The sequence below is a fragment of the Gossypium hirsutum genome, chromosome D12 (genome assembly GCF_007990345.1).
Source record: "Gossypium hirsutum isolate 1008001.06 chromosome D12, Gossypium_hirsutum_v2.1, whole genome shotgun sequence".
NCBI lineage: Eukaryota > Viridiplantae > Streptophyta > Magnoliopsida > Malvales > Malvaceae > Gossypium > Gossypium hirsutum.
Genome location: NC_053448.1, coordinates 47,734,240 through 47,806,328, shown reverse-complemented (window position 1 = coordinate 47,806,328; position 72,089 = coordinate 47,734,240). Strand labels below are relative to the sequence as shown.

Genomic DNA, 72,089 nt, shown 5'->3' with positions numbered 1-72,089 from the left:
TTAATCATTCTTCTAATGCAATATGCTTGCAAAAAATGCCATAACAATGGATAAGAATAAAGTTAGTTCTGAGCATAGCTCGAAAGAAATAAATTATCAAAAATAATAAAGAAGGATAACAAAGAAATTGATTGGGAATATATATCTTGGAAAAGAATGAGGTATTCAAAAAAAATAACAAATTGATTGGGAATGTATATCTTGGAAAAGAATGAGGTATTCCAAAAAATAACAAATTCAATAAAAAAAATTGGATACCCCATGTAACACAGCTTACCCGAGACCGTTTCCGGAGTCGAGCACGAGGCATTACTTAGCTTATCTTACCAATTCGGAGCATAAAAACTAGGTTTGAAAATTTATTTCATTATTCGCAGCAAATCTGTCCAATCGCGCAGCAGTTACTAAATTAATTATAACTTGAGCTACAGAACTCGAAATTTAATTCCGTAAATTTTCCCTGAAACTAGACTCATATATCTACTCACCATAAAATTTTTAGAATTTTTGGTTTAGAAAATTAGTACATTTTATTAGTTAAAGTCTCCCCTGTTTCACCACCTGACTGCCCTGACCTCTAGTCACTAAAAATAAGTTTTCTCACTGTAGGATTTTCATATGAAGTTCTTACTTGTTTCTACAGAAAATAGACTCATTAAGAAATCTAAGCATGTAAATTTCAACTCATAACCATTTTTGTACAATTTGTAATTATTTTCTAAACTCAGAACAGGGGACTCCAAAAACAGTTCTGACCCTATCTTACTAAAATTCACATATCTTAAAATATAAATTTCCTTTTTCTACACCTTTATTTTTCCATGAAAATAGACTCAACAAGATTTAATTCCATATATCATTCACCCTCTAATTCATTTTATACTATCTTGGGAGATTTTTCAAATTCACGTCACTGTGCTGCCTGAATTCTGTTTCTTTGCAAAATTTTATCCTTTCATGATTTCCATGCATAATTTATCACCTAATCTTTCATAACAACAAACACCTTCATCCTTAATCATTTTAATAACCATACATCATCAAATACTTACACATCACTCATTAGAAAAATCATCATTACAAACATACAAAATAACTAAATCCCTATACATGCCATAACTCAAACGTGTTTCGATATAAAATACCGAGCAGTTGTAGTTGATAGTGTGGACGATCTCCGACTTCTTTAGGATCCTTGAAGTAGCTTTGCAATACTATAAGAGAAAGAGAAATAAAAGAAGTAAGCATAAATCTTAGTAAGTTTACTAGCAAATAAATAACAATATTTAACTTAAATAATTAAACTCAATGTCTATATCTCTAGTTTACTCTTTAGTTAATCTCATACTAGTTCTCTTACTTGTTTACTTAGAATACTTGTGTGCATAACTTACTCAATCCTTGCTGCATCGTTGAACATCAATTGATAGTATAATAAGTTCTTAAGTCTTACAACTTACCTGAGCTTGCCATTTATGCTTTAAACTGAACTTTCATGAACATGATTCGTTTACAAGCCCGTTGAGCTACATTGGAATAATAAGGATACTCGGGTCTCTTCTGATAATAACATGCCAAAGCCATGTCCCAGACATGGTCTTACATGGGATGTTCTCGTGATGGTGCCCATGCCATGTCCCAGACATGGTCTTATAGGGGACCTCTCATCTCGGTGCCAACGCCATGTCCCAGACATGGTCTTACATGGGACCTCTCGTCTCGGTGCCCATGCCATGTCCCAGACATGGTCTTACAGGGGACCTCTCATGATCTTAAGGATGCCAATGCCATGTCCCAGACATGGTCTTACATGGGATCTCTTTACCCAAATGTCATGACATTCGTATCCAGTACCATCCTTATGTATCAACGGGACTTTTAAATTTTAATTCTCTATCATTTCATGCTTGGATCATCATCAAATAAATTCATAAAATAAATTCATAATTTCTGGAAATTAACAGCATTAATAATAAATATTGAAATATTGCATTTATTTACCGTAAACTTACCTCGGTACCAATTATAGCCAAATTCACCAACTTAGTCTTCAACTTTATTCTTCCCTTTGTCTAACCTCGAGTTTCGTACTTCTTGATCTAAAATAGTAAATTTAAATTATTTAATAATCACATTCATCAAAACAGCCCTCGACTCTAACTTTTTCAAAATTACAATTTTGCCCCTAAACTTTTACATAATTACATTTTTGCCCCAAGGCTCGGAAATTAAACTTCATCTCTTATTCCTATGTTTTATAACATTCTGAACATTTTTCCCTTCTATGGCAACATCAAATTCCCACTCTAACATGTACTTATGAACATTAGGTATTTTTACCGATTATGTCGTTTTACTCGTTTTCACTTAAAATCGCTTAGCAAAAGTTGTTTAACATAATTTATAGCTTCATATTCTATCATAAAACATCAAAATAAACACTTTTCACCTATGGGTATTTTTCCAAATATAAACCCTAGGTTAAATTATTGCTAGAATAAGCTAAATTAAGCTACCGGGATCGCAAAAACGTAAAGAACATTAAAAACGGGGCTTGGGATCACTTACTATGGAGCTTGGAAGCTTGAAAACCCTAACTATGGCTTCCCCCCTTGCTGATTTCGTTCATATGAAGAAGATGATGATTTTTGCCATCTTTTTCCCTTTTAATTCATTTTAATTACTAGATTACCAAATTGCCCCTAATTTAAAAATTTTCTATTTCACTTATCTCATGTCCATTTTTGTCTACCAAGTTACCAATGGTATAATTACCATATAAGGACCTCCAATTTAAAGTTTCATAACAATTGGACACCTCTAACATGTAGAACTCAACTTTTTCACTTTTTACAATTTAGTCCTTTTGACTAAATTGAGTGCCCAAACGTCGAAATTTTCGAACGAAATTTTCAAAAAATCATTTTGTGAAATTGTAGACCATAAAAATATAAGAAAAATAAAATTTTTCTTATCGGATTTGTGGTTCCGAAACCACTGTTCCGATAACCTCAAATTTGGGCCATTACACCCCAGATATCACAGCTTGAGCTTCTCTGTACAAACTTTCTGGAAATCCTTCTAAATTTGACATGTGTTTAGGAGATCCACAGTACTCTACCAATGCCCCAAGATATTGCCTACCTTTTCCTGATAATTCAGGTATAACAAGATCACCACATGCTCCAATCTGGTTAAAATTTGAGTCACCTCGTGCCCCATCAATATTTGAGCCGCCCTTTTCGGGTTTTCAACTCAAATCCCCTTTGGTCTCAAAGTGCCCTTTGCGGGTTTTCACTTTGGCCTCTCCATTTTCTTTTCTTTTTTCTTTCACTTTTATTTTTTGTTTTTTTTTTGTTTTTGTTTTTTTGTTTTTTTTTTAATCTGAACTCATAGGATTAGACAAGTCCTCGTTATCCCTTTCGATCAGAACCAATATAAGATCTTCTTTGTGATCAGATTTCTTTCATAGAACCTTTTGGGGCAAAATTTAACTATGACGAAAACTTTGGATCTTCCTCTTCAATTAGGATGAAATCCAACAACGGAGAAATGGCAACTTGACTTCGACAGGCTAAACCATGATGAGCCAAAGGAGAAGGCATTGCCCCGACAAAGAATTCTAAATGCATCGTTCATGATGTTAATCTTGAACATACTGTAAATTCTTGATATCGTATTGTTGTTCCGATTACAATGTCGGTACTTACTCAAGCATATTCTGCTATAACCATATGAAGACATCTTTGAACTCTTTGAAGTAACTCAACAAGGTCATGCTTCATTTCTTCGGTTATACACGCTATCTTAAAGTCACAATCTCCATTGTCCCCTCATGAAGTAAGATTTCATTACTGTTCTACCATCCTCAGCAAGTCTGAAAATAGGCTACAATCTGTGTCATCTTTAAAGTCATGAGATCCCTCTAAACACAAATCCCACTCAAAAGGAACTTCTGAGTCCATAACAGCATCACTCATGTCATTGATATCTGGGGACCCACAGTAAATACCAAAGAATATACAAAAGAATGTATGAATAATCATTTGTACAATTATGAATGAATAAAAGAATAATATGGAAGAAGATCCGAAAGAATGAAAGTATAATTATTCGAAAAGAATATTGGCTTAAAAAAATGAATGCAAAGATGTATTTTATTAGAATAACGATGTTCAGACATGAGCCTATTTCATAAAGGAATTCTTATTGCCTCTAGGCTTAAGGCAACAAGTGTGTTTTGAACATTACTCTGAGTAATCTCTAAATACTACAGGGGTTTCTTCTGCAGTCTAATTATTTAAAACACTCCCAAGTCTATAAGGGCGAAAATCTTACAATGTCTCTTCTTCAGTTGTTTCATCGTGAACACTTCTCGACACCCCTTCATATACTGCATTCAATCATGACTGGGTACTAGATGAGCCATCTATTTTGACAATACCCATGTTGATGAATTTTTCAACTAGCTTTTTGAATGTAATGCAATTTTCTATAAAATGCCCCGTAATTTCTGCATGATAATCACATTGTGCACTTGCATCATACCATTTGGGATACGGGGGCTGTGGAGGCTTCACATGTAAAGGAGAAACAACATGCGCATCGAATAAGCTTTGATACAGCTCCTTGTATGACATTGGAATTTCCGTGAAGTGGAGTTTTTCAGTACCTGGCTTCACACCTAATTCTTGTCTTGATGAACCCTGTTGATTAACAATCGATTTGCCGTACGTATTCACGCTATTCACCTCATTTTCCTTTTCTTTTAAGGCTTGCCTTCTGTTATTTCCTCCAGCATCAATCTTTCCGCTCCTTATGGCGCTTTCAATCATTTCACCATTCATAACTATGTCAGAAAAGTTTTTAGTAGCACTTCCTAACATATGTGTAATAAATGGTGCCTTCAATATGTTGACGAAAAGCATCGTCATCTCTCTTTCTAGAAGAGACGGCTGAACTTGTACGGCAATCTCCCTCTACCTCTGCGCGTATTACCTAAAGCTTTCACCTGGTTTCTTTTCCATATTTTGCAGAGTGATCCTATCAGGTACCATGTCAGTCACATGGCTATACTACCTTATGAATGCCTGTGCCATATCTATCCATGAATTAATCTGGGTACGGCTCAATCGATTGTACCACTTGGATGCTACCCCTGCGAGGCTATCCTGGAAGCAATGAATCAAGAGTTGGTCATTATTGACATAACCGGTCATTCGTCTACAGAACATGGTAATATGAGCTTCGGGGCTACTGGTTCCATTATATTTCTCAAACTCTGGCATTTTTGAATTTGTAAGGAAGCACTAAATCCGGAACCAGACTCAATTCTTTAGCGTCCATCCCATAATAGCCTTCTACACATTCCATCGCTCGAAGTTTCTCTTCTAACCATTTGTACGTTTTCTCTAGCTGTTTTGGTAATTCATCATTCATTTTCTCTTTTCCAGCCGTCTCATCGAAATCAGGGATAGCAGGATTAACAAAGTTGGCCCGGGTTAGAGCCTGATCCTGCCTGGAAATTCATTAGCGTCGCAACATCACCCGGAGGATTAATGGTAACAGAGGACCTACGCGGGTATATCTCAACTTGTTGGGGGGTAAAATCCAGAGGATAGATAGGTCTCTCATTGTCTCCTTCTTCAATATTGAGCACGGAGCCTTTTCCTTTACCAGCTCTTTGTTGAACCATTGAGTTAACTGAGCCATCATACTCCCCTGAGATTCCATCATTTTGTCTATCATTTTTTCTTGTTCATTCATTTGCTTTTGAAGCTGCTCCTGCATTTCCTTTTGGGATTGTTCTAGTATTTCCATCCTTTGATCCATATCCTTAGTTTTCGATCGAGTATTGTAGCGGTGTTTAGTAGGCTGGTTGGTTTCCAGATTAACTAAGGAATGATGTAAATTAATTAGAATCTTTCAATGTTTTTAAATGTATATGAAGTAATGCAATGCATGAATGCAAAAAGACGTCAATTTTGATTCAATTCCATATAAGAAAACCTTACTAGAAAGCAAATTTCTTTACATAAAGCGAATTACAAGTAAGACTTTGCCCTAGTACCCAGAACTCTGATCTTCCTAAGTAACAAAACTAATTCTTGCCCCCGATCCGATTCTAATTCATACTTCATACTCAGCATGTCAGCCTGTACTGCTAAAATCTGTACGTAATCAGCTACTTCTCGAATCTAGACCACAACTTCCTTCATAAGATAATCTCTGCTCCTAACTTGACTCTGAAAGTGGTGGAGCTGTTCATTATTACTACTTTCGTTTGCGTTCAAGTGCTTGATCTGGATCTCATAATTTGCAGCACCGTTTCTAGCTATTCCAAGGAATGCACTTGCTGTCCCTCTTTTGCTTAACTCGTGCAGCGACGCACTACTCACTCATCCCTATTATACCTATCAGCTTCTTTGAAAAGGTTGGCACATTTACCGTTCTCGAGTAAACTCTATCCACTTGAAACTTTGAACATCGGAGTAAAGCCACATATTTTTCTATTGTAGGTACCAAATTGACATTCTCAAACGTGAAGCAACTGTAAGCAGGATTCCAAAACTGGGCGAGGGCTCGAAACAAATGTTTGTCTACCTTCACATCAAGCAAATAAGGCAAGTCCCCATAATTGTCGTAAAATAACTGCCTAGCCTCATTATTCCATTGATTCCAAATTTCTTTCAACTCCTGCAAATTGTTTTAAGTTACACTGATGCGAGTAAAATCCCATAATTCTGATACATACTCATCGGCCAGGCTATCACCCTTTTCTTGTTGTGTTGTTTCAGACCAAGTTCGGACAGCCGCATTGTCCTCCACTTTATCAAGAAACCCTTTTTCCATGTCAAGCTTTCTATCTAGCAACCGAATCTAAACTGGCGCCTTTTATGATGAAATGAAATGCCATGTCATGCAAACAAAATAAAACACAAAAGGTCAGTGTCATATAATAATATAAAATATAATCAAGAAACAGTAAAACACCTAATCGGATGTCTACTAGGGTTCAATATAGTTCTACCTAGGGTGGATTCCTAAGGTTCATTATATGAAGTTTGGCTTCTAGGGTAAAGGTACCTGAATCAGCAGATTCCTCCATCCTCACCCATTATAGGCTCATATGGATCGAGTTCGATTCAGGGGAATACATTTCCCTATGGCTGCACGGAGATGAAAATCTCACGAAGACATAGGTACGGATGTATCCCGGAAACAATCCACTACCCTACACGGAGGTGAAAACCTCACGAAGGCATAGCTTCTCACTCCCACTTAAAAAGGTAAAAATGTTCAACTCATGAAATGTATAATGCAAACAATATTTAAGGAATAAGATAATGAATGCGAAAAGATCTTATGATTTTTTTAAAAAAAATATTTTTCTCGACCGTAAGACAAAAATTAATCAACTTTGTGGCTCGACTCTCTTCTTTTTAAAAAAAAATTTCCCCAATGGACTCGTCAAACTGTCGAAACCATTTTTTTTTAAAAAACAAAAAAAAATTAGGTCGTCGACTTTAAAAAATATTAAAATAAATGGGAGTCGCCACCAATCTTTTATTGAAGTGTGATTGGATCACCTAAAAAAACGGCTTTGGTCTACGAGTTTTAGAAAAACGGATCCGGGAGTCAGTTGCATACGAGGAAGGATTAGCACCCTCGTAACGCCCAAAATTGGTACCTAGTTAATTAATTAGTGTCTTAAGGTCGAGAATTTGGAAAAAAACGTAATCCTTAGCAAAACTTAAAAGGCTACGTATTAAGACCCTTATTATTTCAGAGAAAGAAGATATCACACCCAATGCGTTAGGGCACAGCATTCTAATTTTCCCCAAAATGAATCAGACCAAAATACTTGTACAATAAAACTTTAAAAGAACATCCACTTATCCAAGATTTAAGAAATCACACCCAATACGTTAGGGTACGATTCCTTTAGAATCCCAAACTCGGAATATTTCATTTACTTTAAAAGAACATCCACTTATCCAAGATTTAAGAAATCACACCCAATACGTTAGGGCACAATTCCTTTAAAATCCCAAACTAGGAATATTTCCTTTATTATTTTTAAAAAATCTCCATTTCGAGAAATCAATGCGTCACATCCAATACGTTAGGACACAACGTGTTGAATTCCCAATAATGAGTTTTTATTTTTTGATTAAAGAGAAATGCTCGATCGTTAGATTTAACGAAGAAAATCGGAACCCAATACGTTAGGGCTCAATTTCCTTGAAAATCCTAAATACGAGCATTATCTCAATTTTGAAAATTTTCTATTTTTAAATTTGAGTAAAAGATGATGTAACGTTATATTGTACGTACAAATGCTATAATAATAAATACAACAATAATAAATACATCAATGACATATCACTAATATAAATAAATCAATAAGCGAAATTAATAAACATAATAAAAATAATCACATGCAAAATATCAAACAAATAAAAAACATTCTTTTTTTACATATAAACGAAAACATGAATTAATGATCAAATGAAGAAAATAAACAAAATATAAAGAATAAAAGGCACATAATATATACATTAATATGAATATAAAAAAATACACTTATGAACATAAGAAAAATATAAAAATATATATAAGTCACAAAAGATGTACTAAAATTATAAATATATATATGTACGTATATATTTACAAAAAAAATATTTTAGTATATATATGTATATAAAAGTTAGAAAATAAAATAAAAAACAAAAACATATGTATAAAATATATATAAGCATCCATATATAAAATAATATAGTACATAAAAAACGATGCATGCGCATGAATATAAAAATAAAAATAATAAATAATAATAATAATAAATAACAATTTTCTTTTAAAAAAATCAAATGAATTGTAAAGAAAACGTAATTAAAACAAAATGGAGGGTCGAATTGCGATGCGCGCATTATATGAGGGTCCTAAATGGAAATAATCCATTTCCCCTAAACGGTGTGTAGCAATGTGGGCTAAAATGCCCTAACGGTAAAATTTCTGGGCCCAATTTTAAAAGAAGACAAAAACTTAATTAAACAATATAGCAAGAAGGGAGGACCAAATGCGCAAATTACCCATTTAGGGCAGGAACGCGCGGATCCTACCTGCGGGTCGAGTCAACGAGCGGATCCTGCCTTAACGATACGGCGCCGTTTTGGTGTTTTTATTTAAACTGAAAATTTTTTAAAAAATGAAAAGATCATTTGTAACCAGAAAAAAAAATCTCTTTGCTTTCTCTGCTAGGGTTTCGGCCCTAGCTTCTGTGCCTTTGCGCCGTCGTCGCAAAACCACCGCGAATGGTGGTTGGAGCCGCACCCCAAAGAGGCTTGTTGGCTTTCTTCACGCAGATCTGGAGGCGTCGCAAGGTAAACCTCTTTTTTACCCTCGTTCTTTCCGTTTTCTCTCTTATATTATTTGTTTGTAAAAAATAAAAATAAAAATAAAAAAATAAAAGCTGTGAATCTCAACCTTTTGATCAGTTTTACTCTCTATTTTGAATATTTGACTTTGCTGTGAAAATAATAGTCCTCTCTTTTTATTGATTTTTCATCCCCGATTACAGTATTTCAATGGCTATTTTATAGCCGAAATAATAAAAATAAAAAAGAAATAAATCTGCTGGATCTGTTTGATTTGATTTCGGAATCCTTGATTTTCTTTCCTATCTTTGCTGATTATTTCTTTCCTTGTTGTTTTGTTTCCTTGCAGGTGAAGATCACGGAGATCCGGAGGCATGGTTGCGGTGTGAGACTCATCCCAGAAACCCTAGGGTTTCTGATTTCATGTTGGGCCCTTGCTTTTGGGCCTCTGTTCATTTTGGGTTTTGGGCCACATAAGCCCATTGTAATTTGGACTGTAAAAATGCTAGAAATTATTTTTTATTATTTAAAAGGCCGGGCAAAATTTAGGTATTACACTTATGAGAGAAATGTCACTAGGTTTAGCTTCATAACTTGCCATATTGGAAGTTTGACAGTTTTTATAATAAAAAAAATCATCAAATCTTTTGTTGATACTTTGACCATATCCAAGCACATTTATTTGTAAAAGCAAATAGACGAGCAAACATTTGTTTTCTTCGTTTGGAATTGACACCAACCTCAAAATGAAGGTTTTTTTTTAATTCATGTGGATAGGAGGTTTTTTTTAATTAATTTTCAGTCCCCAAGCACATGGTGGTTCTGAGGGAAAAAAAAAAGATTTTACAATTAATCAATGTACTTAATCATATATTATGTTGGAGCAAAGATGTCACTATTGGTTTATCAAGTCGGGGCCAATATTCAATGTCATACAAAAAATTATAAGATAAAACAAGACATACAGAAAAATGATGTCTAAAATTTATATAACATAATTATTAATATAATTTTAAAAAATACCATCCCACAAACAAAACACAAAACGATCATATCTCTTTTGGTCACATGTAAATGTAATCTCAATTGTAACTTCATAGGGCCATATAGCCATCTCCTTTAGACCTATCTCCTCTTGTGGAGTAACAACTAAACCGAGTGAAATTGTTAGCTGTATCGTAGCGTAGGCTTAGGCTACAATCAATCTCGGAAAACATGCAACATTATCATCCCCAATATCAAATCAAATCAAGCTTTTAAAATGTGAAAAATTAATATTGGGACTCAAATGCTACTTTTTCAAGTTTCAATGTAGGTTTTGGGGCAAATGACCAAAAAAAACCCTTTTTTTTAAAAAATTACCGAAATGGGCCAATTATCTAATTATTTACCGCAATGGTCCATTTTTCGCGAAATCGCGTCCACGTCAGCGCGATGCCAGGGTACGCGCCAAGAAATCGCTCCACGTAAGCGCGATTTGCTGACGTGGACACAAATCGCGCCCTCTAGGACGCGATTTGCTGACGTGGCATCAGTTTATGTTTTTTAGCTTGGAAAACTTTGAAAGGCCATAACTTTTGGCTCGGTTGTCTGATTGAGATGATTTTTTTTATTTCGAATAAATTTTCGAGATCTACGCGTTGACAAACTGCTTAGAGATGAATAGGGACTAATTTGTAAAGTATAATTTGTTAGTTACGAGTATAGGGACTAAAGTGTAATTATTTCAAAATTAGCATGAAATTTTTGTATTTAAGAATATTTGAATGTTATGGAAGGATGAAATTGAATTTGAATTGAAAAACAAAGCTTAGATTTGAAAATATGACTATTTAGGTTTTAGGAACTAAATTGAATAAAATGGAAAATTTTAGGGAACTTCTCAAAAGTGGAATGAGCTGACTTATACCTATAACAGGATGATATAAGACAATTCTGTAAAAAAAGGTCCGGTGTTTACTTCAAATAAATAAGGAAAACAATGATTTGAATGTTTCAAAATTCAATTTTAAACCGAAAAAATCAAAATTTAGGGGCAAAAAAGATCTTTTTCGACGAAAACTGCGGCAAACCGCCTTCGGCCGTTTGTCAACGCGTAGATCTCGAAAATTTATTCGAAATAAAAAAAAGTTCGTCTCAATCGGACAACCGAGCGAAAAGTTATGGCCTTTCAAAGTTTTCCAAGCTTAAAAACATAAACTGTTCATCCACGTCAGCAAATCGCGTCCTCGTAGGCGCGATTTGTGTCCACATAAGCAAATCGCGCTGATGTGGACGCGATGTCCTGACACGTACCCTGACATCGCGCTGACGTGGACGTGATTTCGCGGAAAATAGCTCATTCCGGTAAATAATCAAAAAATCGGCCCATTTCGGTAAATTTTGAAAAAAAACGGCTTTTATTGGTAAATTACCCTAGCTTTTGCTTAATAAAGTGAAAAAAGATTTTTCAGTAAATATACTTTGTAAGAAAAATAAAAATAAAAATTGAAAGAAAAATTAATTTTCTTTACATCTATTATTCGGCAGTATTGGCAACGTTGAAAAATTAAAGAAATGAAAATAAAACTTCTAAAAAATGCATAATTTTAAACTAATATAAATCCCTTTCTCATTTTCTCTCGTCTTATTATTTCAATTTAGAAAGACTAATTTTTATGTATTAAAATGAAAAATAATCATCTTTTCTATTGTCTTTCCTCTCATTTTTCTTTCCTACCAAGCATATTTAATTTATTTTCTTTTCACTTTTCCACTCACTCATATTCTTAAACTCAACCAATCACACTCTTAAGCTTTGCTAGGTAGAGTGAAAAGAAAATTAGAGGGATTAAAAACTAGAAAGAAGGAAAACATAAATACTCTTTTTCATATTTTTTTCTATCCATTGCTTGGTAGACTTCAATATGAAAGAAAAGAAAAGAAAACAATTAATAAATACATAATTTTGAACTAATATACACATCTCTCATTTTCCCTCCTCTTATCATTTCCAATCTGGGAAAATTAATTTTATTTCCACTTTTCCCCAACCAAGTGTCCAAGCACACCCCTAGAGAAATGATAAAAGAAAAATAAATCCCATATAAAGAACACCATAATTGTTGTAAAATGTACCTTAATTACAAGCAAACCATATTTGAATATCAGCCAACTTTATATATTACACAAAAGATCAACACCAAATTACAAAATGTCAATAATAAGAAAACTGAATTTCTAACACAAAGTATTCCTACCTTGTTTGCTAACAGAAAATGCACTGGTGAAAGAAATGACACTTAAACACCACCGGGTTTGTTGCTGCTCCCACCAAAACAAAACCAACCACCCTGCTCCATAGATATATTTTTTTAAATCCCTATCACATCCTATGTAAGCTGAAACTAAATCTGCAATTCAGCTCACATTTTTTTCCAACTATTTGATATCCATCCGACCAGCAAGTGTAGGCAGTGCTTGCCGGTAACAAATCTGACTGCATTCTATAGTGCTGCCATTAGGACCCTTTACTCCTAATTAAAGAATGAATGTAATAATTTTAATTTTTTTACAATTGCTATTAAGACTGGCTACCTAATATGTTCTACATCAACCGACCTCTTACAACCAATACACATGAGCACCAAGCAAAAAGCAGGAATAACTGAAATAAACTGATGAGCTTGATGGCAATTGAAATAGCAAGTCACCACCTTGAGCATCATCAGAGAATTATTTTTTCATTAATCACCTGAAAAGGAAATTTGCCTCAATACATCCCCTTAAACACAGGATTTGTGCGGCAAATGCTTGCTCCGTGTTCCTCATATTCTGCTTTTGTATGAGATGCCTGCACATTGAAAAGGTCAGGAAACTTTCAGCCAAAAGCCAAGTTTTAGCATATTAGATTAAGATTGATGCACAAGGCAACAATAATGGGAAGCGCATCAGAAAATTGACATATCAACCAAAGCAAGAACATTAGCTGACAATGGAAGCCAAACTCGATGCCATTCAGCGGCCTGTATAGAAACAAGAGTGAAAGATGAGCTTAGAAAGAGAGATACATACCGCATAAAATTCAGGTGTTGATGCAAGTACAGAACCTCCAAACCACACTGCAAATCCTTGGATAGGATGACTGACTACATTAACTTCCACAGGTTGTGCCTGGAAGGTGAAGCCCCAAAAGGAGGTTAGCACTGAGCTTTTCTTAAATGTTAATGGGATGAAAACGTAAATTAAGGCCCAAAAGTGCTTACTTTTACTTCCCCACCATACCGAGCATCAGAAGCAAGAACTCGGGCATCTACAATCTTTTTCAGATCCCGCTGCAACCTTCTGTGGAAGTCTTTGAACATGGTTGATCCACCAGATAACACTATATTCTGAAAGAGTTAAATAGTGACAAAAGAAGTGTGAAAAGATCTTATATTAAAATAAAGAAAACATGTGCAGATTTCCTTTTTCTCTTCTCAATTCATTCATTATGAACTTAACTTTTGGTCATTATCAAGAAAGTAAACAGCAATCGAAACAGCCAAGTACCAATGTCCTGCAATTAGGCTAAGGTTTTTTTTTTTGGTCTTAAAAGATAGGAATCAACTAGCTACACTTTCAATATATAGATTTATACCAAACCAAGTTAGAGAAAGGAAATTATAATCAACTCACGAGTACTGGAGATTGATGCAAGAGATTAAATAAAAAAACCCAAATTTCCAAGAACGACATCCATGAAAAAACTGAAAGCTGAGCTAAGAACCAATCAAGATGCAAAGTGCATGACTACCAGTTTAATCCTTAATCATGCATCTAAACCTTCAAATATAATATTTTCTTCTTGTTCATTTAGATTTATCTTGTCTAAGAATGAAAATTTTGCAATACTCTTATCTTTTTCTTTTAAGCCTATGCATATTTCACCTTATACAAAGCCCTTCTTGTGTCAATTGGTGCTGACTGACTGCACTTATCTATTACAGCCGGCAAAGGAGTCGTAAAATTACTGTTATGGATCTCGGGATTAAACAAAACCTGTCAAACCAACCATTAGGTAAAAATCAGTAACAAGCAACATTCCAGAAGCAATTTGTAAGCAGCCAAGTTAAGGTAGTGTTTCTTTTCTTGGAAAACAAAGTCAATCATCACATACCTAGCTGTATCACCAAAGTAGGAAATTGCCAAAGCATGCCATTAAGAAATGTAAATAGCACAGGGCAATCAAGATTTTCCCCTTGTATAAAATGTATATATAAATCCTAGACTAACACCCCCTAAAAGAAATCTTATGAGATTGGCATATACGTTAATATTAGGGAATTCTGCCAGTAATCTTAAATTTTAGAAATAAGCTTACAAGGAAAAATAGGACAAACCTCTGGGCCCAAAAATCGTTCATAACCAATATCGCAGGAGTATGGTGTCCCTGTCTTCGGTCTAATACCTCTCCATTGTTTGATGTACTTTGAAGGTTCTTTATCATGCTTGTTGAACTCCTGCAATACATGCAAAACATGGTTATGACCAAATTGTTAAAAGAATGCAGAACTTCTGAACATCATTAGTCATGTTGGGTAAGAATCATGAGGCAAACAATAGAGTCAAGGTGTTTCCAAAATCACAATCCAATGAAAGCAAAATAACCTTGACAATATCAGAACAAGTATAGCAATATCTCTCCTTCACTTTCCGAGCTACTTCAAATGAGTCCTCGGGTGGAACTTTCTCTCCTCTTTCCTGCAAATAACAGAGTGAAAAGGCAAGAATTCATGATTACAGGTAACATTATTTTACAATCTCTATATCCACAAATCTAGGATACACACACAAACACACATAATAACAACTATTAGAAGATTCAATACTAAAGCCCAGTGTTTCCGAGCCTTTACAAACAAAGCCATCTTGGTGAACAGATACCGCAAGAACAACGATAATACAAAGGAAAAGTTCCAGAAGTGCCAAAAGAAAAAGATAAACAGAAACAGGAAGACACTTTAGTTTAGCTTGCCACCAGAGAGCAGTTCCTGTTCTCAAATTCAGATTAGCATCGCTTTAAAAGGCAAACGATTCAAAACAATAAACCGCATATATGTAAAATGAAATTGTGTTTCCTCAAAGAAGCCACCACATAGCCGAAATAACATTGGAAGGATGCAAGAATGTTCACAAACTGGAACAGAATGTTTGAAAGCACAGCATATAAAGGGAAGTGCATAAGCATATAAATCCCAATGCTGTCAAGGGCGTACTCTAGGTGCTAGAATCCTTATATTGCCTCATGTGAGAGGCAAAAAAAGAGTGAGAAGCACTCGCTTAAGTGAAATAAGGCGATATTTTGTACAAAAAGCAAACTTTTTGTAGAATATGCATGATTTCCTTCTGCTCTCACGAATGTTGAATACTCAAATATTGAGAAGTAGAGAGTTTGATATCAACCCCTTTCTTACTAGTAAACAAAGATAGAAAACTCCAAATTCAATCAGGCAAGCATTTTGTATGCCTATCACCTTACAAAAATTAACGCAGTTAAGAGCACCAGAAGTGTGCCTGACCAAATGCGCCTCGCCTGAAAGGGTCGAGGTGCTTTTGTTGCCTAGCGCTAAGGCGCAAGGCATAGGCATGCCTAGGTGCAAAACTTGAGAACACAGATAAATCCAACCATAGCGTTACAAAAAATAATGCAGTTAAGGGCACCAGAAGTGTGCCTGATCAAATGTGCCTCGCCTGAAAGGGTTGAGGTGCTTTTGTTGCCTAGCGCTAAGGCGCATAGCATAGGTGTGCCTAGGTGCAGAACTTGAGAACACCAATAAATCCAACCATGGACATGGCTGAGTAATGCCAAGGAGTGTATGTTTTTTTCTCATCAAGACATGATAATAACCTTAAGTACTTGACAATTGAATAAATAGCAATCAATGATTTCAGATCACAAGTCATGGGAAAAAAACAAAAATACCCGCATCAGTTGTTGTATAAAGAGAGTAACATCTTTTCCTGCTATTGGTATTGACTTAATGCTGCTCCCAATAACATAACCATCTGCAACAGGTACAATATGCGTAGCCCCATCTCCAACATCCACTACCACCCCTGTCATCTCACACTACAGAAAACTGTAGGTCAAACTAAATGAAAATGATCAATATATAAGGATGATGACGGTTAGCAAGAAAAACAACACCCCAAATGGTCTGAAGCTAAATAGAAGCTAGAGCGGTTCTTTAAACACTACAAGCATGAAGTATTCAACATAACCCACAGCTTACACCCACAAGATTAGCAACAGCTATATGCCTCCATCATGGTTCTCTCTAATAATTAAAGATAAATAAACAAATAAACAAATTTAGACGTATGGAAACAGTATAAGGCAGGCACCAGAGATTAACAGTTATTGCGATCGCTACATGTTTACTGCAATTGCAGATGTATCGGATGCTATCGTGGTCGTGAATTTTTCTCAAATTTGCACAGTTTCTTATAAAACATAAAAATTATAGTTCTAAGCATACAATTTTATTTTTAATGAAGAATTTAAGACAATAGATTAAGCAAAAAGTTCAGCCTTTCTTAAGGATCAGTGATATAATCTATATGACAATTCTTTCTCAATCACTAAATGGATTTAAATCAATTGCTAGTAGTCTGATGAATACCTAACCATCCTAGAACCAACTTTCACACTCAAGATTCAACCTTAAAAGGTGTAGTTTATAAATATAAAAGATACTGAAAATCATGTACAATCAAGGACCCTAATTGATTCATCCAACTTACTAGTAAACAACTAACATGAAGATGTATAATACCAGAAAACAGAACACTACAGGAAACCAGTCACAAACCTTAGATGTAGTGTACCCAGCAGCTAAAGCAAGGACAGAATTCACAGCAATATAAAGCCCTGGAACATTAAACGTCTCAAACATGATTTCACCCATATATTCTCGATTCTCAGGAGCAGTAAGTGGACTCTCAGTCAGCAAGAAGTAATGATCCTCGGGATCACACCGTAAATAATTAAAAATACATTGTTGCCAATATCGTTCCATAGCATCCCAATTATCCACTTGACCATGCTTAATGGGATGGGTAATGTTATAGTTATTACTTGATCGTGATCGCGTGAGTGCTTCATCTCCAATGAAGAAATCAAGATCTGCCATTACCCCAGCTGAATACTGAGCTAACCAATTAGATTTGGAAGAAGCTCTAGATTGATTTAGAAGAGATTCGTTAACTGCTACTACTGTTGGTTGAATAAAACACGGCTCTACATTCCCCGCAAATCCCATCTTAGTAAATCTGCAAACAAATTAAAAGAAAAAAAAAAGAACCAGTTGAATAATAACAAAAAATGAGATAGTGAGCACGTAGTTTAGAGCAATATCCAGTTACAAAAACGAGAAGATAAACAGTACCCAGTGCCGTTGTCGATGACGAAAGCGGGGCGAGAAGTGGGATCCATCGAGAAGAGAAACGGAAGGTAGGAAATCGGTTTTGGTTGTAGTGGCGGTGGCGGTGGCGGTGGCGGTGGATCTGCGAGCGAGACCCAAGAGAAAATTGAGGACAAAGGATCATGGTCATGAAGTGCGCTTGAAGAAGCGCAGATAAGGAGAAGCGAACTCCACTGTTGCCGAGGAGGATGGTATTGACTGGATATCAACAACAACAAACTTGGATCCCAACTGAAAGTAGTGACGTTTCAACGGTATCGAATAGCAGTGGTTGGCGATATCGAAAGATAATCCAATAACACTACCCATTGCAAACCTCCCTTCCCTTCCATAAAAATATTTCTCATCATTTTATCAACAAATTCCCCCTTTTCCTATTTCTCTCTTCATCTATATTTTTCTTAGTAATCAAATGAAATCATAAAAAGACAAAGCAACAACCACTTTCCTTTCTTTATTTTCCTCTTAAGCTTTGGCTTAGTAAAATTTTTACTAGAGCTCGGTAATATTTTCACTTTCATTTTGATTTTATCCTGGGAGCTACGACTCAATTGGGACTGATGAGATCAAACTTCTTTTCGAATTGCGAGGAAGGTTGTTACAGGTAACGTTTTACCTATTAATATAAAAAATTTGGAAGAGATGCAAAAGTAACCAATATTGGAAACAAGTTCCAAGGGACAACTTGCTTCCCTTTTGTGTCATACCATTGGTAACAAGTGATTCTGCACCAATTTCCACTTCAATTTTCAGCATGCTACTTGAAAGAGTCCAATTGAATCCATTTCTCAAGGTTTATCACTCAAGGCTGTCGGAATGAGTCAATTTCTCACTCCCAACATCGGTATTAATTTTTAGAAAGCCAGCTTTTGGCTTTTGCCATAGCTCGGCTCACTACTCTCCCAATGATTGTGGCAACTCCCAAATATTCCACATCTTTTTCCATGGTTGAAAAGGATGGCATTTCCCACAAAGTAAACGCAAATAGAGTTGACCCATTACCAGAGGGGAGGAATGCACATATGATAATCACTTTAAGAAATCAAGAAAAGTTTGTTTTCCACTATCTTCATTTACTTTCTCACATACTATAAGTTAGAACTTGTAAGCAAAATTAGAGAGGCAAATTTGTTGAGTGTCAATCCTAGTGAAGATTGTTTAATTATATATTTGACTTGAAGTTCTAAGTACAAAATCTTTATTCCTTTTAATTGCTAAGCTTGAAAAAAGAAAATATTAGTAATAGATTTTTTAAAATATGGAAATCAATAGCATAACTATTCAAAAATGATTTTGTTTTAGGAGGCGATAAGGTTTGAATTATGTGAAACGAGTGCTAAACAATATAGCTTTATTTGTAAATATATAAGTTTCAGAATAAGATTTATGATTCATCGTAATTATATTTATAATTAATAATTTTTTAATGAAAATTAATTTTTATTATTTTGAAATTGTATATTTTATAATTAAGCAAAATTTACACATTATTATTTATATTAGTTAGTTATTCTAATACTTAATATTATTTTTGAATGAATAATTATTTTATAAATCATTTAACTATCTCACCATATAACATTTAAGATAATATTTTTATCTTTTGATAAAATAAAGATATAAATATTATAATATTAAATTATTCTTAAATGTTTAATAAATAAAATGTTTTAATATTTTTATTACTGCTTTAGTTACTTGAGATATATACCAGTTATTGATTAAAAAGTGGACACGTGGCATGCCAATACTCTCTCTCTCCCATCCTTTTGGGTCCTAACAAAGGGTGAAAATTACGAACACAACGACAACAAAAACAAGCGTCCCGGCCGGGTCTGAGCTAATTCAGGGAGCTGAGTGAAATGAAACTTCATTGTTGTCCCGCTAGAACTGCTTTAACGACTATCAACAAAAATGGGTTCCCTTCAGCTCAGGTTCTCTTCTTATTATCTGCCTGGAATTTTATGATTTTCTTAGTCAAAAATTGCTTTAAGTTTCTGTTTTGGGGTCAGCGGATTGATATAAAATTAGTTGGGATTTGAGTGGTGTCTGATGTCTTAGTAATGTAGTTTGCTTTCACTTGGGCAAGAAAGCAAAGAGTTAAATAGTGAGAACTTTAAAGTCTAAACAATTTAGAAATGTTTTAATTTTCCTTCAGATTATGGTTTTCATGGACCTCTATAGGCAGGAGAACGTGTTGCCTTCAACTTCTTGGAAGTAAATAATGTCATTGTCAATGTTGCTCTCTAGAATTGTTAAAGTCTGTCATCTGTTAATTAGATTTAGAGAGAAATGTAGATATGTAGGTTTGGTAAATGTTAGAGGCAGCATATAAGAATTGAGGAGGAATGAAGTGATATCTGGTTTTGCAATTTTATGGTGTTAGATTTAAGAATATGCTCTGTAGTTTGGCCTTTACATGTGGTGGCAACTTGGTATCATATCAATCATGGTTGAAGTAGTTAATAAGTTATTTCAATGCTTTATTTCACCATTTCTTTCTGATTCCCCTTTTGCCTCTCCCTTGAAAGTAAAATTCCTTGCTTGCTTTCTCCTTGCATTGTCCTTTTGCTGCTGCAGCCATTGGTGCTACCAAGCTATTGCTAGTAGCCATTTATGATACCTAAAGATCAATACGCACTTGTATGGCTTATTGATACTTTTGTCCATCTTAGTATTGTAGTTTTTTGGGATTCATACTAACAGTTGAGCAGTGTTTTCCCAACTCCAGGCACTCCCTAACACCAAACCAAGTGGTGAAGAGTTCATGTCAAAATTGCTTCGCAGAAGGTGGACATTGCTCAGTCCTGATACCAATATTCATCAAATTACAGTTTCTTCAAAACAAGGGCAAAAAGGAGGGGGATTGTTTAGCAATTTTTCTTTCTTAAAGAATAATCAGCCTCATCTTGGCGACATGATGCTTTATGAAAATCAAGGCTTATCTTTCTATATTGTAAGGGATGATTTATTGCACCCCTTTGTCAATGGCAATAAAGCAAGAAAACTGGACGGACTGCTTCCTCTCATTGAAGATCATGGTGTGACTGATGTGGTAAGATTGTGCATCCATCACATTTAAGATGGCAAGTGGATTAGATTTACCTATCTTTTACATGAATATGCATTATCCATCTGGTTCCACATGTTAATTTTTCGCTTCATTCTCTTCTATGAACTCCCTTATATCTCTATCCAAATCTGGTAGGACAGATGGCAGGTCTGATATCATTCTTTATGTGAGACGTTATATGCTTATGTGATGCTGACCTATGTTATTTAAGGGCTTACTGGACTAAGGATTAATTGTTACCATTTATTCACAATGTTTACAGGGATGGCTTGAATAGAAATAGGTTGTAATTTTGGAAAAGAAAAATTATGGAATAAACAGTTATGGCCAACATTTTGTTCTCAGGACAGGAAATATCTTACCACACATACAACCTCTAGAGTATAGACAGATATCATTGCACTGTCTCCTAGATGCACCCCTCCTCCCTGCTTTCTGTCTTTTTCTTTAAGTGAATTTTCATCGGTTTAGAGCCTTTTCAATCTTGCAAACACTGGAAACTAGATAATTTCATATTGAGAACTTTTCTAGGTTACATGTGGTGGTTGTCAAAGCGCGCATGCAGCAGCTGTTGGTAGGTATTTTCTTGTTTCAGTTGCAAGTGTAAATTCCTCTTAAACTTTCTTTCCCAGAATTCTAACAAGCTTTGTTAAATACCAGTCACATAAAGTCTTGCTTCATATTAGTCATTTGTGTGTTTTCCAGCTGTTTCTTGTGCAGAGAGAGGACTGAAGTCACACTTGCTTCTACGAGGAGAGCAGCCACAAATTCTGACTGGCTATAACTTGATTTCAACAATATATGGAAATATAACATATGTTCCAAGAACTTTTTATGCCCACAGGGAAGAAATGCTACAGACACATGCTAGTATGGTTGCAGGCCATACAGGTAGCGTCGTATATTGCAGTGATATTATTGATTCTTCTCTAGGGTCCCAGACATTTGAGTGTTCAAAGTTTGTGCAAAGGGATGCTCCTAGAGGCACCGAAAACCACTCAAGGAAGGTTGCGATAGTCAATGAAGGTGCTAAAGATGCTGTTGCATTACTAGGTAAAAGAAAATTGTAGATTCTCTATTTGGATATAATCTTGTATACTTTTCACAAATATAATTGTGTTCTTTGTTAACATCCAACATTGCCTGTCATCACAAGGACAAGTTCCAAGAATACCTTATGATATAATTCTTGCATTAACAATAAATTGCTTGCTCTGTATGCATAAATAATTTATGTAGATTATTCAGCTCGGAAGTGATGTCCAGGTGAAAATAATTGCCTTTATTATTCTAGACTTTGATCTGGTTGATAATGGTAACTCATGACAGATGGCCAGGGCCATCCACTAGAGAATAAAGGTCTTTATACTTCAACTGCCTCGGTCTCACGGCTTTCACATCATGGCTTCTGTGAAAGAGCATAGTCTTTAAAAACCTTAGGGTTTTGTCTACAATCTGTCCCCATTTCTTTCTTTATTGATATTCTAGAGTTTGTAAATTCTTAATCCCTCTATATGCCACTAATTTATCAATTTCAGGTTTTAAGTTGTTATTCTTTGATTTCTAGGTAACTTCAATTAATTGGTTTCTTTCATATAGGTATGTTTCGGCTGGTTGACTACTTATCTCAGGACCATTTACTTGGGAAAAAAAGGGCTTTCAATTTTGTTGTGGATTCTGGTACTGGAACAACTGCTGTTGGTTTAGGCCTTGCTGCCATGTATCTAGGGTGTGTACTGTTTTTATCATATATCTTTCTGGTTAAGTCTAATATTCTCAAATAATTACGTAATTTTCTTATGAATGAATTTCTTAAATTGAAGTGCATTTCACTAAATACTCATTGATACTGTTTCACTTGCAATTTCTCAGGCTTCCATGGAAGATTACAGCAGTAATGTTGGCTGACACAATGGACACTTACAGACAACAAGAGAGACGATTAATTGCTGAATTCAAGAGGCAATTTCGTTTTCTTCTTGATAGTCACAAACTAAATGGAGCTAATGATGGAATTGTGCACTGGGTTGACCGTTGCCATCCAAGAAAGTAAAGTACTGCTACTTTTGTTTTCTTTTTCATTGCTTACAGTTTAACTTCTGCATAAGCTAATTCCCAACCTCTTTGATGCACAAGGGCATCACCTATGATGGACACAATCTTTATTGAGAATTTTTATTTATATAATATAAGAAATGAGACCTTTAAATATATGCAGAGAAAGATAAGCATGCTTGATGTGTTCCCAAAGAAATCTAAGATTGAGAAGGATATTGACCAACCAAAAGTAGACTTGAACTAGGCTTTCTTATGAAGTATAATGTGTCAACATGAGAGAATTGCAGGTTTTCATTTACTCCATTCTTTATGATTTAAATTTCAATGATGCAATTTATTGTTTTGATTTACATTTGAGGGTGTAGTTATAAGTTTTCTTCTGAATCATTTCACTTGGGTGAATGAAGGGAGAAGCAATGAAAACCGAGGTCTTTACACGCATCTTTAAGAGGCAAGGAATTAAAATTAAACCTACAAATTGCAATGTTCAGTCAGATTTGCACGAGTGACTGAAGTAATGCTGGAGCATCTGTGAAACTAATTAATGCTATAAGAACGCATGAAGTTAATAAAAGAAATGTCAAACGATAAACGATAACCATCTGTATCATAGTTTATTCTCGAAAATAGCTTCTTATTCTCAGACTAAATCAATTTAGATTTCGTTTTTGCTCTTTGTAATAGATTTGGCAATGTTTTGGAAGGAGAAATAGAAGCTTGCCAACAAGTTGCACAAGAAACTGGTATTCCATTGGATCCTGTATATACTTTAGCAGCTTGGGAAATGGCCACAAGAATTACCTGTGCACATGAAGATGATTCCAATGTGGTGATACTTCACACTGGTGGGACACTGGGCATGTTCGGATTAGCACAGAGGTACAAATCATACTTTGGTATGCTGAACACTGCAATAAAGAGTTGATTTTGTGTTCTAATCCGTAAGAGCTTCATGTTAATCTTGGCGGGGAGGTAGAATACGAGAAACAGGGTAAGAGAGAAACGAACAGGGTCCTACTATTTGGTGTTAAAGAGTTAATTTTTGTAAATCTTTCTGCGAAATTTGGTATTCAAACTGGAGTCATATCTGTGTGTACGTTTAATGTGTGGTTTCAGAACACTGACAGAACATGAGGTGAATACCATTAACTCGGCACATGATGATCTTAAATTTTGGGTTTGAATGGCAGTACTTCAATGCTATGGAATCCTCAAACTTGTAGGGTTTATTTTTCATTTCATTTCATTTCTTTCACACTCTCTAATTGAAGCAGGAACCCGCCTTCCACACTCATCTCATGCCTGCTGCTTTCACTAGTCATGGTTTAGTTTTCAGTTCTGGTTATCCAATTATAGTGACGACTCTTAATTTTGATTTATTTAATCATCAGGGACTCTCGAGCTCACTAATTTGAAGTCAAATGACATTCAATAAGCTTAGATTCCTATTTAAGTATTTATAACCTACCTATTCAGACTATTTTATAAGGAAAAGAAATGGACTTCGCTTTTCATTGACATTGGCTGTACTGCAATCATACCTTAGGAATGTAAGTTAAGTGGCTAATGGAGCCCATGTGTTTAATTTTCAGATAGGAAAAGACATAAAGCTGCATTACCATAAAGCTAACGTCCCACCTGCAAAGTACCAGTCATAAATGTATACATATATATGCATATAACACAGGAAATAGATGGTTGATCCAAGGGCCGAACTCTCTTGTCACGTTTATACAATCTTACATGCCCTAATAATAATCAACATGCTCTATCAATGTTAGTCCTATTTAATGAGAGGAGTTCTATTTTGTCAACTAAAGCTTGATTTTGCAAATAATAACTTGGAAGGAATTAAACTCACTAAAGGATGGGTTTTTTTCTATTTGCTAAAAAGTTAAAACAAATGCACTTTTAAAATTGCTCTAAAAGAATCCAACCAAGTCTTTGAGATATATATGATCTGCCTTTATAACAAGTAACTTGTATAAAATACATTGGAGGAAGCATGTGGAGCTGTTAAAATGGAGGAGGTTCATGTAATAAATGGTGTAGAGTCATTAAGAATAGTAATCTTTAAGAATGTTAGAAGTCTTATTTAAGTAGCGTGTAGATGATGTGTATTTTATTCTTCTTTAAGAAGATGAGATTAGATGAAGGGGGTTTTGAGTGAGTCATGATTGTTTTTTCGGTAGAATTCAATTTTGACTCATCTTAGAATATAGATCAAATTTGACCGCCTTCGAAATTAGTAAGCCTAGGTAAAGGCAAATCAAAGAGGAGCGGATAGGGGCATTAGCCCCCCCCCCAAAGTAGAAAAATTATAATTTTGTCTCCATGATGAAATTATAAGTTAATATACAATAAAATTATATTTTACTCTGTAAAAATAAAAAAATTCTATTTAATCTTTTAAAAATGATGAAATCATAAAGTAATATATGACAAAATTATATTTTACCTCTCAAAAATTCATAATTCAATTTCGGCCCACTAAAAATAAATTTAAATTGTCCCTGAACTTGGAAGTTAGAAACATTAATAAAATTGGATCTAATGAGATGGTTGTCTTTGGTGACGGCACGATGATGTTGTTTCCATAATAGCATGGGGTGTAACAATTCACTCCTATTTAAAGAGAAGTTTATAAAGTGAGTTCCTTGGAAACTATAATGTTAGGTAATGGGATACCGGAAACTCTTGTTGCTTGAAATACCCTTGATCATATAGGTTGTTGATAATATTGCCTTTGATCATAGCCATACTGATAATAATCGTCTTGATCATATAGGTGGCTTTCATATTTGGAATGGTTGCTTTCGTATTCATATTGGTTGTAATATTAGTTCTGATATTGGTTGTAATCATTCATCTCATTAACTTGAATTCTAGAGATGTTTTGGGCCGGTAGAGCCTTAAGTTATTATTCAATTCCTGCAGATAACACTAATTATTATAAGAAGTAAGTTATACCAAATATTGAATAGTATAATAGTGGTGATTCACACCATAGGGATACAAAGAGCTGCTAAAGTGGTGGTAGTTCACATTGCAGGTGATACTGAAGATTATTATTAGTATAAATATAATATGAAATATTGGATGTCAGATAATGCGAATGATTAAACAGTAACAAAGAACGTAATTTTTTTAAAAAAAAGTTAATGTAAATTCAAGATGAAAGATATTTTTATTTAAAATGAGAGAGAGAGAGAGGAGCAGTTAGGGCAGATTCCATTAAATCGAAAAACGAGTTATGTGGTTAAACCATGTATTTATGCCGCTGATCATTAACAATCGCCTCTCTCTCCATGTCTGTCCCATACTGTAAAATCTTGGGAGAAGGGAAGCCCATTTTAATAATCTAAAGTTGAGCTCCTTTTTCATAATTTTATTATCCAACAACATTCTTCATCACATTGGGTTGTTTTTTAAAAGCTTAGAATATAAATAAATAAATTATGGAAAGTGGAGGACTCATTGTTCGAGTCGCCACGGTGACCCAGCACCACGACAAAACAACCTCCTTATTGCGCACACGCCTACCAAAGTTGAGAGGTAGTTGCGAGGCTACCTCTCCATTTGCCAATGCCATTAATTACCACCTTTGCCTGCCTCTATGTACAGATCATTTATTTGAATGGCGAGTATATTTTAAAATGACGCAATGGGATCATTTAGGTAAATGATTTCCTGTCCTATCCCCATTCCGGCTTTTAAATTTATTAATTTACTCTCTTTTTTTTTATTATACATATAACGAAATATATCCTCTGATAGATGACATACAAATATATATTTGAAAAGTTCCCATCCCATCTCACTCCATCATCTCTAAGCAGCAAACAAGAATGTAGCATGGTGGGTTGGAAGAGGGGCCAGCAGCTTAAATTAAAAGAAGCAGAAGAAGGGGAAGGCAAGATTCCTGGTAACAAGGAGAAAGGGGTAGCATCTAAGGATGATCTAAACTCTAACGGTCCCCTTTGTCTGCCCTACCTACGTCTAATATATTCCAATTCCTTCATCTATGCATTAATTTTTTTAAAAAAAATACATGCAAACCCTATTCTTATACCCTACATTCCAAACTATGTGAGTAATTAGATCATGTATTGGACGATGATCTATCCAAAAGGATGAAAAGATTTTTCATCAATATTAACTAAATAATGTATAAATTTAACTATGGTAAGTGATATTATAATTTAAATATGCAAATGAAAAAACTTTTTCTTATTCAAATTTATTAATTTATTTTATTTTTTTAATTTTTTATCAAATTAAAAAACAGTGTGCTTACTTATTACCATCTATATAAACATATAGCCTAATATTTGTTTACCTTTTATTTCAATTTTAATAGATTTAGTTTTTTTTATTTAAATTTTTACCAATATGTAAGTTCTATTTCAATGCTCAATGTATATAATCTGCGAGTAGTGATTAGAACTTTTGTGGAGCATATAAATGATACTCTCTTGATAGAAAACATTATATGAGAGTCAATCAAAACCTTTGGATAAATTTGATGTATTCACAATATATTATTAGTAAAAAAATAAGGATGCCATCTTCTTACAAATTAAGAAAAAGTTATTTTTAATGAAAACACTTTTTAAACATTTTCTTTTTTGGTTTGGAAACAAGATTATTGATTCAGATTGCAGCATTATTTTTACGTATAAAAGCTTGTTAGTAGCCTTTCTCCTACACAAAATAAAGTAGTAAAAAGGCTAGTGTGCAGACAGAATGGTTGTTCTGGTGTGATTATATATTATATATCACAATCTCCATTTAGGAAAGGAAAAAGGTGGGGTTCTCTAGCCATGGAAAAGATCATCAAAGAATGAAAGAAACATCCCTTTCACACTCTTTTTATCATTATATATCCCGTATACCGAGTGGAGTGGCCCATCAACTCCTGTGCCTGCATCAGGGAACATACCCTATGTCCCACTTTGAAATCAAGTCAACAGATTTAATTTCAATATAAAACTCTACAAAATAAATTACTGAATTAAAAATGTTTTTTATTTTTTAAATTAAAAATTTTAGATATTAAATTTATTGGTACAATATTTTAAAATTAAAAAATATATTCACTTACTAATCATATAACAATAAAAATAATGTTAAAAATACTGGTTGATGGGTGTCGAATCCACCAATATAAACCTACGCCTTAAATTACAAATTATGCAATATAGGGAGTAGGGTCGATCCCTCAGAGACTGATTTACTATAAATTATTGCTCTCTTGACCAGATTTATGTCGGGGCAGCTGTCGTGCCCAAGAAATTCGGGGGGATAAATTTTGAAGACCTGAAATAAACAGAAAAATAACGTAAAAAGTAAAAGTTGAAAACAGAATAATGAAAATAGTTAAATAAATATGAAGAAAATTTAATTAGAATAAGCTCAGCTTTAGGCACGAATTTTCCTCGTCTTTGAACCGATCCTCGAAATTAGATGAATTCCTCTTTTCCAATAAGCTAGTTATAGCTACCAAGGACGCCTCGGACACCAACTCTTCCTTGTGTAAATTAGTTATGGAACGTCAAATAACTAACCCTTACCGATCGAACAACCACGAAATGTTCGTGATTTAGAACTCCGGCAGCTTTGCATTCTAGAAGAGCCTAGCTCGAACCAATGCCCTCAACCACGTGGGACATTTAAATCCGGTTACTACTTCCCTTGACGGAACCAAACAACAATCTCCACTTGGCACGCCAATGTGTTCACAGAAAACCGATTAGAAACGTTCCTTTCGGAATTCCAACTGTACGTCCAATCACACTAAATCAAACGACGTCTTTTTTGACTTAGTGTTGATCTGACTTTGTGAGTTGACAAAATCATACTCTTAATCCGGAGAAGTAATAAGTACTGAAATTTTAGGAGTTAAATGGCTCGGGTTCGTAACTCACGGGTTTTGACGAGGCTAATTTCGGCCTAAAGCTGAAAATGAGTTTAGTTGGCTAAGATTTGGGCATGTTGGTATTGTAATAATTAAATAAGATTGAATAAATGAAAAAAATGAAAGTGACTGGTGAAGGTGACGCAAGGTTGGAAATTAATTGTTGACAAAAAAAGAAAAGAAAAGATTGAATTGCAAGAGATAAAAGCTTAATTTAAAAACGAAATGATTAAAAACTTGATGGAAAATTTTATGAAAAGACTTGATGAAAAACTTTAAAAAGAACTTGCTGCAAAACTTGATAAAAAACTTGGTAATTAAAAACTTGATAAAAGAACTAGATGAAAAATAATTGAAGAAAGAAAAACACTTAATGAAAGACTTAATTGAAAGCTTGATTTATGAATTGATGAACAATGTAGCCTCTATTTATACTAGTGGCTTTACTAAATTAGGAGCCAACTAGTCATAGAAAATTAAGGAAAATATCCCATGATAAAAAAAATAAATCCCAAAATAATCTCTCACTAAGTCAACAAAATTTTCAGCTAATTAATCTTGGAAAAATTCTACTTTGGCCCTCCTTCTTTACTCCTTTCTTCAATCTAGCCCAATTGTTTCCTTTTTCTTCTATTTAGCCCCAAATTGCACCCCTGCACAAAATTCAACAAAAACATGGAAAAGTTAGTGGTGCACTCTTATAAATTAATCAATTTAATTACATAAAATATGTAACTTTGGCATTTAATCACTGGTTAAGATTTTTTTTTCTTAAAAATACTCAATCAAAATCGTCATAATAATTTTTTTTCATTGAAGTAGTGTTCTTAAGAAAAATTAGGCTAATTTATATGTATGTGTTGAAAAAAAAACTTATTTGAGAAAGTAGGTTGTTTTTTTTAAATAAAAAGTTTACCGATTTACATTATTTTTGGAAAAATAAAGGAAAACGCGTCTTATAGGACGCGCTTTCAACCACGTTAGCTAAAAACGCATCTTACAAGACGCATTTTCACTAAAAATTGATAACCTAACTCTTTTAGTTAGATGGTCAAGGGTTAGTGCTTTAGCCTTAAGTTCTAGGCTTGATTTTTCTCCTACTCATATTTGTATTTTATATTTCATGTTGTTTTATACCTTTTTTAATTAATATTTTTGACACCTTAGCTCTTTTGGTTAGATGGTTCGATAATTATGGTTTCATATTTACGTCATAAGTTTGATTGATTCCTCTTATAAGCATTTTAATATGTATTTTTTATTTCATATTTTTTAAGCTTTTTTTTTATTTTTAATTAATGTTTATAATTAATAAATATTTTTTAATTCATATTTTTAATTAATAACTATTTTATTTATAAAATCAAATAAATCTTACAAATATCATTATTTTTAGTAAATATAATTTTTATATGTGTAATATTTATTTTTCAATCCATATCATAAGTGTAGTAAATTGACATATTATATATTTTTAGATGAAAAACAATGATATTTTGAAATAATTATTTTATTTTATAATATTAGAAATCACCATACCTCCACAATATAGGTGGAGAAAATAAATATTTGACATATAAATATTATATATAAAGAAAAATATATCTAAAGAATTAGTTGATGTTTTTAAAAAATAATTACCTGTTTATTATTTGATTTTATAAATAAAAGAATTACTGATTAAAAATAAAAAATCTTCAAAACAATATATTTATTAATTATAAATGTTAATTAAAAAAACTTGAAACAACATGAAATAAAAAGTACATATTAAAATATTTATAGGAGGAATTGAACTTAGGTCTTAAGGATGAGATCATAATTATTTAGCCATCTAACCATAAAAGCTAATGTGTAGAAAAAGTTAATTAAAAATAAAAAAAGCTTTAAACAACATGAAATAAAAAATATAAATGCAAGTAGGAGAGGAATCGAACCCGGGACTCAACGCTAAAAACATAAACATTTAACCACATGACCAAAAGAGCTAAGTTATCAATTTTTAGTGAAAATGCATCTTATAGGACACGTTTTCAGCTGATGTAGTTGAAAGTGCGCCCTCTAGGATGTGTTTTCCTTTCTCCCTCCAGAAACAATATAGATCGATAAATTTGAAAAAAAAACCTGCTATTTTATTCGATACAAACTTTTTTTTTTGAAGATCCACTGTGATAATGAGAAAATTTTGTCAAATAAGTATTTTTTCCAGCATATTTCTAAAAATTAGTTGAAAAATTAGCATCAACATTTTTATTTAAATAATTAACAACATTAATTATTTAGACTAACTAATGACATTAAAAATGTAGAGTAAGCAAATAAGATAAAAAAATCAAAGCATATAGATTAAATCTCAAGTTTGAACATAATATAGGGGCAAAATTGAAGCTTGACCATTGTCTTAATGTAAAAAAAAAAAGGCTCTATTTGACAAGTGGCTGATAATTGATTGCTGATTGGAGCGGCTGGTTTGACCACCTAATTTTATTAATTGTTTACTTAAAAGTGTTTGGTAAAACTTAGTTGATAGTTGAAAGCTAATATGTGTAAAATGATAAATAAGGGCATGACACATTTTATTGTTAAGTATTTTTTTGTTTATAATACTTTAGTCTTTATTAAGTGAAATTATTGAAATAAAATACTATTATCAAGGAATTAAAACATCTATTATGGAAATTAATTAGTGAATATTTTTAAAAATTTAAATAAACAAAATTCTTAAGTTCAATCTTTGCAAATTTCTTAGTGATAATTATGTCATGTTCTTAGTATGTAAATTAGTGATAATTACGTCACACTTTGAATAAATTTGTCAAATAGCATATTTCAATTAACATAAAGTTGCATAAGATATCATTTTACATAAATAAATTAAGAATAAAATCATAATACATAAATATTCAAGAAATATATACATGTGGCAAAGGAAGTAATTTTTAAACAAGTATGGTCAGATATGTCATTCCACATATTTCATTCACAATCAATTGTGAAAAAAGTTGCCCATCATAGTATTTTTTTTTATTTTGGAGGTTTTAGCTTAACAAGTTCTTGTAAATCTCCATTCACCAAATACTACAATTAGAAACTTTGACTACCTAATCTTTCATTTGTGCCCAAATCTGCTAAAAAGACTCAAAACTCTGTTTACCAAACACAAATAAGGCAAACTCAAAAGAAATATAAAGCCACATTTTAGCCTCTAAAATTTTTAGTGCATTCAAATTAAATATAACTACATAATACTTTTATAAAAAATTGATAACATTAACTATTTAGATTAATTAATAATATTATAAAAATATATGATCAAATTAAGTTTGAAATTAAACTTAAATTTAAATATAATAGAAGAATCAAAATTAAAATTTAAGTATCATGTAAAAGGGAAATAATGGGCCACGTGCCAACAAAAGGAAAGTCCAAATCCTTTTATGTAAAGTTTATAGATATGATGTCTTATTTGTCCAAGTACTTACAACCACTTTTTATATTTTTTATGAGCTACATGTGTACTAACATTTTCAAATCCAAAATTGCATAACTTTTTTTAAACTAGGTTTTTATTATCTGTGTTAAATTAATAACACCTTAATCTACTACATTATTTAAAATAAAAATAAAAATTATTCAGAAATTATTTTATGGATTCTTCCCATTATATCATTTATAATCTCTTTCCAATTATTTAATGACATTTCAACAATTTCTTCCATATCATTGATACATAATTTTAGTAATTTTTTACTCTGAACCTCGAACCCCGAACCCCGAACCCATTCAGCCACCCAAGTGCCTCATCCTTCATGCCACCTGCAATTAACAGGAACACACTCATCTCCGTAGGGAGACCACAAAAGGACCACTAGGCGTAACAACCTCGTACTATGTTAGAGTCACATCGCACTCCACGACAACACATGTTGGTTGGCTGCACAATCACTATGTCTCGTGTTTGTCAGTGATGTGCCCTCACTGAGTACAAGACTTCATTCTCTATAAATATATTTTAGAACTATGAGAAAGGATCAAACCTCTAGCCTATCAAAAACATTACGCTCTTGCAACATTCAACCTCCTTCATCCTCCTTGTTACTTACCTCCATTCTTCAGCTTTCCGTTTGTTTAAGTAAATCGATTTTCCTTACTCCATCACATCCTCCTCTTTATTTCTTCCTTGACCACTTGTATCAACAAATATCAAAGCATTTGAAATTACAAAACGTATTGTTAGAGTTGTGTAACTCAAATTCCTGTTAAATAAGAGATTATTTACAAGTCAAGTTAAACAAAATATATTTTATTTCTAGAAGATTTAGTATTTATTAGTATAATATATTTAGCATTTATTAGCATAATTTATTTGACCTACGAATTTAGCCTATAAATAGACTCTTTTACAACCTTAGAAAATACACCCATTAAAATATTAGAACTTATAACACTTTTGGAGAAATTTGTGTTTACGTTTTTTGGGTTCTTTGTTTTCAGGTTTCGGGGTTTTATTTTTATCTCCATCTTTGGTACTCTTCGTTCTTTTACCATTATAGTAAAATTATATTTTCTCGTGGTTTTTTATCCTCTTTGGAGAGGGTTTCCCAGCTAAATTTGTGTCCAATTTCTTAATTTCTTCCGTTATTTTTACTTGTTTGTTGCTTAATTAGGTCGATCCTCAACAAGTGGTATTGAAGTAAGTTCAATTTTCATAGTTTAGCTCGTTTAGAGATGGCAGCAATAAGGTTTGACATTGAGAAGTTTGACGGTGTCACAAATTTTAATCTGTGGCAAGTTTGGATGATGACAGTTCTAGTTCAGATCGGCCTAAAAAATGTCATTACCGAGAAAAAGCCTGAGAATCTAAGATCAAACAGAATGAGAAGAGCTTGATGAAAAGGCCATGTCTGCAATCCAATTGTGCCTCGCAAATAGGGTATTGCAGGAGGTATTGATGGAGAAAACCTCATTCGTCTTGTGGAAAAGGTTAGAAACTCTTTATGCTACTAAGTCTTTGATTAATCATTTAGCGTTGAAACAACGTCTATTTATGTTTCGCATGAACAATGGTGAGCTTCTTAGAGATCACATTAGTCAATTTATTATTCTTTTGAATGATTTAAAGAATATTGAGGTTAAGATTGACGATGGAGATTAGGCTATGCTATTATTGTGCTTTTTACCCTCTTCATACAAGTATTTCAAGAATATCCTGATTTATGGCAAAGACAAACTCTAGTTCGAGGATGTGAAGGGTCATTTATTGAGTAAAGACAAACTTGACAATGAGTTTGGTTCAGATAACAATACAGATAGGCAAGCTTCCATTTTGGTAACATCAAAGAAGCGAGACAAAATGTGCCGCTATTGTAAGAAGTTAGGTCACGTCAAAGTAAATTGTTATAAACTCCGAAATAAAAGGACTACTTAGAGTAACGAGAAAGATGTAGTTGGTGCTAATTTGGCCGACGAAAGCAGTGATGATTTCTTATTAGTGCCAATGAGCGGTAGCTCCGAGCTTATGTTCGAGTGGATCTTAGATCCGGGATGTTCTTTCCACATGTGTCCTAATAGAGAATGGTTCTCCACATACAGTTCGGTTGAAGGTGGATTTGTGCACATGAGAAACGATTCGTCCAGTAAGGTAATTGATATTGGTACTATTAAAATTAGAATGCACGATGAGACGATTATGACATTCTCAGATATCAGGTATGTACTTGATTAACGAAAGAATCCTATCTCCTTGAGTATTTTAGACTCGAAAGGTTGCAGAATCAACATCGAGTCGAGCGTCATTAAGGTGTCTCGTGGAGCTCTTGTTTTGTTAAAAGGTAAAATGACCGGCAATCTTTATATTATGGAAGGTTCTACAGTGACCGGTGAAACTAGATGTCCCTTGTCTGTTACGGAGTCGAAGTCAACTCGTTTAGAGTGGAGACAACTTGGTCATAGGGGGGAAAAATGTATGATCGTTTCGTTGAAAAGAGTTTATCTTTTTTATGCATGTTTTGAAAAGTCAGGGTATTGTGTTCGTGAAAATCAGACCTGAGTTAGTTTTGATTTGGTAGTGCACAGGTCGAAGGCTAGAAGTCTTCAAGCTTCTAAGCACAAATTTGACTTAGTTAATTTCTTGCATAGTTCAAGATAGGCCCGTGGTAGGTTTCGACAAAGATGACGTTGTGAGAATTCGTGTCAATGTGGAGATTGTTAGAGTTTGTGACCCAAATTATTGTTAAATAAGAGATTGCTTGCAAATCAAGTTAAACAATATTTATTTTCTTTCTAGAAGATTTAATATTTACTAGTACAATATATTTAGTATTTATTAGCATAATTTATTTGACCTACGAATTTAGCCTATAAATACTCTTTTACAACTTTAGAAAATACACTTATTAAAAGATTAGATCTTATAACACTTTTGGAGATTTTTGTGTTTACGTTTTTAGAGTTTTTTTTTTGAGTTTCGGGGTTTAGTTTTCATCTCTGTCTTTTATACTCTTTATTTTTTTCTATTATAATAAAATTATCTTTACCCGTGATTTTTTATCCTCTTTGAAGAAATTTTTTCACGTTAAATTTATATTCAATTTCTTAATTTTTTAAGCTATTTTTATTTTTTATTACTTAATCAAGTCAATCCCAGCAAGTATATTTAAAATTAGAATAATTCAATGCAAATCTATTAGACTTGATAAACACAATATGTAGATAAATTTATAAAAATTTACTCCGCAGAAAACCAACATGAAAAGTAACATGTCCGTGCGGGTTTTGGCAATTTGGCAATGACAACCCCACAATATTTGTCCTATTGCCACGTATACGTTGATTCTTCATCAATCATCATCCCAAATAAAAATCAAAACAAAAGGGTTAATATGAAATTTGGCCCCTGCGCTTGTCTATTTGTACTTAATTTGGTTTATAAAATTTTTTGAATCTAGTTAGTAGAGGTGTTCATGGGCCGAGCGGCCCGGCCCGGCCCGATGGCCCGCTCAAAATATGGGAGGGTTTGGGTAAAAATATAGGCCCGAAATATGGGCTTGGACAAAAAAACGAGGCTCGATTAAAAAATAGGCCGGGCCTCGGGCACCACTTTTTTGGCCCGGGCCGGCCCGGCCCGAATAATAAATATTTTTATTATTTTTATTTTTTTATTTTAAAATACTTTTAAAATACTTTTTTTAAATTTTTTTAATTTTAAAATTTTTTTAAAATTTTTTTAAAATACTTTTTTTAATTTTAAAATATTTTTAAAATACTTTTTTAAATTTTTATTTTAATTTTTAAAATAAATTTTTGGTATTTATTTAAAAACGGGCCGGGCCGGGCCCGAGCTTATGAATTTTTCCCGGGCCTAGGACCCGGGCCAAAATCTTTTTTGGGCACGGCCTGGCCCGGCCCATGAACACCTCTACTAGTTAGTACATGAACTTGTATTTCGTCAACCAACTCGGTACCTTCGCATTAACATTGCTAGTTATGTTGACCTGGCATTATTAGCCAATCTGATGGTGCCACATGGTAACTTCTCCATATAACACATGACAAACATAAATTAAAAACTATAATATAAATATATAAATTATATTTGTCATGTGGCACTCTAAGAGGCTACCACTTGGCATCACCATATTTGTTAGAAATGTCACATAAGTACAAACTAACGGTGTTGGTGTGGAGGGATCAACTTGGTTGATAGAATAGAAGTTTAGAGACCAACTCGGTCTAAAAAAATTTAGTGACCAACTGGGTACAAATAGAGAAGTTCAAGGGCTAAATTATATATTATACCAAAACCAAATGGCTTCACTGGTAAATTCATGTCTTCAATGAGGTGGTAATTGGCAATCGGCATTTATAGCAACCTTTGTCTTGGAAACTATGTATATATGCATGTATTGTAAAACAAAGGACAAGGCCAAAACACCAAAATCACTCCTTTTCTTCTACATTTATGCTAGCGAGTTTCAAGTTTCTCAACTCTGTCTGTAGAACACTTTTGGGAGATGGAAAACAACAAACAAACAAGCAAAAAATTTGATTACTTGGGTTTTTAACTCAATAAACACAGTTCCTCGTAGATAAATTTTCAGTTTTTTCTTTTAAAGCAAAGCAAAGCAAAGGTTTATCCTTTTTAGCTTTTCTTTTTTGGGTACTGTTTCTCAGCTCTGAGACAGCCATGGCGGAAACCGGGCCGGCACGGTTCACTGGAAATTACCTAGACCCGTCTGCACAAGAATTTTGGCCCGCCCAAAACACTCTATTCCAACCCCAAATTCCTCTCTTCAGACCGTCCCAACTTTACTACCCCTACGCCGCACCCTTAACGTTGTCGTTTTCTGGTGGTGGCGTAGCACAGTTCCATGTGGCGGTACCTGTACCTGCACCTTTGCCAGCAGCGTACGTTACAGGTTCCACGATGGTTTTACCCGAACCGCCGCGTTCTCTTCCGCCTCCAGCTGCGACGGCGACGAGGGCTTTAGTGTTGACATCCGTTCCATGCGATGTGAGCGAGTGTAAAGTGAGGGAAGAACTGGAAGTGTTCGGGGAAATACGCGGGGTCCAGATGGAAAGGGTGGGAGAAGGAATCGTGACGGTTCATTTCTATGATGTGAGACATGCGGAGCGAGCGTTGAATGTAATACGAGAGAAGCACATGCAACAAGAAGCCAGGGGTGGTGCAGCCGGGTCCGAACCAGGGGAGACCAACGCCTATGCTCCTGAGACTGGACTGATATCGAGGAGAGCTGTTTGGGCCCACTTTATTATTCCGGCCACTAATGCTTTGCCTGACGGGAATAATCAAGGAACTCTTGTAGTTTTCAATCTGGACCCCGGTGTTTCCACTTCTAAGCTCAAAGATATTTTCCAAGCTTATGGTAAGTTTAGTGTTTCGCCTTTCCTTTATGAAAAAGACGGTCAAAAAGGGTTTGATTGGTTGGTACTTAGGCTGCCTTGTTCTATAAATTTGTTGATAGGTCCCGTGAAGGAACTGAGAGAAACGCCGTTGAAGAAGCACCAAAAGTTCTTGGAGTTTTATGATGTAAGAGATGCGGCTAAAGCCTTACGAGAAATGAATGGAAAAGAAATCAATGGGAGGCAAGTTGTAATTGAATTCAGTCGACCCGGAGGGTATAACAGCAAGTTCTTCAATGCTAATACTGCCAACCATGTTAAGCCTTTCAAACCTTGCACTCCCAATATTTCATTCACTGCCAGTAAATATAATCACCCTTCTTCTCCACCGTCGTTAGCTTGTAGATTCTCCGGTTCCGGTAGATATTCTCCCAACATACCTCCCCGTTATTTTCTTTCTCGAAGCCAATCCCCTACCGAGAACCTGTCTGATTCTCGCAAGGGAAGCCCTAATGAGATTAAGGAAAGCAAGAAGAGTTCAGTTGCAACGGCGGTGGTTGGTGGTGGAGCAGCTGCAAACAAGGTTGCGAAGAACCAAAACAACCAGTCCCCACAGAGGATTAGCAACGGGGTTAAGCAGCAGCAATGTAGGGGAAGGCCATGGAAAGGCAAACAAGGGAGGAAATTTGATCCTCGTTTCTTAATAAGCGAAGATGCTATGGCGGAATCGAACTGTAAAGATTCAAGGACCACCGTCATGATTAAGAACATACCCAATAAATATAGGTTTGTCTTTTTTACCAACTGTTACTTAAATAGAAAATAACATGATTGCATTTCTTTTTGTTATTTCATATTTTTATGTGCCTTTGAATATGGCATTTTGCAGTCAGCAGTTGTTGTTGAACATGCTTGACAATCACTGTATTCACTGCAACGAGCAAATTGTCGACGCCGGCGATGATCAGCCTTTATCTTCTTACGATTTCGTCTACCTCCCCATTGATTTCAAGTAATTTTCTTTTCTGCCCCCCCTTTTTTCCTTGAATTTGGTCATAGATCCTATATATAAATCCGTTGATAGTGTATTGAAATCAAGATTATTGTATGTATGATTCATTGTTTGCACCTTTTTCTTTGAATTAAAAAAAAAACCCAGCAACAAGTGTAATGTGGGATATGGATTTGTGAACATGACATCCCCGCAAGCAACTTGGAGATTTTACAAGGCCTTCCACCGTCAACATTGGGAAGTTTTCAACTCAAGAAAAATCTGTGAAGTCACTTATGCCAGAGTTCAGGTTTTTAATATATTATTTGCCTCATGTTGGACCAAAAACCATTAGGGTCATTCATTCATCATTTATATGGGTCTAATTTGTTTATGAAATGTTTAAAATAGGGATTGCAGGCGTTGAAAGAACATTTTAGAAACTCAAAGTTCCCATGCGAAATGGATCACTATCTTCCAGTAGTTTTTGAGCCGCCTCGAGACGGGAAACAACTGACTGAGCCACTTCCACTTCCTGTAGTTGGTGAAAAGCAGAAGTCCATCGGTGGTCCCTCGCCAAAACCCGATGAAAAACAAGATGATTACTATGAACATAGCGATAGCGTCGATGAGTGTCATAATGATACATCGCTTGAGGATGGAGGTGGTGCAAGTTCGTACGGCGGAGAAAATAATGCCATCTTCAATCACTTCAAACACTGTGCTTCAGTTGACCAGCAGGAGGGGGAAGTCCACAGTAACAGCGTCAGCCAAAGGCCAGACGACGGCGATGTTGGTTCATGATCAAAGAAAGAATCATTGCTCTTATGGCCTGAACAGTAGTACTACTTTTTTGTGACTTACTACTAGTAGTACTACTTTGCATGGACAAGAGTCATGGAAAATTTGAATGAAATAGAATATAATATTAGTTTTTGATGCAACCAAGGCAGCCTTCATTCACGCTTCACAGCTGTTTTTGGTGTTAAAAATAGCTGCACCAACCAATGCCCAATGGCGTTGATGTTGATCACCGAGCCTCTCCATATAGGTGCCCAAAGTGCCGAACCCACCGCCAGCCTGAGGCGCGCTCTCTCTCTTTCAGGTTAGCTGGGGCCGACCACAATCACATCCATTTACTGCTCTCACCACTACCTCTTCTCTGCCCCTCCATTTTCTCCTGAAATCACTGGATTCGATTAGTTCAGAATGCAGTCTAATCAAATTACAAATGGTGAACAGTTTTTTCCCCCTCAAAATAATTTAAAAATTGATTCATTTATAAACAATTTTTTATAATTTTTAAAAAATCAATTAAATCCTAAAATATTTTTAAAAAATTAATTAAAATTTTGGGTAAATTACACTAATAATTATCCAACTATTAATAATTTTTTGTCACCAATTGATTAACTATGACATTTTAAAATTGATATAATAATATTTTTAATTTTTAATAATTATACGTTATATCGATGTAGTTTTAATTTTAAAAATATTTAACCTTCACTATACAGTGTGTAATTTAGTTTTTATTTACTATCTTTTCACTTAAAAAAATAAATTTATCAATTAAATTTATCAAAAAATATATAAAAAAATGGAATACTCATTCTTTTAAATTAACTTTTAATGACACAAAGAAAAGAAAAAATTTAAAAATATAAAATTAAATTACATAATGTGTAAATATTGAAGGTTATAATTACTATTATGTTAATTTAAAAAATTGTCACTATTAATTCAACTAGTGACTAAAAAGATAAAATTGATAATTAGTGATTAAAAAAACTACTAACAGTTATTTACCCTAAACTTTTTGATTTAGTATGTTTCCACGTAAAATGTTAAATGTCACATTAATTATCACGTCAATTGTTACATCAACTTTTAATGTGTTAATAAAATATTTTCGAAAATTATATTGTAGGGTTTAATTTCTAAACTTTCAGTTCATTTTCATGTCAATATTTAATATGTCAATAAAATGCTTTTGAAAATTATATTTTGGAGGTTTACTTTAATTTCGAGTAATCGTAAGGTGTGATGTGGTAGTTATTCAACTCATCTTTAAACTATTAAGTTGGGGTTCAATCTTCACACATGAAAATAAAACACATTTTACGGCTAACTTTGGAGAACACTCGCGACAAGTGAATTAGCCACGCTATTACCAACTATGTATCTTAATTTTGGCATTTAATAGATTTTTAATATTTTATGAGATTTTGTTTGGCATTTAAGTTAAGTTTTTTTATATTTAATATTTATAATTTTTTTAGTTATAAAATCTAAAATTGAATTATTTTTTTGAGAAGCCCCTAAGTGATAATTATTTATATTTATATATATTTGAAATATTTAACTAATCATTGTAATTAAAGAGTCTTAATGAATTCATTTAAATGAGTACGATATTATTTATGTTTAATATATCTGAATAATTATTGTAATTAATGGATTTGATTGAAGTATAATTGAAAGGTTTAGTATGTGCAACAAGTTCTATAAAGAGGTTGAGGAATAATTTATATCTATATTTTGATAATGTGATCTCACGAGCTACTCAACATTAATTTAATTAGTGAAATTATGTAGTAAAAAAATCGATAAAACTACTTTAAGTAAATGATAAATTAATAATATAATGTTTATGGTTTAAACCCAAGGAAAGTTCGCTTATAAACACTTTACTATTTTACTTATAACACAATTTTTGGTTAGTTTTTGTATAATATAATTGAAGTATATGGTTGACAAAATCTAGTTAGTTATAATCCATTTTAATTATTTTTTAAAGAAATAATTATACTTCATTAGTCGATGTTAGAATAGCTTAGGTTAAATCCGAAGAATAATCCCGGTATTTATTGTTTTGTGCGGATTAAGTCCCTTTATTTTTATTTGCTCAAAATCTGTCCTACTTTTTAAATTGCTCCTTTTCAGTCCACCCTTTTAACTTTTTTCCCATCAACTTTGCTAAAAATATTAGGAATAATCACAATTTGAACACCTCAACCTCAAATTGACCGCTTTTTTTTGCTTTAACTATATAAAAAAATTAATAATGTTAAAAAATTTACAAAGGTGACAACAAACTAAATATAGAAAAAGAATAAAAACTTACTATTAATCACTACTAAACTTTGTATATTTAGTAAATGATGATGTAACCAACGTCTTTTTATTGAATATACAAACTAGCTAAACACTTGCCTCTTTGGGTCTTGGAGTACTTCATACCCTATAAATGAATTTTAATGGTTTATGATAAATAGAATGCCTATTGTCTTAAAGAAGGCAGTTCAAATTTATTTGCTAACATTTAGATTCATCAACGCTAAATTTCTTATGATTTTTGTTAAAAATACACACGTATTTGTTGTTGTTGAATTAGAATTGCATATTAAAATCTCTAGTAATGATTAAGAGTAAGTTTTTGTTTTTTTTTTCTTTGACAAAAGTTAATGGGTTAAATTTGTAACATACCCAATTTTTAATAGAGTTGATGAAACAAATTTAATGGAAGTACTGAAAATAAACAATTCAAACAGTAAAGTTATTTTTGAACAAATGAAAATAGAAAGACTAAATTTACACACATCAACAAGTACAAGAGCTATAGTTAAAATTATAAGAGGGCACTGAATAATTACACTTTATTTCAATTGTCCAAATACATGGTTAAAAGCACCGAATTTTAAGCAATGGCTATGGGCCTTGGTCTCGCTTAGTGATCTTAGTTAGCATTATAAAGAAAGGTATTCTAATTCTAATATAATTTGTTTTCATCTTTGTTGAGGAAAGGTACTCTTATCAGAAAAATATCCTAACAGATGGTGTTGTCTCAAGGTCTTCAAATGGTAGGGTTTAAATCACTAGTAAAGTCACAATATATTTGTTTAGCGAGTTAACATTGTCCCCAGCTAAAGATGATATTTTGCCTCTCAACTCTATGGAGAGCCTAAATATTTGGAAAGACTACTTGAAGCACGAGTTCACATCACGAGAATACATTATGAGGAACGACGCAAAGTCACCTATTAAAAGAAGTGGTGATCATTTAGCTATAGTAGAGTTTGAGTCTCCAACCTATAGGATAATAGAACAATAGAGAAGGGGCATAGTGCTGTTTGTTCTCAGTTTCTGTGATAAGTGACTGTACCCCATGCACGGTCATTCTTTCTAGGTGCGGTCACTTTATGAACTCCTATTTCAAGTGACCTCTATAGACTCTCGAGCTTTTCATAGTCAAAAGAAAAACTCTTAACTTAATCGGAGAATAATATTGACTCTTTTGAAGAATTTGTTGATTTTGATCCAACCACACTTGAAAAAGTAATCCAAAAAACTCCAAACCAATACAAATAAGTTAGCATTTGATTGAATTTGGACGAGAAATGAAGAGGGAAAACCGATGGATAAAGTGAAGAGTTGGTTTGGAAAGGGTGACAGGTGGCTTTTACATGACTGATGCCACTGTTGGTAATACTTTTGCAGTTGTCTGCCTGCCATTTTTTCGCTTGTGGCTGTCTGCCCCCTGCCTCACTATTCCTCTATTTTCAGCATTTTGGGGGTATTTTGTACCACTTTTCTTGCGGCATTATATCTGACACCTTCACTTTCTTTTTCCAACAAATTTTGATTCTGAATTTTATATTGTGAAAATAAAAAAGAATAGTGCATTTTGAATGCAGATGTTCAAATTTTATTTGATTTGAAAGGCCAAAAGTGCTTGAACTTAGGAAACTCAAAAAATTCGAGATTGATTGGAGATATTGAAAATCTGGTTATTGAAGGGGATGGCGCATTGGATGCTATGTTGGATGTAAATCTTGTCCTTGAGGATCACTCATTTTGCATATTCCAATTTCAACTCATATTCTCAATACTATTACTGCCAAAATATATGTGGGTTGGTTAAACACTCTGGATTTGATAAATATTGTACACATATTTTGGTTGTACTGCATGGCGATTGATTAATAATGTTGAGAATTAATACCTATAACAACACCGTGAAATTACATAAAACTATGGCTGGATCTAAGGGTTAAAAATATTTTGATTTTCATGGTTCTCATTTAATAGTTTTCATTATGGTCATTATTTTATCATAAAGTTGAATTTTGAATATAAAAGTAATTTATTCAAAACAAAGTATATTTTTAGCATCATTATTTTATTAGCTTTTGGAATAATTTCTGCTACTTTAAGGCTGATAAAATTACTATTCAGGCATATATGATACAATTCATAAAGATACGTATGAAGGATTTGTTAAAGACAAAAATGCAATTTTTTTTGAGTAATTATTGGGAATTATCCATATTTATGGAAAATCAAAGATATGTGTATCAAATAATAGAAAGTCAAAGATATGGGTATCAAATATTGGAAAGTCAAAGATATGGGTATCAAATATTGAAAAGTCAAAGATATGGGTATCGAGATATTGGCATAATAAAATCTGAGATATTTGCAATATATGGTCCCTAATTGTAAAGTAACTTTGCAAGTTGATCCCTGAACCTCAACTATAAATAGGCATAACCATCTCTCATTCTGTATCTCAAACTTGCCATTCTCTACTTAAGGCATTGTTTTCTCTCTCTCTCTTTGTAAATTCTCACTTGTATTTTGGAGTGAAATATATTTGGTAGTGCCCGAGGACGTAGGCAAAATTTGCTGAACCTCGTTAAATTCTTGTGTTCTTTATTGTATTATTCTGCATGAATTGTGTGTGTGATTGTAGTGATTTATTGTGCTATTAAATTACGATTGAGGGATATTCTGGCTAGGAAAGACCTGGTACTTAAGCGATCCTTGTGATCCACCTCTCTTTCCTGGGAATTGAACTTAGTGTGATTTTTTAGTACAATAATTTTACTCTTTTACACGCTTCCGCACAACAATTGGTATCAGAGCTAGATTCGTACTTGGGGAATACGATCGTTCACGGCACTGTTCACGTACTGTAGTTGGGATTGAGGAGAAAAAAATGGAAAAGTCATCGTCAAAGACTACTGTGACCAATGCGAAATTTGAAGTAGAGAAATTTGATGGTACCAATAATTTTGGTATGTAGCAATGTGAGATCCTGGATGTCTTATGTCAGCAAGAGCTGGATATAGCCCTTGAAGAAAAACCTGACAAGATGGATGACAAGGAGTGGGCCAAGATCAATAGACAGGCATGTGGAACAATTCGCCTATGTTTGGCCAAAGAGCAGAAGTACTCTGTCATGAGGGAGACATCAGCGAAGAAGTTGTGGGATACACTGGAAGAAAAGTTTCTAACAAAAAGTCTTGAAAATAGGCTTTATATGAAAAAGAAACTTTATCGATTCACGTATGCACCCGGTATGTCGATGAATGACCATGTGAACTCATTCAATAAAATTTTAGCAGACTTGCTAAATTTGGATGAGAAATTTGAATATGAAGACAAGGCATTACTGTTGTTGAATTCTCTTCCTGATGAATATGATCATCTTACCACCACATTGCTTCATGGGAAGGATACAATCACATTTGATGCAGTCTGTAGTGCGTTGTATAGATCTGAGACACGAAAGAAAGATAAAAAAGATCACAGAGATACAACTACAGAAGTCTTAACAGTAAGAAGTCGTCCGTGCAGCAACAAATCTGGTAGAAGGAGTAAGTCCAAAGGGAGACCTGCCAAAGATGAATGTGCTTTTTGTCGTGAGAAAGGGCATTGGAAAAAGAATTGTCCTAAGTTACAAAAGGGTAAAGCTATTTCTGATGCATGTGTAGCGGAGCATGATGAGGAGTCAGACTTTAGCTTGGTTGGCATGGCAATGGCATGTCATACAGATGAGTGGATTTTGGATTCGGGATGTACTTACCATATGTGTCCTAATAAGGACTGGTTTTCTAGTCTTAAAGAACTAGAAGGTGGAGTTGTTCTTATGGGCAATGATAGCGCTTGTAAGACAATGGGAGTAGGTACAATCCAATTGAAGAATCACGACGGCTCAATTCAAGTCTTGACAGATGTTCGCTACATACCTAGCTTGAAGAAAAATCTTATCTCATTAGGGGTCCTAGAATCTAAAGGGCTCACAATCACTTTGAGAGATGAATTACTAAAGGTAGTAGCTGGGGTATTGACGGTGATGAAAGGCACAAGAAGGAATAATCTGTACTATTTAAATGGAAGTACAGTTATTGGATCAACATCAACAGCTTTTACGAAAGATGCAGATTCAGAGGCTACCAGGTTATGGCATATGCGATTGGGACATGCTGGTGAAAAAGCTTTGCAGAGTTTGGCGAAGCAAGGCTTGTTGAAAGGTGCAAATTCTTGCAAATTGGAATTCTGTGAACATTGTGTTCTGGGCAAGCAGACGAGGATAAAATTTGGTTCAGCAATTCACAATACAAAAGAAATTCTGGACTACGTTCACAGTGATGTGTGGGGACCTACTAAAGTGGCTTCTTTGGGAGGTATGCACTATTTTGTTACTTTTGTTGATGATTATTCAAGAAAAGTATGGGTGTATCTAATGAAAAGGAAAAATGAAGTTTTGGATGTATTTCTGAAATGAAAGAAGATGGTGGAGACCCAGGCTGGTCGAAAAGTCAAACGACTTCGATCAGACAATGGTACTGAGTACAAGAATGATCCATTTCTACAAGTATGTCATGATGAAGGTATTGTACGACACTTCACTGTTCGAGATACACCACAACAGAATGGGGTGGCAGAACGTATGAATCGGACTATACTGGAGAAAGTTCGATGTATGTTGTCCAATGCTGGATTGGGCAAAGAATTTTGGGCTGAGGCAGTTACATATGCGTGCCATCTAATTAATCGGTTGCCATCAGCTGCAATAAATGGAAAAACTCCTATGGAGAGGTGGGCTGGTAAACCTGCTATTAATTATGATTCTTTACATATTTTTGGTTCCACTGCATATTATCATGTAAAAGAATCTAAGTTAGACCCAAGAGCAAAGAAAGCATTATTCATGGGTATAACTGGTGGAGTAAAAGGATACCGTCTCTGGTGTCCTGATACAAGGAAAATAATTTTCAGTGGAGATGTGACTTTTGATGAATCAACCATGATGAAGAACAATGATTCACAAAAGGATAACACAACCAGTGGCACTTTGCAGCAGGTGGAGCTTGAAAAGGTTAATGATGATCCAGCTAATATTGAAGGAACAAATGATGAAGAAGTTTCGACCCAAGAACTTCTACAACAACATGATTCAATTGCATATAGAAGGCCAAGAAGAGAGATTCGTATGCCTGCTTGCTTTGATGATATGGTGGCCTATGCACTTCCAATTGCAGATGATGATGTTCCTTCTACTTACACAGAAGCAAGAAGTAACTCTGATAGTGTAAAGTGGAAGCAAGCTATGAATGAAGAAATGCAGTCTCTTCATAAAAATAGGACTTGGGAGTTGGTGACACTACCTAAAGGAAAAAAGGCAATTGGATGCAAATGGGTATATGCAAAGAAGGAAGGATTTCCTGATAAAAATGAAGTTCGATACAAGGCTAGATTGGTAGCAAAGGGTTACGCTCAGAAAGAAAGAATAGACTACAATGAAGTATTTTCTCCAGTTGTGAAGCATTCGTCTATTCGGATTTTGCTAGCCTTGGTTGCGCAATATGATCTTGAACTAGTTCAGCTCGATGTGAAGACTGCATTTTTACACGGTGATTTGGAAGAGGAAATCTATATGACTCAGCCAGATGGATTCAAGGTTGCTGATAAAGAAAATTGGGTTTGCAAACTGACAAAGTCGCTTGATGGATTGAAACAATCTCCAAGGCAGTGGTACAAGCGATTTGATCAGTTCATGAAAGGGCAAAGGTATACAAGAAGTAAATTTGATCATTGCATGTATTTTCAGAAGCTACAAGAAGGATTTTTCGTATACTTGCTCTTATATGTTGATGATATGTTGATAGCATCTAAGAGTAAAGTTGAAATTGAGGGATTGAAGACTCAACTCAACCTTGAGTTTGAGATGAAAGATCTAGGTGAAGCTAAGAAGATCCTTGGCATGGAAATATGTAGGGATAGAGCTCATGGCAGAGTTAGTTTATCTCAGAAGCAATATTTAAAGAAGATACTACAGAAGTTTGGCATGAACGAGCAGACTAAAGCTGTAAGTACCCCGTTGGCTTCTCATTTCAAGCTTTCTGCACAACTATCTCCTTCGACAAATACGGAACAAGAATACATGTTACAAGTTCCGTATTCTAATGCAGTAGGTAGCTTGATGTATGCAATGGTGTGTACAAGACCCGACATTTCACAGGCAGTTAGTATAGTGAGCAGGTATATGCATAATCCTGGAAAAGGACATTGGCAAGCTGTGAAATGGATTCTACGGTATATTCATAAGACCATGGATATTGGATTACTGTTCAAGCAGGATACTACACTTGGTAAAGGTGTTGTTGGGTACGTTGATTCTGATTGTGCCGGTGATTTGGACAAACGAAGATCAACCACTGGTTATGTGTTTACTCTTGCTGGAGGACCAATAAGTTGGAAGTCTACACTGCAGTCTACAGTTGCGTTGTCAACCACAGAAGCTGAATACATGGCTGTAACAGAGGCTGTAAAGGAAGCTATTTGGTTACAAGGTATGGTTAAAACCTTGGGATTGGTCCAGGAGCATATTAATATGTATTGTGATAGTCAAAGTGCTATTCATTTAGCAAAGAATCAAGTCTATCATGCACGTACAAAGCATATCGATGTACGTTTCCACTTTGTGCGGGAAATTATTGATGAGGGGAAAATTCACCTTCAGAAGATTAAGACTGCAGATAATCCCGCAGATATGATGACCAAGGTGGTAACAACAATCAAGTTCGAACATTGTTTGAACTTGATCAATATTCTGCATGTTTAACAGTTGAAGAAGGCACTATCAAGTGTTGTTGACAAAGGCAGAGAGAATTGTGTGAAGATAAGATTACTCGAATCAAATCTTCAAGGTGGAGATTATTGGGAATTATCCATATTTATGGAAAATCAAAGATATGGGTATCAAATAATAGAAAGTCAAAGATATGGGTATCAAATATTGGAAAGTCAAAGATATGGGTATCAAATATTGGAAAGTCAAAGATATGGGTATCGAGATATTGGCATAATAAAATCTGAGATATTTGCAATATATGGTCCCTAATTGTAAAGTGACTTTGCAAGTTGATCCCTGAACCTCAACTATAAATAGGCATAACCATCTCTCATTCTGTATCTCAAACTTGCCATTCTCTACTTAAGGCATTGTTTTCTCTCTCTCTCTTTGTAAATTCTCACTTGTATTTTGGAGTGAAATATATTTGGTAGTGCCCGAGGACGTAGGCAAAATTTGCTGAACCTCGTTAAATTCTTGTGTTCTTTATTGTATTATTCTGCATGAATTGTGTGTGTGATTGTAGTGATTTATTGTGCTATTAAATTACGATTGAGGGATATTCTGGCTAGGAAAGACCTGGTACTTAAGCGATCCTTGTGATCCACCTCTCTTTCCTGGGAATTGAACTTAGTGTGATTTTTTAGTACAATAATTTTACTCTTTTACACGCTTCCGCACAACAGTAATGTTAAAGTTGTGGACCAACTTTTGTAAAGGAATTAGTACACAAATAAATAATAACATTTACAATCAATAATCCCACTGATAAAGCTACTAATAGTAGAACTAAGGAGATCCAAATGGGCAAGAAAACTAGTTATTTATTTATATGATTTGTTGTTTACCTAATATATAGTTATTTATAAGAAAACTAGGGGCTGTACAATAATTATACCAAAATAAAATTAAGATAGAGGAATGACATGATTAAGTCAACTCATCATTAGTAATATAATTTAAATTTTATTATGGTTATATGCTAGTTAGTAATCCAAATATAAAAGTGAGTGAAGTGGATTAATGAAAGAGAAAGTTAATTCTCTTCTTCCTTGACCGCTTAAGATAACCAAACAAGAGAAAAAAGAAAAGAAAAGAACTTCCTTCTCGAGCCTTTACCATCGGCGTGGCTTGCTAAAGGAAAATTGCTAAGTTTTCTTTGTGATTTTTGTTGAATCCTTGTTACACAATGTCAGATATGAAAAACCAAGCATTAGATTAATGTATTGATAAGTTTTATTTAGTTTTTCCATTCATGGAAAGCTTGAGAAAATTTAAGGTTTAGAGATTTAATTCATGCATGTTGCAACTAGTTAAGACTGTAATAGATTAGGTTAAAATTATAGTAAAAAAATGTTCAATTAAACTTAGATTATATAGTTAGACTATATGTAATTAAGGACTAAATTGTAAGGACATAAACTAAGGGTTAAAAATGAATAATGGTTGTAGGAGGTCTCTGTACTATATTTATTAAGTTAAATTTAAATTCGACCGGGTAAATGGTGAGAAACGAACGTTTCAGATATTAGGATGTATAGGGACTAAATCAAATAAAATGCATTCATGTTTATAATATTTTGGATTGTGTAATTAATGATTTTTCTCTATTCGGGTTTAATTTTGTAGCTAAAGACAACACATGATCATCCTCGAAAAAAGGAAATCCAAAGTCGTCAACGAATAGATACTCTAGTTTATGCTCTAATAACTTGAGTTCGTAAAATAACTAAATATATATGCTTCAACCAATATATGTTTAGGAATTGTTAACTATAAAAAAGAATGTGTTTGACATGTACATATATACTTGATTGAGTGATTTGTGATCTATTGGTTGAATGAATATACATATGCTTGATGATATTATAAAATTAATAATGATGATATTTTCCCTATTAACGTTGCTGAATAGAGTCACGAGTATAGTTGGCATGTCATAAGGTCCATTTTGATAGGTGGGAGATTTAGTGCTGTGCACTACATATCGTGATAGTTCTTTAATACCCTAGGAGTACGAGCATATTCTGGTGTGGTTGGTGTGATCGGTTCATTTATGCCCAATTAACACTTGATGCATATTTGGTGTGATGGTGGATTGATCTGAATATCCATTCTTGTATCTGATTTGGTTAATAGGGATTAAAAATGTAATATTTCTTGTCGAAACCCTTTTTTTGGATATCGACTTTTTATTTTAAAACGAAAATGGAGTTGCCACTAATCCTTTTTAATTAGGTGTGATTGGATCACCTTAAAACTTAGCCATTTTAATAAAATGTTAGGTTTACTAAAATGGTGATTTTTGGTTTACAAAATCCAGGAAATGGGTTCGGGAGTCGGTTACGTATGAGGAAGGACTAGCACCCTCATAATGCCCAAAATTGGTACCTAGTTAATTACTTAATGTCTTGACGTCGAATATTGAGAATCTGAAGAGAATTTAAAATGCTATCCCTTTTTACATGATGTTATTTAATTAAAATATCACTAACTGAATTAAAACTTATGTAAAAGACCTTCTTATCTCGAGGTAACCAAAACGAAAAGGTCATGTCCCGTAAGTTAGGGCACAACATCTCGAATCCTCAAAAATAAGTTATTTAATTTTTACTTAAATCTTATGTGTTTTTATTTTAAAAGGATGTTCTATTATCTCGGTTCAAGGAGAAAGTCGTACCCCGTAAGTTAGGACACAATTTCTCGAATTCCCTAATTAAAGAACATCGTCTTGGTTCTAATTATTTCTTATGCATCGAGTAAAAATGAATATAATATTTAATGCGATGTGCAATTAATTTATTTGGGCATTGTATGATTATGTGCAAGCGTAATAGAATACTTAGCAAAAATGGAATTGTTACATAAGTACAAATAAGATAATATTATAAATAAATAATAAAAGAATAAAATAATAGTAGCAATGGTAATGATAGTACAATATTAATAATATAACTATAATGATAATAATAATAACATTAATCAATGGTAATAATAATAACAATAATCATATTATCATATTTGATAATAAAATAAACATGATAATTCAAAATAAAAATAAAAGATGCACAATTAAAAGGGATAAATGTGAATGACATAAAAGTGCCAGAAATAATAAAATAAATAATAAAATAACGATAATAAAAATAAAAAAATAAGTAGGCAAAGGACTAAATTGAAACCTAAATGAAATTCAAAGTATAAATAAAAAAACAAAAAAAATTAATAAAGGGTTAAATCAAAACATGCGAAAGATATAGGGGGCCAAATAGGTAATTATCCCAATCCCATGTCATACCCTTAGGTCAATAGTGGGTCAAAGGACGAAAATGTATGAAAATAAAATAAAAAGGTAAAAGTGAAATAAATAAAAAGGAGTATAGGATGAAATTAAAAAAAGAAAAAAAGCGAAGGGTCTAGGAAGAAAATTTCCCAACCCTTCAAAAAACGCGGATCTTAGGGCTATTTGGTTTGGATCTTCGAGTTAGTGTTAAAATAATATCGTTTCAGGGTTTATGAAACCAGGCCAAAACTACGTAGTTTCATTAAACCTATATAAGTTAAAAAATATTTTAAAAAAATCATTTTAAAACCTATTTTAAAAAAAAAACATTCTGCCTTTTTTTTTTTCTCTCAAGACCTCTCCTCTCTGGTCACGGGGCCAGCGAGTCTCCGCCATGGCCACCGGTCATCGATGACGGCGATCGCAGTCTCCGATGACTGAAAAATTGAAAAAGTTCTTCCCGAGCCCCTTTTTCTTGCGTAGATCGTGGATCTGGTGATAGATCCTCCGAAAACTCAATCAAAGTTCGACTGGAAGCCAATAGACCTTTCGATTTCTCTTATTCGATGTGGCTGTCGACGAACCCTAAGGGGTTCGGAGACCTATTAGAACGGAGGAGGGCATCCCAGTGGCAATGAACGGGTAAGATTTAAAATTTTATTTTATTTTCTTATATTTTTCGAAATAAAAATTAAAAAAAAAAGAGATGAACAACTTAGTTTTTTTTTGTATTCTATTTTTTTCTTATTCTTTTTTTGTTACGTTACATGGTTTCGATTTTTATAACTGAAATATATTACAAAATATCATTTTTTTTCTTTTCTTTTCTTGTTCTCTACTTTTCCATTTTTTCTTTTATTTTTTTCTCTTTTTTGTAGGTACTCGGGGCGATCAACGGCGTTGAGGAGCCACATATTGCCACTTTGGTGAAATGGAGTAGAAGAGGCATGCTTGCTGACATAGCAGAGGCGGCTACTGAAAGGGCTAAGGGGAAACTAGGGTTTCTAATGTGTTTAGGATAGTGGGCTTTGGGTTTAGTTTTTTTTTAGATTTTAGGGTTTGCAAATGGATTTGGTCATTGGGCTTGTAATTTGGATTGTTAATGGACTTTTATTTGTTTTTGTTTTTTGGTTTTGGTTTTTGTTTTATTTGTTTGGGCCGAGCAAAATTGGGCTTCTACACCTGCCCTTCTTTGTTCATTATTGTGTAACGAGAAGGGAGCAAAGACTTTAAATGAGGACTAATTTTGTCCGGTCTTGTTGAATCTCGACTTCTCTGGTGCTTCTCTTTTTCTAGTAGCCCACTCTTTCAGTCCATTGGTTGCACTACTTCACTGTATCCGCTTTGTTACAATTTTAGGAAGGCAAGATTTTTGTGTTACAGTTTTATCTTGTTCAATTGCAACTTCAAGGAGATAAGATTTGATGTTGTAGTTTCAATCCATTCCACTACAATTTCAGGGATATAGGATTTGTAGGTTCATCTTACTTCACTACATCTTCAGGGAGATAAGATTCGTTATGGTATATTCAATCTAACCCACTGTAACTTTAGGGATATAGGATTTGTAGCTTCATCTTACTCCACTGCAACGTCAAGGAGATAAGATTCCTTATGGTAGATTCAATCCAACCCACTGTAACTTTAGGGGTATAAAATTTGTAGCTTCATCTTGCTTCACTGCATATTCAGGGAGATAAGATTTATTATGGTAGATTTAATTTGACCCACTCCAACTTCAGGGGTATAGGATTTGTAGCTTCTTCTTTCTCCACTGCAACTTCAAGGAGATAAGATTCGCTAATGTACCCACTGCAACTTCAGGGGTATAAGATTTGTAGCTTCATCTACTCCACTGCAACTTCTGGGAGATAAGATTTGCTATGGTAACTTCAATTCGACCCACTACAACTTCAGGGGTATAGAAGTTGTAGCTTCAATCTGACCCATTGTAACTTCAGGGGTATATGAATTGTAGCTTCAATCCGACCCACTACAACTTCAGAGGTATATGAATTGTAGCTTCAATCTGACCCACTGCAACTTCAGGGGTGTAGGAATTGTAGCTTCAATCCGATTCGCTGTAACTTTAGGGATATAGGATTCGCCTTTGTAGTTTCATTTCGACCCACTGCAACTTCAGGGGTATAAGAATCGTAACTTCATCTTGCTCTATTGCAACTTCAGAGAGGTAAGATTCGCCATTGTAATTTCAATCCGACCCACCACAACTTTAGGGGTATAGGAATTGTAGCTTCAATCCGATCCACTGCAACTTTAGGAATATAATATTCACTATTGTAGTTTCATTTCGACCCATTAGAACTTCAGGGGTATAGGAATTGTAGCTTTAATCTGATCCACTATAACTTCAGGGATATAGGATTCACCGTTGTAGTTTCATTCTGACCCACTGCAATTTTAGGGATATAAGAATTGTAGCTTCAATCCAATCTACTGCAACTTCAGGGATATAAAATTCACCATTGTAGTTTCATTTCGACCCACTTCAACTTTAAGGGTATAGGAATTGTAGCTTCACTGATCTGTTATACCACTCTCTAGGAACAGGACCTATAGAATCCATTTTATAGGCTTATATTTTATGCCAAGCGATTAGGATGTTATGATCAGAATGAATCAAATCCTCCTAACTAGATGTATATGAATGATATTTGTATAAATGCAGAATGTCATTTTCGAAAATGGTCCCCGTTTTAATGCTTAGGTTGACATTGCTTATTGTTCGTCAAAGTTCTATCACTGATGTGTTTCCATGCCTTCTTGTTCAGGTATGGTATCTTTGACAAGAAACCTGAAGAGGTAATCACAATCTGGACTATTCGTTCTAAGATATTTCCAACCTTCAAATTTGGTTAGTTCTAACTAGTGGTCCTATTTCAGGTCCCTCTACTATTAGAAAATTTCAGAGCGATATGCAAAAATCCTTTTATACTTTGACATTGTTAGTCCACTAATCGTTATTTCAATGCAAAAAATGTTTGAACAAAGTCGTAAAAAAATGAATAAGATTGAAATTTATTGGGAGCAAAGCTCTTAATAAAAAGATTAATCAAAGTGGCAAACATTACTAAACATAAAGTGGGTAAAATGAAGCCAAGTACCCCAGATATCGCAGTATGAGCTTCTCCGAGCAAACTTGCTGAGGATCAATCTGAGCCTAATATGTGTTTGGGAGACCTAAAGTACTCTGTTGATGCCCCAAGATGTAAAGTTTCTCTTTCTTGTTACCTTTGAGGGGAAACAATTATTACATATCCATTTTTTGGTCGAAATTTGATCCACTTTTTTTGGGTTTTCAACTCAAAACTCCTTTGGTCTCAAGACACCCTTTATAGGTTTTCGCATTGGCCTCTCTTCCTTTTTATTTTTTCTCTTTTTTTAGGTGAAGTATCTCTTGACTGAATCCGAATTCACGGGATAAGGCATGTTTTTGCCATCCATCTCGGTGAGAATCAATGTTCCTCTAGAAAATACTTTCTTTACCATATAAGGTCCTTCTTAATTCAGCATCTATTTTCCTCTGAAGTCCTTTTTTATGGGAAAGATATTTTTCAACACCAGGTTCACCTCATGAAATTCTCTGGGGTGAACTTTTTTGTTATAAGGTCGTATCATTCGTTTTTGGTTTATTTGACCATGAGGATAACTTTTAGCCTCTTTTCTTCGATCAAGTTCAACTGATCATACTGAGATTGGATCTATTCTGCTTTATTTAACTTCAACTCTGATAAAACTTGGAGAGAAGGAATCTTGACTTCAATAGACAAGATTGCCTCCATTCCATAAACCAATGAAAGGTGTTGCCCCAATGGAGGTTCTAACAGACGTTCGATAAGCATAGAAAACAAATGGTAACTTCTCACGCCAATCTTTATAAGTCTCTATCATTTTCTCCATGATGTTTTTAATGTTCTTATTGACTGCCTCCACTGCACCAATCATTTTTGGGTGTTATGGTGACGAGTTGTGATGTTTGATCTTAAATTGACTATAGACCTCCGTTATTGTACTGTTGTTCAAATTTAATGCATTGTGAGATATGATCCTCTCTAGCATTCCATATCAATATATGATCTATTTCTTCAAGAAATTGCTAACTGTCGACTTTGTGAAATTGTCATAAAAAGCGGCTTCTACCCATTTGGTGAAGTAATTGATGACCACAAAGATGAATCGATACCCATTGAAGGCTTTTGGAGAGATCGACCCAATGACATCCATGCCCCACATAGAAAAATGCCATGAGAAAGTCATAACGTGAAGAGGTGAGGGAGGCACATGAATTTTGTCTCCATAAATTTGGCACTTATGACATCTCTTGGCCTAATTGATACAATCCCATTCCATGGTGGACCAATAATATCTGAATCTCATGATTTGCTTGGTCAATCTAAAACCATCAGCATGTGTTTCGCAAACACCTTCATGGACTTCTTCTTGGATCTTCTTAGCCTCAACAGCATCTACACACCTTAGTAACACTTGGTCCTTTCTTCTTTTGTATAGGATCTCCCCATCTAGGACGTACACATTGACCAGCCTTCTTAGAATTCTTTTATTATTTTGGGTTGCTTGCTTAAGGTATTCATGATTATTTATATATCACAATATGTCCTAGTACCAGGGGTGATAATCTCTTTCTTCTTCCTCGATGTTATAACAATGGGCCAGAGCCTCATAACTGCTCATCTAGATAGGTTTTACATCCTTTTGTTTGTTCACTTTGATCATGGAAGCTGAGGTAGCCAAGACATCGGCCATCTGATTTTCATCTCGCGGGAGGTAGAAGAAAGTGATGTCATCAAACTCCTTAATTAACTTGAGAACTAGCTTTCGATAATCAATCAACTTAGGATCTCTCGTCTCCCATAGATCTTTGAGTTGATAAATGACTAGTGCAGAGTCCCCATATACTTTCAGTATCTTGATCTTACATTCTATAGCTGCACGGATACCTATGATGCACACCTCGATTCTGCCATATTATTTGTGCAATCAAAATCAAGTTTACTGGTGAAAGGATAAAGATCTTTGCCTAAGGATACTAGGATTGCCCCAATTCTGTTACCCATGACATTTAAGGCGTCGTCAAAACTTAGCTTCCAGTGATATTCTTTTGAAGTACCTTCTTCAGCGGTTGTAGCATACATTAGATCCTCATTTGGAAAATCTAAATTTAAAGGTTCATAATCCTCTAAAGCTCTACTAGCTAGGAAATCTACTATTACACTTCCCTTTACTACCTTCTGGTTTAGATAGATTATATCAAATTTGGAGAGCAGAATTTGCCATTGAGTCATTCTTTCATTCAACGCGGTTGAATCCACAATGTACTTTAGAGTATCTATCTTCAAGATGAGCCAACTCGAATGATACAACATGTATTATCTCAGCCTCTTGGCAGATTAAGGCGCATCACAACTTCTCAATTGGAGAATACCTTGTCTCACATTCAGTAAACTTCTTGCTGAGGTAATGGATTGCTCTTTCTTTCCTCCCTAACTCATCATGTTGGCCAACTACGCATCCCATAGAATTTCTAAACACTGCCAAGTACAGTAGCAGTGGTTTATCTAGGTTAGGTGGCATCAACACTGGGGCATTGGACAAGTAATGCTTAACCATGTTGAAGGTTTTCTGACATTCCGCATCCTATACACCTGGATTATATTTATTAAGAAGAATAAATATAGGGTCACATTTCTCGGTTAATTGTGAAATGAATCGGGTAATGTAATTTAATCTCCCTAAGAAACCCCAAACGTCCTTTTGGGTATGCGACTGTGGTAACCCTTGTATGACATTGACTTTATTCGGGTCAATCTCAACCCCTTTCTCGCTGCCTGTAAATCCCACAAATTTACCCGACATGGTCCTCAAAGTGCATTTTACTGGATTTAGCTTTAGCTAGAATTTTTTCAACCTCAAAAATGGTTTCCTCAAGACTTTCACATACTCTTTTTCTGTTCGAGATTTAGTGATTATATCATCGACACAAAACCTCAATTTCTTTGTGTATCATATCAAAGTTACCATGACTCTTTAATATGTTGTTCCCACATTTTTTAGTTCAAATGACATCACTTTATAACAAAATTTTTCCCACATTATTACGAATATGGTCTTCTCCATATCTTTAGAGTGCACATTTATCTGGTTATATCCAAAGGAACCATCAATGAATGACTTGCGGTGTTGTCCACTAGGGTATCGATGTGAGGTAATGGGAAATTGTCTTTCGGGCTGGCCTTGTTTAAATCCTTGTAGTGTACACACATTCGTACTTTCCCATATTTCTTAGGTACGTCGACTATATTGGTTACCCTCTCCGAATATTTGACCACTTGTAAGAAACTAGCGTCAAACTGTTTCTTGCCCTTTTCTTTTATTTTCAACTGTACGTTTGGCCTCATCCTTCGAAGTTTTTGCTGAACCAACTTACATTATTCCTTTATAGGAAGTTAGTGTACCACGATATCAGTACTTAGACCAGATATGTCCTGATATGACCATGCGAAGACGTCTTTGAATTCTTGAAGTAGCTCAACGAGGTCTCGCCTTGTTTCCGCAGTGATGCAAGTTTTGATATTCACCTCTTTATTTTCTTGTTTATCCCTTAAGCTGACAATTTCCACTGACTCTTTGTGAGGTAGGATCTGTTTCTTATCTTAGTTTACCATACTTAACAAATCAGGAGACAAGTTACAATCCCGATCATCTTTAAAGTCCTAAGGTTCTTTTAGACACATTTCCTGTTCAAAAGGAGACTCTGAGTTAACAACATCGTCGCTCATGTCATTGATATTCAGAGACCTATTATCGGAATAAAAGGAGACCCAGAGAACAAATAAATTTAATAATAATTATCTGTATGGTATGAGTATGAATGAAATGAAAAAAATAGAAGAATATTTGCCAAATGGGACACAAAGATGCATTGTTTTTATTGAAATAAAATAGTGGATATGTGCCTTTTTCACAAAAGGATTACCATTGCTCCCAATCTTAGAGCAATAGGTGTGTTATGGATATTTTTCTAAAATGACCTTAAAAACTACAAAGATCTCTTCTGCAGTCCCATTGTTTAGAACACTTCCAAGGATGTAAGAACAAATTCTCGATAGGTTCTCTTCTTTAGTTCCCTTTTCGGAGCCACAAATATCTTTTCCTTCCAAACACTTAATATCTTCAAAGAATTCTAATTCTTTGTTATCCATCAGACTTTGTACTAAAGCCCTGAATCCGATGCACTCTTGGATCTCATGACCCTCTGTAGCGTGAAACTCACAGTAGCTCATCACTCCTTTAGGTACCTCTTCTAAATCTTGAATGATCAAACCCACGTCTATCGTTTTTTTCCAAACCCATTTTAGAGGGGATTTCACCTCTGCAATATCGGTTTTGGTCCTTTTACCCCCACTCTCGATTATCGTATATACCCCTTGGTCAAGATGACTTGGGTAACGGATTTCCTACCACATTAGGCCTTGGGGGATTATCGAACCTTATAATCTCAATCTTGCTAAACCTTTTGATCAACTTCTTGAATACAGTGCAGTTCTCAATCGAGTACCGTGTTATTCCTGCGTGGTACTCGCATTGAGCATTCGCATCATACCACTTTAGGAATGAAGGTTGCATGGGCTTTAAGTAGAACAGGGATACTACATGCGCCTTAAACAAACTCTGATATAATTCTCCATATGTCATCGGGATAGGCGTGAATTGAAGTTTTTCTTGTGCTTGGCCTTGAGTTGGATTCTTGCCTCAAAGGGCCTTGATGGTTGGTTATCATGGTCCACGGTTGCGTTACTGTGACCAATTTGGAATAGCTCTTATTAGATACGTTCGCAGTGTTTATTTTTTTTCTTTCTTAGGGCAGACTTTTTAGCACTTTTTCCTGCGTCTATTTTTCCACTCCTTGTCGCATTCTCAATCATTTCTCCGGACATAACTATATCTAAGAAGCTTTTGGTAGCACTAACCAGTATATGGTTGATGAACGGGACTTTTAAAGTGTTGATAAAAAGTATTGTCATTTTCTTTTCTAGAAGAGGTGGCTGAACTTGTGTTGCCACCACCCTCTACCTTTGAGCGTACTACCTAAAACTTTCATTTTGCTTCTTTTATATGTTTTGTAGCGTAATTCTATCGAGTGTTATATTGGTCAAATGGTTGTATTATTTCATGAAATCCTGTGCCAAGTCTTTCCATGAATTGATCTTGGCACAGCTCAGCTGATTGTACTATTTGGCGGTTGACTCGATCAAACTGTCCTGGAAACAATGGATTAATAATTGGTCATTATTGATGTACCCCGTCATTCTTCGACAAAACATTGTGATGTGGGTCTCAGGGCAACTAGTCCCATTATATTTCTCAAATTTTTGAGTTTTGAATTTTGGTGTAAGTGCTAGATCCGAGACTAAACTCACTTCCTTGGCATCGACTCCACAAAGGTAATCAACACTCTCTAAAGCTCTGAATTTCTCCTTCAACCATTTGTATCGATCTTCTAGCTGTTTGGGCAGTTATACTCTTACCCTCTCCATTTCCACCAAGTCATCCAAATCTGAAACAACAGGGTTGGTTGGATTATCTCCAGGATTGGAACCTAAACCCATTAGGTAATTCACCGGTCCTGAGGTGTTGGCTTGGTATTGCTAAGGTCTTATGGTAATGGATACTCTTCGTGGATATGTATCTAGTTGGGCTTGGATGTTTACTAAGGTAAAGCTTGGGGGTATGTTGGGTCATCGTTAGCATCTCTAGAGTTTACTGTAGCATTCTTTCCTTTTTCAAATCCACCGGCTAATAATTGGGTCAACTGGCTTATTATGCTCCTTTGGGACTTTTGTATTTGGTGATTCATGTCTTGTTGCACCTTAGCTAATTGGTCCTACAACTGCGCTTGCAACTGGTCTTGTATGTTTTTCTGAATTTGTTCTAGTCTCTCTACCCTTTGATCCGTGACTTTTGTTTTACTGTGAGTTCCATAGCGATATTCAGTTGGTACATTCTTGGTGGTTTTTAGGGTAACTATCATAATTTTGATTAATTAGGGTATTTTTATGGAATTTAATGCATGAAATGTAATGCTAATGAATGCAAAAGAGCACTGATTCTAGTTCAATTCCATTAGAAGAATTTTACTAGAAAAATAGTTTCTTTACATAAAATGAATACTTCCATTTTATCAAGAAACCCCTTTTCTATGGAAAGCTCTCTATTTAGCAATTGAACATGAATCAACACCTTTCCTCTAAGGTGAGAATGCAATACAAACACAGCCAAAACAAAACGAGACACGTTAGTACATTTTGTATAATTTGAATACAAAACAAAAATAACAATTAAAATGTCTTTTCTTTGTAATCTATTCGGGTAACAGCTAAAGGTTTGACATGGTTCTTCCTAGGGTAGGTTCTTAGGGCTCATCATATGCGGTTTGGTTCTAAAGTAAGAGTACTTGAACTAGGAGATTCTTCAATCCTCACCCATTATAGGCTCATATGGACTGAGTTCAGTTCAGGGGAATACATTTCTCTATGCCCGTGCGGAGGTGAAAACCTCACAAAAATATAGGTACGAATGTACCCCGAAAGCGATCCACTATCCTATACAGAGGTGAAGACCTCAAGAATGAATAACTTCCCATTCCCACTTAAGAAATGTAAAATGAAACAAATATGCCATGCAATATATGTGAAAATATACTAAGACAAACTCGAACCAATAAAGCAAACATATTAAATCATTATATAACCCAAGATAATAATGACATTATTTACCACTAAAATAAAATATGAAGGATGATATACAAGGAATGGATCGTCAATTTAAATCGAATTATCAATTTTTGACACAAAGACTAAAAAGTAATTAACTCGCAGTTAGACTCTCTTATTTATCCCTAGTGGAGTCGCCAAGCTGTCGAAACCTTTTTTTTTGGATATCGACTTTTTATTTTAAAACGAAAATGGAGTCGCCACCAATCCAGTTTAATTAGGAATGATTGGATCGCCTCAAAACATAGTCATTTTAATAAAATGTTAGGTTTACTAAAATGATGATTTTCAGTCCACAAAATCTAGGAAATGGGTTCGGGAGTCGTTTACGTATGAGGAAGATTAACACCCTCATAATGCCCAAAATTGGTACCTAGTTGATTACTTAATGTCTTAACGTTGAATATTGAGAATCTTATTTAATTATTACTTAAATCTTATGTGTTTTTATTTTAAAAGAATGTTCAATTATCTCGGTTTAAGGAGAAATTCGTACCCTGTAAGTTAGGGCACGATTTCTCAAATTCCCTAATTAAAGAACATCTTATTGGTTCTAATTATTTCCTATGCATTAGGTAAAAACGAATATAATATTTAATGCGATGTGCAATAAATTTATTTGGGCATTGTATGATTATGTGCAAACGTAATAAAATACTTAACAAAAATGAAATTGCTACATAAGTACAAATAAAGTAATGTTATAAATAAATAATAAAATAATAGTAGCAATGGTAATGATAGTACAATATTAATAATATAACTATTATGATAATAATGATAACATTGATCAATGGTAATAATAATCATAATATCATATTTAATAATAAAATAAACATGATAATTCAAAATAAAAATAAAAGAAGCATAATTAAAAAGGATAAATGTGAATGACATAAAAGTGCCAGAAATAATAAATAATAAAATAACGATAAAAAAATAAGTAGGCAAATGACTAAATCGAAACCTAAATGAAATTCAAAGTATAAATTAAAGAAAACAAAAAAAAATAAAGGGTTAAATCAAAACATACGAAAGATACAAGGGGACAAATAGGTAATTATCCCAACCCAATGTCATTCCCTTAGGTCAACAGTGGGTCAAAGGACCAAAATGTAAGAAAATAAAATAAAAGGGTAAAAATGAAATAAATAAAAAAGGGGTATAGGATGAAATTAAAAAAAGAAAAAAAAAGCAGAATGGTCTAAGAAGAAAATTTCCCAACCCTTCAAAAAACACACGGATCTTGGGGCTATTTGGGTTGGATCTTCAGGTCAGCGTCAAAACAACGTCATTTTTGGGCTTCTAAGGCCAGGCCAAAATTACGTAGTTTCATTAAACTTATATAAGTTAAAAAATATTTTTAAAAATCATTTTAAAATCGGCGAGTCTCCGCCATGGCCACCGGTCATTGGCGACGGCGACTGCCACCTCCGATGGTTGAAAATTTGAAAAAGTTCCCTCCGAACCCCTTTTCTTTTGCTTAGATCGTGGATCTGGTGATAGATCCTCCGAAAACTCAATCAAAGCTCCACTGGAAGCTGAGAGACGTTTCGGTTTCTCTTCTTTGATGTGGCCATCGACGAACCCTAAGGGGTTCAGAGACCTTTCAAAGCGGAGGAGGGCCTCCCAGTGGCGATGAAAGGGTAAGATTTAAAATGTTATTTTATTTTCTTATATTTTTTGAAATAAAAAGTAAAAAAAAAAAGAGATGAACAACTTAGTTTTTTTTGTATTTGATTTTTTTCTTCTTCTTTTTTTGTTACGTTACATGGTTTCGGTTTTTATAACCAAAATATATTAGAAAATATAGTTTTTTTTGCTTTTCTTTTCCTGTTCTCTGCTTTTCTATTTCTTCTGTTGTTTTCTTCTCTTTTTTGCAGGTACTCAGGGAGATTAATGGCGCTAGGGAGCCACGCTTGGCCATTTTGGTGAAATGGTGGTAGAGGAGGCGTGGTTGCTGACGTGGTAGAGGCGGTGGTTGGAAGGGTTAAGGGGAAACTAGGGTTTCTTATGTGTTTAGGATAGTGGGCTTTGGGCTTAGTTTTTTTTTTGGATTTTCGGGTTTGCAAATGGATTTGGTCATTTGGCTTGTAGTTTGGACTGTTAATGGACTTTTATTTGTTTTTGTTTTATTTGTTTGGGCCAGGAAAAATTGAACTTGTACAGCTTATTTTATACATGTGTAGCTAAAATGAGACAAAAATGGTGAGACGTTACATGATTTGATATGTTAAATTAAATGCAAATACCCTAAAGGTGCATCAGAAACTATATCAATAGTTGAGTAAAGTAATGATGTGATTTGGTTGAAATGATAAACAAATTATTGGTATATAAGTATCTTCAATATTAACGTGAATTAGGTTTGTTGATTAACTTGGATTATCATGTTACTTATGCTGTTTAAATATTGTTATGTTTGAAATTAAATTCGAGTTATGTTAGCACCACTAAGTAACCATTACGTACACAATTCATGTACCAAACATACGGGCTGTAACATCCCTAACCTGTATTCGTCACCGAAATAGGGTTTCAGATTATTACCGCGTCACCATAATCTAAATAATTCATTTTAAAACAATTCAAAAACAACTCATCCTAAGTGCCTAACCAATGTACCCTCATTGGTACCATATTTATATCATCAAAACATATCATCAATGTATCATTCAAATTAAAATTATAAACATGTTAAAATCCATCAATTTCGCCTAGCTCATATCTACCTAAAACATTAACTTAAATTCACATACACATATCAAGCATTGCTTCAATTCACCATTGGCTTCATCCACAAATACCAAACCAACATTACACTTATAACCTCATTTACAATCCATCCACAAAATAACTATCAACTAGACATCCTAGGTACATGCCGTCACAAAAGATAAACATCAGTACATTTGAGTTTAGGATCATTGTTGGATGCTGAATCGGTGACCAAAAAAGAAGTACCTATTCTGCGCACAGAAAAACAAAACCGTATGTTGAATAAAACTCAATGATATTTCTATAATTCGAATCTTTAAAGATAAGAAATTACAAATTTATATTTGAAATATAAACACATATTAATATTTAAAGTTCATAACGACCATATGCCAATACATAATAGCATATCATTTCATACTATATTCAACTTACACATGCTATCATATTTCATTTGTTTCACAAATATCCCAATTCTCATACTTGCTATAAAAATAGCTTTTCACATATCAAACCACATTTCATTTTAACAAATGCATTATCCATTCCATATCCACTTCATGAGTACATAATTCATGTATCTCATTTAATCACAACATATCTCATACAATATGATCAAATATCAATCATAGTATCGTTTTATTTAATTATCCCTATTAACACGACTCAGACTTGGATAGATACACGGATCCAACCAACACACCAGTTTGGCACCCAGTGCCTTAAAGGACAAATCCGAAGTAATATGCGCCTAGCGCTATATACATTGACACCCAGTGTTTCATCGGTTAAACTGAAGTAAATTGACACCTAGTGCCTCATCGAGTTAAAGTCGAAGAAATCCCTAAAATTTTCCTATCCTATGGCATGCCATCTATATCCGACTTAGCCCGATACAGTTAATAGGGTTCCAGTTCACTTTCCAAATACAACCAATATCCAATTATCATATTTGCACATTATCACATTTACACATATATATTCATTTCAATTGAAATAATCAATACATTCATAATACAAATATCAATTCAATCCATTTCAATCAATTTTAATTCAATTCAATATCAAAGTGTCAACTACTCACCTCAACCACATACCATATGCATTAAATCAAAATACAACAATTGGTAACTAGGTTCGGATTATAGAAATACAAACGTGGTTTCCGAGCTATTCGACGTCGATTTTATCCTTCCCTTTTTTAGTCGAGGATTCCGGTACGACGTTAGCTACGGAATTAAACCAATTAAATTTCATCAATACAACCCAATTCAATTTCATACTGAATGTTTAAATTTTTATTCAATATTTGCCTAAATTTCAATTTAGTCCCTAAACTAAGACTAATTTTTATTCTTTACAATTAATTCTATATTTTTATAAAAATTTCACTTTAAACTAAATTTAACTCCCTATTTTCACTTAAACCCCTAAATTTTTATTTTTTTCACAATTTAGTCCTTATTACTCAAAATTTACAATTTATTTTACAATTTAATCCTTTTTCATTTCTAGCTTAAAAATCTATCAATTTAATCCCTAATACTAAAACTATTCAACATTAACAACATTTAAAATCATAATAATTGCTAAAATTTTGACATGGGTCGGGTAACCCTAAGTACCGGGATTCCAAAAATATAAAAATTACAAGAAAATAGACTAAATTGACTAACCAATTGAACTTTGAGCCCTAGAAGTCCCTAAGGTCGTGCGTTGAACCTTCTTTTCTTCTTTCTTTTTCTTTCTTAGTTTTGTATGGCTTTATCTTTTATTAGCTATTTTTATATTATACTTTAATTTATTATTATATAATACATATATACATTTACTTAATTATTAAGATAACATATTTTAAATTTTATTATTATAATATATAAACTAAATTTACACATAAGTTATATATATAATTTACTAATACCGTCCACTTAATGGAATAAGGTATAATTGCTTATTTAGCCCCTTTAATTAACCTTTAATCTATAATTCAACTTTCACCCTATACGCAATTTAGTCCTTATACCTAATTATTTTTAATTCAAGTAAATCCGCTTAACCGAAACCTAATTAACTACACAACTAGCCTCGTAAATATTTTTAATAAATATTTCTAATAAATATTTACGAGTTTGATTTACGAGAATGGAGTCTCGGGAATGCACTTTTCGACACCCCTGACTATAGGGTCGATACACCGGCTATTAGCTTGATCATCTATTTGGCTCTCCAAACCCGACTGAGACGTTCCGACCCGAATTTCGAATATCACATTAGCCACCGAAGTGACTCTCTGTACCGGTCAACCAACACACTACAAACCAATCATCACACAAATGTAAACATGCTAAAATAAGTAATTTTAAACAAACAAGCCTAAATCATGCTTCGATTATCCTAATTCAACGAAAAAGAACTAGGGGTAAAATCATCATTTTTACACATCGTAAACATTAAACACATAAATCATAAATTCAGACCAACCAATGTCCTGGGCATTTTATTTTAAAGCATTTGGAAAAAATTGGTTCAAAACAATATTTACAACTCACTTGATTCCAAAACGAAGTTTATGGATTAAATTGTAAAATTTTCCAAAATATCCAAAAAAGTCTTTTTAAGAAATTGAAGCTACCAAACTAAAGTTCGACGAATAAAATTAAAATATGAAAGTTCTAAAACATACTTTTCTAATCACATAAGTGAAAATCTGTTTACACTAGAAAAAGAAGCAAACACATAACACCTACGAACCTCTACTTAAAACCCCTAGCAGCTTGAAATTCACTTGGCGAACACCTAGCTCACACCTACCCTGTGAACCCCCATGTTTTGGTGAGTTGCCTAGCGTGTGCGAACTCATGTATTACTGGCGAACCCTATGGCTAACACACTGGCAAAATCCTAGGTCTGGTGAACCCCTATAACATGTGTGCGAGCCCTTACTTAGTGCGTTCCTTTACTTTGTGCAAGCCCTATATTATATGCAAACCTCTAATGTATGCGAGCTTAAATGCATCGTGCAAACCTAGTATCATGCGTGCCTATACACTTATGCGAGCTTAAACACTTGTGCGAGCCTATGCACTTATATGAGCCTATTCATTTACATGTACCTATGTATTCTGTGAGAACCTGTGTCTGTGCGAACCCCTATGTATTATGCGAGCCATGAACATGGACGAACTCACATCTGCTAATCCTCTTATGCAAACCTTATATGGTAACTCACCTCTGCGAACCCTATATGGCGAACTGCCCATGTACACTCACTTATGCGAACCCTTATTGCTGCTACATGCGAACCCTGCGACGAACTCCACAATACACTCGACAGTTTAACAATATATCTACTACTGCTGCGATTTTCAAGCATATTTCAAGCAATATAAACACACACACATACAAGTATAAAAGTCTTTAAATAGTCCATAGAAAGTCCAATACACATCCAAATCAAAAGTAAAGTCTAGTCCCCAAAGTTTGCACCCACATTCCCACCTTAATGAACCAAAAACCAGTTCATATTAGAAACAAGAATGCTAGACACAATTAAAATATGGCATCATCAACATCATATCATATTGATATATTGGCTACTTGTGAAAGGATCTCCATACCCCGTACTTGACTCATAGAGCCTATATCGAACCCATAAAATGTAGAACGAAGCTAGCACTCTCCTATATACCAACACGACCCACGAATGGAGCAATGCTCTACATTCCCTTATCGCTCCACATGTCACAACATCAAACACATATGAATACTCAAATCCTAGGGTATGCCAACTATATCCAATGTATTCAAAGGTTCACAAGGCTAATATATCCATTTCACACATTAATTTTCTGGTTTATGCAGACTCTCACTTATCATTTCATAACACTTATCACTTTCTTATAATGCACCTTAAGTGCAAACATTTTGCTTAATAAGCCAAATACGGATCCATTTCAAATGTGTGTGCACAAAGCCAACTATTCACAAGGCATATTGAGTCATATATCCAACACATATATTCATATCACACACTTGAACATATCACAACACATTTAAGCTTGCTTATAAAATAACAAAGTTTAAGTAAGAACACTTACTCTTAGGATTTAGATTAGATTATTAGACCACCTAAGCCCCCTATAACCCACTGATTTGCACATCAATTATAGCACACAATACCACTCACCTTAACAACTTGCTTGAACAACAAAGCTCAAGTAAGCTTTTGTTTGTCTTTGCCCTTACTTGTGGAGGCTCCTAAATGAATTTGCACTTCACATACATATTAAACATAATACAAAGGCATTATAAACAACATCAAACACATTTAAATCCCTCCAAAACCATAGATCACAACCTACTAACTTCTATACTGAAAACTTAGCTAGTTACGCCGAAATAGATGTTTAACTACTCAAATCTCATTTCTAAGCTAAGATTTCAACTCCATACCTCCTAAATATCACCTAATTATAGATCTAAACCATTAATTTTATCTAATTATACGGATCTAATTTCTCCAAAAAAATCAAGCTTATATGAACATCAAGAAGGGGAAAAAGTTCAATTTGTTTAAATTACCAAAGGATTTGTTAAATCAAGGTTAAAAACCTTTTAATTAGATTAAAATGAGTTAGAAATCACTTTAGAACCGAAGCTCAACAAAGTAACATGGGATCCGCCATTTTCAAGCCAAAAATCAACTTAAAATCACTTGATCTATTGAAATCTAGATTAAATCATTTAAATATCGAATTGAAATAACATATCACTTAGTTTAATAATTAAAAGTTAGAATCTTACCTCAATTTTGCAAAATCGACAAGTTATAGAGCTAATTCGACCTAAAACGTGTGAAAATTTTTTGAGAAATTGAGGATGAAAACGCGATTAATCTTTAAAATTGAATGAGGATTTTGTGTTTAGGAAGTGTTGAGTACGCCACGTATTTTGGTCAAATTTGAAAGATAACCTCCCAATTAAAATCTGTTTATTTGTTTCTGTTGAGCTTTGATTAGTCTAAATTATTTTATTATTATTTGACTTACGAATTTAGCCTATAAATAGACTCTTTTACGACCTTAGAAAATACACCCATTACATATTAGAACTCATAACACTTTTGGAGAATTTTATGATTACGTTTTTTAGGTTCTTTATGTAACACCCCTAACCCACACCCTTCACTAGAATAGGGTTTCGGAGCATTACCGAAACTTATCGATCAAACAGACATAAATTTATACATTGATATTACATAATATTCAGGTCAAAAACCAATTAAATTCATACATAATGTCCCTTATTTGAGCCCTCGAGGCCCAAAAAACGTGTTAGAAACAAATCGAGACTAATTCGGAGACTCAGAGAATTTTTCATAAAATATTAAAAATTTTCAAAAACTGCAGGGTTCACACACTCGTGTGTTAGCTGTGTGTCTCACGCGGTCCAGTCACACGCCCGTGTGTCTCACACGGTCCAGTCACACGCCCGTGTGTCTGACCGTGTGGACTCAACATGAACCTTAAACATCAAGTTTACCCTTCCCTGCAACCTTGAACACCAAGCAACTCAAAAACCAATCGTTCAGTCACTTTAAAACACAAATTAATACCTTTAAAATATGTCAAAACAATCATCCTAGTTTCCTAACCAATGTACCCTCATAGGTACTTCACATATATTATCAAAACAATCAAATAAAACACCATTTAAGCCAATTCTAAATTCATACCAATTTGAACCCAAATTTGCCTATATCACTCTCACTTATGCATCAACTTAAACATTCCATATTAAACCTCAACTTAACACGTATAATCATGTATATAAGTAACCAATATCATCTTATAACATCATTTACATTCACTTTCCAAAATGACAATCATAAGACATCCTAGGTACATGCCGACACAAAAAGAAATATACATCACCACGTTTTGAGTTCGGGATCGTTGATGGATGCTGAATCGGCAATCTGACTTCAACATAACCTGCGCACGAAAAACAAACCGTACGTTGAGTATAAACTCAGTGGTATTTTTATAATCCGAATGCTTAAAAGTAAAATAATATAACATACAATAACTATAGTCATACAATTATTCAATTCATAAATAAGGTATTTATAACACATTCAATTTTTATCATTTGCTATCCTAGACAGCTTTTCACAATTTGAACACAAATCATTTGAACAACAATATTGTTCATTCATATTCAATTAATAAATACACAAATCATGTGTCTCTAACCATATTTCAAATCACCACTCAATATCAATCATAACACTATTTTATTCAGTAACCCCTATTAACATGACATGGACTCGAACAGATACACGGATCCAACCAAAACACACCAGTTTGGCACCCAGTGCCTCATCGGATAATTCGAAACAATAAGTTGACATCCAGTGCCTCATCGGTCATGCCGAAGTAAATTGGTACCCAGTACCTCATCGAATTTATCTGAAGTAATAATTTGACACCCAATGTCTCATCGACTCGAAGTCAAAGTATCCCTGAACTCTTCCAATCCTATGGCATGCCATCTATATTCGACTCAGCCTGATATAGTTAATAGGGTTTCAATTCACTTTTTTAATGCCACAATTATCCAATACTCAATTATCACATAAATCACAATTTCAAATACATTCAATTCAATATAAAAAATGCTAACACTTACCTTATTTACTTACCATAAACATTTAAATCAAAATACAACAATTAATAATTAAATTCGGATTATAGAAATACAAACCAGAATTTCTGAGCTACTCATTGTCGACTTTATCTTTTTCTTTCTTAGTTGAAGTTTTCGGTACAGCGTTAGCTACGGAAATTAAAACAATTAAAATTCATCAATACAATACAATTTCACATTGAATATTTCAATTTTTATTCAAATTTTGTCTCAATTCTAATTTAGTCCCTAAACTGAGACTAACTTTATTTCTTCAAAACTAATTCCATATTTTCATTCAATTTCCACTTTAGACTAAATTCAACTCTCTAATTTCACTCAAATCCCTAAATTTCAAAATTTTTACAATTTAGTCATTAATACTCAAAACTTATAATTTATTTTACAATTCAATCCCTTTTTCATTTCTAACTTAAAATTCTATCAATTTAATCCCAAATACTTAAATTATTCAACATGAAAAACATTTAAAAATTCAATATTTTCTAAAATTTCAACATAGGTTAAGTAATATTTAATACTAGGATTTTAAAAATATAAAAATTACAAGAAAAGAGACTAAATTGACTTACCAATTAAGCTTTGAACCCTTAAAAACCCTAATTTTTTTCTCCTTTTTCTTTCTCTCTTTTTCTTCTTTGTTTCGTTCTACTTTGTTTTTTCTTTTTCTATTCTTTTTCTTTCATTTATTTTAGGTTTTAATTATTATAACAATATAATATAATAATATTTACTTAAATAATAAGTAAGTAATAATTATTATAAATGTATGTATTTAAATGTTACACATGTCATTACCAATACCACACACTTGTTAATTTAAGGTTTAATTACTTATTTAGTCCCTTTACTTTTCTCTAATCTATAATTTAACTTTCTCTCTATATGCAATCTTGTCCTTACACCTAATTACTTTTAAAT

The 72,089-nt window shown here is 33.9% G+C and overlaps 4 protein-coding genes across 5 annotated transcripts; 3 read left to right on the top strand and 1 right to left on the bottom strand.

Moving 5' to 3' along the window:
* The first annotated feature begins 9,211 nt into the window (after positions 1–9,211).
* LOC121224553 (uncharacterized) lies at positions 9,212–10,219 on the top strand. The gene is made up of 2 exons (XM_041108012.1): positions 9,212–9,386; positions 9,730–10,219. The coding sequence occupies exons 1-2, from the start codon at positions 9,212–9,214 to the stop codon at positions 9,855–9,857; spliced, it is 303 nt and encodes a 100-aa protein (XP_040963946.1). The 3' UTR covers positions 9,858–10,219.
* Positions 10,220–12,210: 1,991 nt separating this feature from the next.
* Positions 12,211–18,415, bottom strand: LOC107946253 (actin-related protein 3). 2 transcript variants are annotated; one of them, XM_016880501.2, is made up of 10 exons: positions 17,789–18,415; positions 17,213–17,672; positions 16,324–16,470; positions 15,009–15,101; positions 14,741–14,860; positions 14,289–14,399; positions 13,625–13,750; positions 13,434–13,532; positions 13,114–13,212; positions 12,211–12,432 (listed from the first exon to the last, which is right to left on the bottom strand). In XM_016880501.2, the coding sequence occupies exons 1-9, from the start codon at positions 17,833–17,835 to the stop codon at positions 13,132–13,134; spliced, it is 1,284 nt and encodes a 427-aa protein (XP_016735990.1). In that variant the 5' UTR covers positions 17,836–18,415; the 3' UTR covers positions 12,211–12,432; positions 13,114–13,131. The 2 variants fall into 2 exon arrangements, with proteins under 2 accessions (XP_016735990.1, XP_016735989.1); XM_016880500.2 differs by lacking the exon at positions 12,211–12,432 and adding an exon at positions 12,445–12,895.
* Positions 18,416–19,511: 1,096 nt separating this feature from the next.
* On the top strand, positions 19,512–24,196 carry LOC107946252 (D-cysteine desulfhydrase 2, mitochondrial). Its single transcript, XM_016880499.2, has 7 exons — positions 19,512–19,758; positions 20,556–20,879; positions 21,429–21,471; positions 21,603–21,950; positions 22,497–22,626; positions 22,770–22,946; positions 23,640–24,196. The coding sequence occupies exons 1-7, from the start codon at positions 19,687–19,689 to the stop codon at positions 23,878–23,880; spliced, it is 1,335 nt and encodes a 444-aa protein (XP_016735988.1). The 5' UTR covers positions 19,512–19,686; the 3' UTR covers positions 23,881–24,196.
* Positions 24,197–36,792: 12,596 nt separating this feature from the next.
* LOC107946251 (protein terminal ear1) lies at positions 36,793–39,669 on the top strand. Its single transcript, XM_016880498.2, has 5 exons — positions 36,793–37,757; positions 37,857–38,520; positions 38,624–38,746; positions 38,894–39,035; positions 39,137–39,669. Exons 1-5 carry the CDS (start codon positions 37,058–37,060, stop codon positions 39,527–39,529), a joined length of 2,022 nt encoding a protein of 673 aa, XP_016735987.1. The 5' UTR covers positions 36,793–37,057; the 3' UTR covers positions 39,530–39,669.
* Positions 39,670–72,089: the final 32,420 nt, after the last annotated feature.

What these genes read in the sequence shown, in the direction of transcription:
- LOC107946251 (XM_016880498.2), top strand. Translation starts at nt 37,058, where the DNA reads ATGGCGGAAACCGGGCCGGCACGGTTCACTGGAAATTACCTAGACCCG. An exon ending in AGATATTTTCCAAGCTTATG is followed by an intron (nt 37,758 to 37,856) that starts GTAAGTTTAGTG and finishes ATTTGTTGATAG; the next exon opens with GTCCCGTGAAGGAACTGAGA. An exon ending in TCACTTATGCCAGAGTTCAG is followed by an intron (nt 39,036 to 39,136) that starts GTTTTTAATATA and finishes TGTTTAAAATAG; the next exon opens with GGATTGCAGGCGTTGAAAGA.
- LOC107946253 (XM_016880501.2), bottom strand. Translation starts at nt 17,835, where the DNA reads ATGGATCCCACTTCTCGCCCCGCTTTCGTCATCGACAACGGCACTGG. An exon ending in AACGATTTTTGGGCCCAGAG is followed by an intron (nt 14,400 to 14,740) that starts GTTTGTCCTATT and finishes TTGGTTTGACAG; the next exon opens with GTTTTGTTTAATCCCGAGAT. An exon ending in CAACACCTGAATTTTATGCG is followed by an intron (nt 13,213 to 13,433) that starts GTATGTATCTCT and finishes TTCAATGTGCAG; the next exon opens with GCATCTCATACAAAAGCAGA.
- LOC121224553 (XM_041108012.1), top strand. Translation starts at nt 9,212, where the DNA reads ATGAAAAGATCATTTGTAACCAGAAAAAAAAATCTCTTTGCTTTCTCT. An exon ending in AGATCTGGAGGCGTCGCAAG is followed by an intron (nt 9,387 to 9,729) that starts GTAAACCTCTTT and finishes GTTTCCTTGCAG; the next exon opens with GTGAAGATCACGGAGATCCG.
- LOC107946252 (XM_016880499.2), top strand. Translation starts at nt 19,687, where the DNA reads ATGAAACTTCATTGTTGTCCCGCTAGAACTGCTTTAACGACTATCAAC. An exon ending in CTTGCTGCCATGTATCTAGG is followed by an intron (nt 22,627 to 22,769) that starts GTGTGTACTGTT and finishes GCAATTTCTCAG; the next exon opens with GCTTCCATGGAAGATTACAG. An exon ending in GACCGTTGCCATCCAAGAAA is followed by an intron (nt 22,947 to 23,639) that starts GTAAAGTACTGC and finishes TCTTTGTAATAG; the next exon opens with ATTTGGCAATGTTTTGGAAG.